This window comes from Epargyreus clarus, unplaced genomic scaffold (genome assembly GCF_041222505.1).
Source record: "Epargyreus clarus isolate Ecla_fem2 unplaced genomic scaffold, WU_Ecla_fem_2.2 ptg000004l, whole genome shotgun sequence".
Classification (NCBI taxonomy): Eukaryota; Metazoa; Arthropoda; class Insecta; order Lepidoptera; family Hesperiidae; genus Epargyreus; species Epargyreus clarus.
This window is the reverse complement of record NW_027332212.1, coordinates 8,611,957-8,684,045: the sequence shown is the minus strand read 5'-3', so window position 1 is coordinate 8,684,045 and position 72,089 is coordinate 8,611,957. Positions and strand designations below refer to the sequence as shown.

At 34.6% G+C, this 72,089-nt stretch overlaps 1 long non-coding RNA gene across 1 annotated transcript; it reads right to left on the bottom strand.

Moving 5' to 3' along the window:
* Window positions 1-54,974: 54,974 nt before the first annotated feature.
* Window positions 54,975-60,938, bottom strand: LOC140757421 (uncharacterized). The gene is made up of 2 exons (XR_012103977.1): window positions 60,720-60,938; window positions 54,975-55,218 (listed from the first exon to the last, which is right to left on the bottom strand). It is a non-coding gene; the product is annotated as an uncharacterized LOC140757421 (long non-coding RNA).
* Window positions 60,939-72,089: the final 11,151 nt, after the last annotated feature.

The following is a 72,089-nucleotide window of genomic DNA, read 5'->3' as shown; positions in this document are numbered from 1 at the left end:
AAAATTACAAATGTGAAAAATAAGTTTATAATATATGAATCTACAAATGTACATATTCTAGTAGATGTTTCATAATGATTACATTAGGGTAAAATTCACATTTTTCAAGTTTCTCTCATGATTTATGTGATGCATAAGTTCTCTAGTATTAAAAATAAATGTTAATAGAATTTGGTAATGGATATTACCAATTCATTAATTTGCTTCATTATTTTTGATATAAATACATAATTCAATAGACGATACAAATTTAGCATAGAGTTTAACATGGCGACTGGATTAATACGAAGTATTTCTGGCAGTTCAAATTGTCATGCAGACAAACGATACCGCCCGAGCCAGACAGAAATATTAGATGCATAAAACTTTTATAATTTAAACGTTGATAGTATTAAAGTCGAAATAGAATACAGTATGATATACGGTACAAAAACTTGAGCTATCGAGCGGACACGTCTAGACCAATGTAAAGAAACATGATACTTTAGACATTTGCTGTAGAATATACCAAATACTGTACAAAAACTTGTAGCTACCGAAAACGAAAACTTGGCTATTGAACTGATCCGACTAGATTTGTAAAAAGAAACATGACATGTACTGTACCCTTACCAGGAGTTTTTACGTTTCGACAAATATGACTGTTTTTGTATTTGTTTACGTATGGGCCAATACGATTTCCTAGTTCTGGACGACCGACTTCTGGACACGATCCGCTAGGGGCGCTGATTGGAATTTGTATGGGCAAATACGTAAACAAATATCAAATTTGTCGAAACGTAAAAACTCCTGGTAAGGGTACTGTACGAAATACGGTAAAAACTTGAGCTACTGAGCTGACACGAATAGACCGGAATTTCAAAAAGAACATTTATATAGTTTTGAAATATTTGTCGTAGAATAATTAATACAAGTATAATAGTGCAGTACAACTTACGTCACAAAAATATGAGCTATTGAGCTGGCGCGTTTAGACTACACATGTGAAGAAACATGAAACTTAGTCATTTGTTCCCGTCTGGTTTTGTTTGCCACAGATTGATCGGTGATAGATCTTCGTTCTTTGTTCTTTGTCTTGTCAATTCCTTGAAGTTACTTGTACGTGATCAGTAAGAGTTTGCTAATATCACTCACACATGTTATATGTACACTTTGTAACTTTCCTGGTTGAACTACCCAGCAATCGATCATGGGTGTGAATAGTACGCTTGTACTTTGTATAATATAAAATAGTGGCATATTAACAAGAATCTTTATACTGTACTAATTCGTAGCTGCAAATAATATCACATGCCTGTAATGTAAATGAATAGGCATGCAATGTAGACATGCACAAAATTTCTACAATTTAATGACATTTCGGCTTAGCACTGTCAGCACACTCATGTGCTTGCAAGAAAATATTATTGATTGGATATGCAAGCACATGAGTGTGCTGGCATTAAGTGCTAAACAGAGATTAGAACCTGTTATCAAGATCCAATTCTTGACAATTAAAGACAGAAATTGAAAATTTCTTGTAGGGAAAAATTATCAAATTTCGATCGATGGTAGACAAAAGTGGATAGATTGATTATAAATAATGGAATTTAATAAATTTGTTTACTTCGGAAAAGCTCACAATTATTAACTTGTTCAACACGAACAATTCTTCACACTTCAACAGTGATCATGGCTAAACATTTTGGGATGCCAAACTTTCGATTTACTCAGACGAAACTCGGTAAGTAGGCACCGTGGTAATTTATCTTCGAATAATCCCTTCGCAAACAAAACATGAACGTGGAAGCAAATTTAAATTAAATCCCTTTCCCTCATCGAGTTAATGTCCCATGAGACTTTTCTCTGGTTTTAATTTCCGGAGAGTTTTCATTGAGGAAATAGTTGCTGGCCACTGCGATGATAGCTTTACGGTGGGATGAAATGTAAGGGAATACTGATTCTGAAATAGCTGGATAAAAATGATCCGAAAACTTATAGATTATCACAATTATTTTTGATTCGTAAGAAAATGTTTAAACGCTACTTAAACCGAGAAATAACTAAAAAATATAATCAGCAACATCCTATTTAATTTGTTTGTAATTGTAATAATATAAGTTACGAATAAGTAAGCTAGTGATGAATTAAATGTAGGGGCAATATTTTTCGCTAAGCTGATTGCTAATCTCTCGGAGTTATTGGAAGAAAATAAAATAATAAAGTTGAAGTTGTGGCAATTAGCAAAAACTCCAGAATATTTTCGATAAACTGTGGAAAAATTAAAAACTGAGAAAATATTGTGCTGCGTGATGAAATATGGCTAAAATTCAGTTGTAAAGCAGTCAACCGCCAGTGGAGTGCATTAGTCCAGTGTTTCTCAACCTGTAGGGCTTTATGGAGACGGAGAGGTACTTATTACAGTTTGCTAAAAGAATATAGTTCTCATTCTTTTCCTTGGCTAAAAACAAAGCTTCCAATTATTACTTGTGATGTTGTTTTTATAAATAAACGGTATAAAATTGTAACCTACGTTATGTCTTCTTAAGTCCTGAAATTCTCCTGACAGGTCTAATTCGGTTTAACACCTTCCAAAAATAGCTCAAGGTGTAAATATTTCTAACCTAAAGGAGTATATTATTTTGTCTGCCACGGCCTGTTCCCTGAAACGTTTAAGATTTCTAGATACAAACGTAACCTTACCTGTGATATTTTATCCAACAGTGCATAGGTTTAGAACCGCTGGATCAGTCGATTTAAGACAAGCATTACTCTGTGGCCATTATTTTCACAGTTCGTTTGGTTGCGTGGCCGCTGCAATTTTCAGTTAGATTTAACAATTTCACGACGACGTCTTACGTGATCTTTATCAGAAGGATATAAGAGTGTAATTACACTGAATCTCGTGTTATCGTGAGATGAAATAGGTTAGTGCTGAAGTACCAGCCGTGTTAATGTACCTTGCCATACGGTTCGGAATGAAGTGTTTAAGCAACTTTGTTTTGGGTAAACAAGTATGTTTGTTTGTGAAAGGTTGTGTGTATTTGAACTGTTTACCCAACTTTAATTAAACAAATTGAAATATATAAGGTAAACTAAATTATGTGAATGTAAACATGAGTAATGGGTACTTATTTCATCATATTTAATGTTATGTGTACGGAGCAAAATTGAAGCGCGTGTATTTATTTTTTAAATGATTGATTAATGTTATCGTTGTTTGTTGGCATGACTCTTAAGATTAGAAAATTTAAATAACATGCATTATGGACTTTTATTGCCACAGTAGAATGGATGTATAATTGCATAATCTTACTAGCTGACCCGGCAAACGTTGTGTTGCCATATAAATAAAAAAATGTTAAGGGTAAACAACCCTTATCATTTAGGGGTATGAAAAATAGATAGTAGGCCATTCTCAGACCTACTGAATATGCATATAATTTGGTGAAAATCGTTAAAGCCGTGTCGGAGGAGTACGGTAACTAACATTGTGTCACGAGAATTTTATATATAAGATAATGGCACAGTCTATTTCGTGCATTTATGAGTCCGTTTATTATAAAATCATATCATCTCATTACTAGATTATTTTGAATTATGTTTTTAAACCTCTCAATAATTATAAAGTTTGTCGATATTAAAACCATAATTTGACACAGAAATGTAATCTTTATACACGCGGTACCGTAATATCTAAAACAATAAAGATTATACATAATAGAATTAGCGAAAGAGTAGTAGATACTCTTTTATAAACAAGTAATTAATTTAAAAAATCAAAAACCCGACTGCACCAAAAAGGCTGAAGTAGAATTTCCAAAAGCAGTGAAATAGGCATTTCATTATTTTTATCCAAAAAGCCAAATATGTACAAAGTTTAATAGTAGGTGTCTGCTTCAAAAACAAAAGATGTTCAAACAATATTATCCTATTTTATCCTCGTAGTATTCATTTACGCTATATAAAGAACCTATGTGTAAAATTCCAGCACGCTTAAGTTCAGCGGTTTCCCTTTGCGTTGATCTCTGGCACAGCAACTCTCTCATTTAGTCAGACAGTCATCTCGATGTGTATATACGAGTATATATGTACTAGCTGACCCGGCAAACGTTGTGTTGCCATATAAATAAAAAAATGTTAAGGATGAACAACCCTTATCACTTAGGTGTAAAAAAATAGATAGTGGCCGATTCTCAGACCCACTGAATAGGTATATAAAATTTGGTGAAAATCGGTGAAGCCGTTTCGGAGGAGTACGGTAACTAACACGAGAATTTTATATATAAGATATATTATATAATGTATGTGTAATCTCCTCTTAATTTCCTTTATTTTGACACCCTACTCGATAGGTTTGGTTAACTTTTTTTAAAACGTTTTGCGAAAAAATTCACCATTTACGGTCTATAAAATATATAACTTCAGTAAATCAAAGTTTTGGTCATTATTTTACGTCATTAGAGGTAGCATTTCATTATTTTTATCCAACAAGCCTGATACAAAATGTCACAGTGTTTGCTTCAAAATTGACCATTGTTCAAATTAACTTTTAACCCTTATTTTACCGTCTACGGGGTTGATTTTTCGGAGGGGGATAAATAATTGCGTCCTTGTTCCTATCTAGAAAGCCAAATACAAAATTTTATAGTAGTTGCTTCAAAATTAAAGGATTTCAAAAAAACTGTTTTTCCCTATTTTACCCTCTTAAGGGTAGAATTTCCAAAAGGCCTTTCTTAGTACTTATTCAAGCTATATAAAGAACCTGTGTGCAAAATTTCAGAACTGTAAGGTCCTTGGTTTAGGCTGTACGTTTATTTCTGAAAAATGAAAAAGTCATTTAGTTAGTCAGTCAGTCAGTCACCTTACTGTTTTATATATATAAAAATATGTTTTTATAATCTCCGTTTAATTTCCTTTCATTTGATACCCTACTCATAAGGTTCGGTTAACTTTTTTTTTTAAATGTGTTACTATTTCGCGCCTTAAATCCGCCATTTTGTTTTTTTTTTTACTAACACCTATCTAAGGACACTCGGGTCATTGAGACAAATATAATGACACTTTAACTGTTGAAATTCATCCAGCCGTTTGTTAGATCGGATCAAATAAAGAAAGACAAACATACAAGATACGCGCGTAAACATAACCCTTCCTTGGCAGTCGGGTAAAAAAAACGCGCACGAACACAACATCACTTCAGCGCTTGACATTACAAGTTCCAAACTACTCCTCTCTGACAGTACGGCAATTGTAACTGGTAAATTTAAAGCGCTTTCACAAATAATTACCACATAAAACGTGTGCAAGGGCCTGATTCACATGCGAACTGCACTTGTACGTTGCGGGCTGAGGGCCCTCGAGAGACCTCACCTACAGTAATCCTGACGATTCCACTTACTTGTCTAGTTTATCTTGCTTAAATAAATGAGCACAAACTGGGTTTACGTACAAAAATTAAATTACCTAACTGTCATTAGATGTAGGTACAGGTGAATTTTTCAAGAGTGTCTCGATGGCGAATTCTGAAATTCTAAGGATTAGTGAATAATGCTGAAAGAAGCTACGATACCACTTTTGATAAAAATGAAGGGAAATTGTGTTTCGGATGTTTGATTTAATATAAATCTACTTTCCAGACCTGAAATTATATGAGTTATTAAAAAAACAAACATGAAATTATTTGTTAGTTGCACTTTTCAGTAATACTCCAAAAGCCTGTTTTTGGGAGAGCTTCATATTCAACAGGACTTCTAAATGACTGATAGAAAAATACTGATAAAAAACGGGTATTTAACTAATATTTTTAGCTAGGTTAGTATTCTAGTATAGCGTTTTGCAAGTTTATATTTTCAATTGTCGGCAAAAAATACCAATGACAAAAACCTGAACCGACGCACTTTAGAACATGCGCTTATAAAATTGTACTACTAACCTATACATCAATTCTCGACCACGCATTACATTGCTGAATATTTACAAATCATACTGTTTGCTTTTTATTACATTAAATTAACTTTATTGTATAATGAAAGTGCTACAGCAACTTGGCATGAAGACATGTCTGAAAACCAAGTATAACGAAGTAAGCTTTATATTCCTCGCTAGTTGACGGCTGAGTTTAAGTTCGGCGAAGTTTCAGCGTTTTCGAATGAGCGCGCTCACGACAAAGATTTCGGTTTAGTTTTATGACTTGCCGCTGTAGTTTTAATTGAATAGCTCGCGTGATTCCCGTTAAACATTCTGATCAAGGAACTAAAGTGAAAGACGGATTAATTATGCATTTTCAGCGCAAAGACATGATAATTAGACCCTGCGGAAGTTTGAAGACAATTGAATCATTTCAATTTTAATTATTTCTTAGGGTGGTATTCCACTCGTCAAATATATTTGTTCAATACATACATTTGATCAAATAAATTGCATAACCAATTAGTAAATTGGTCAAGCAACACCGATGTTTGATGAAAGATTTTTTTCAGCTAGAAGAACTCGTTTCCAGGCCAAGAACAATCGCCATGTCGCCCCACGTTCTTCCATTTTCTCAAGTATGCAAATTATAAAGAAATCTTGGACATAGATATTAAACGAGTGGATTAGGTATTTGTCAAAGAAATTTGATCAAATGTTGGACATTGAAATTGGACAAAGATCTTTGATGAGTGGAATACCACCCTAAGCCATGATATTTTTGCTGAAAATTGAATCGGTATCAGTATCATTCGATTAACATTTATTTCCGATGTTATTTCCTTCGGTTATTGGTTACCTCAGGGTACATTCGATTTGTTTGCAATGTAATTTAAAGAATCTCGCTTTTCCTTCGGTTTCAGTAAAACCAAGAAACGTTAGACAATACTGGCGATCGTCCCCCAAGGCGCTTGAGTACAAATCCAATTATTTTCCCGCTCGGCAGTGTGTAATTGATTTATTTGTTCATTTCTTACACATGCTCCTACCTTCGGATTGTCTTTGATATAGACCCGTATTTTCTTATCAAATGTTAAGGTGTTTCATTGTGTTAAAAGGAAAAATGAGAGCTAAGGAAATCCGTAATTCTGAGTTGATCTTTCTTTTCCTCTTTTTATGCTGTCAGGTGGATATCTTTAAATGCGATTGATTTCTCCATTACATTTATTTCTATCTTATAATTTGCAAACTTAATTTTAGTATAACTTAAGGTGGTAGAATCCTTTGTGGTTTGACACCACAGCCTCACTTATTCATGCCTAATAACAACAATGTTAAGCGCTGCTGTGTTCAGGTTTGAAGAGTGTGGTAAGGGAGACAAACTTTTCCGAGGCGTTCCAACTTAGTCATCAGGATTAGCGGCGCATCTATGACCGACCTCAGGTAGAAATATCTAATTCTATCTGGCGTTGATTACAGATGTCTATGGGCGGCAGTAGCCACTTATCATCAGGTGGACTGCACGCTCGTCTGCTACTCCTATATTATAAAAAAATGAAATAAAATAGTAACTTCTAAACAAATATATGTTTTAACAGCACTCTACAGCGCTATAATATTTAAAATGGGAAGATGAATATTTAATAACAGTACTACCTTAAATTTATTATTAGAGAAAAATAAATAAAATTATAACGTGTAAGTAAAATTATATGGTCAGTGGTAAACGCACCTACGTTAAAACGAATGACCGTCAACCACATGAGTGCTTCAAATTTCAAATTGAAATGAGTGGTTGTGAATTGTATCACTTATCGCACCATTAGCCACACCAATGTCATGTTCACCACCCTCCTATTTATGAATATTTATGAGAATATTTTATGTTTTTCGGTAAATCTAGCTAATTAAAATTTGTAAGATTTGTTTTGTATTTCAAAACAGGCAAACGTTTTTTTTAATTCTCCAATATTTTTCTATGAAACCATATTTATTAGTGCTCTTTAGAACGTAGTGTATGGAAAATATTAATAATCTAATATGAAATGATTTGTGAAAAACTGAATAGTAATATCGATTTTCTTGATAACATTGAAATAGAAAGTATAAGTATAAGCACCTAGTGGTTAGTGGCTACTGCCATCCATGGACATCTGTAACCAGACAGAACTGGAGTCCTAAGGAAGCCTGTAGGTACATTGCTATCGATGAGGTCTAAGTTCGTACGTTTCTCACGGTAAAAACTTTGGTTATTCGGTAGAAATAGGTCTTCCACTTCTGTATGTAGTGTTCTAAATAAACCACGAAAAGTAAATAATTCGCAAAGTACGAGTCGAACTCGTACATGGAGGCTTCCGTACCACCATTCATTTTATTATTTTCAACAATACTTAGTTATATGATACAACAATAGATGGCGTTGGGGTGATGATGAATGATACGTCAATAATACTTAGTTATATAACCCAAAAATAGATGGCGTTGGGGTAATAATGAATAATACGTAAACAACGTATAATAAAATTAAAATAACTATATTAAAATATGTATTATGGTTCTTATTTGTATTTATTATAATACCAGTTATAGTAGTAAACGGATTGTAAAAATTTCAACCGTCTTCTTAGCATGGTTTAAGAGTTAGATCGAAAAATGCCGAAAAATAGCGGCCACCATTATGCATCCTCTGTAAAAATTTCATGTTTCTATCTATCACGGTTTCGGAGATATAACCCTGTGACAGACGGACACACGGACAGACGGACAGACAGTGAAGTCTAAGTAATAGGGTTCCGTTTTTACCCTTTGGGTACGGAATTCTGACAACCTATAGCCATGCAATTAACAAAACCATGTTCCGAGCACAGTTTTCGAGCACATGAAAAATTATTCAGACCATGTTCCATCCCGACAAAGCTTACTAATTTCGGCAGACATTCCTCGCCAACACTATCGCATGTCAGACTTAAGAGTAATTAGGGGTTTTAATTATGCACATGCAAGCAGGCCTTAATTGCGCCTGGGAGAATCTCAATTATGTAACCGTGTTGTACAAGGACGGTAATAAATTTGGGAATTTTACACTATTTCACGTTTTACTTATTTACTCGGAAACGTATGTGTAAAATTGCATCGTAACATTTTAATGATATGTCTTTTAAAAATATGAAGCGAAGTGTTGTAAAATGTTATAATAAAGTGAATTTTGCAGATTAAATCTTAATAAGGTGTATTGGAGTGTTTGGGACAATGATTTATTTTAATACAAATAAACGTAAAAATAAGTACTTCGGAAAACATTTTTAAATTAAGTATTGTATATTTTCAAAATTAAAGTAATTTATAGTGTATTAAAAACTTCTTGCATTTAATTGTTTAGTTTAATAATAACGATATCAAAATCACATAATCATATCCTCAAATATCTATTTTAAGTGGGTATACCTATTTAATTAATGTGACGTCACAGATCCGTAACTAACATCGAAAAGGCTCCTTCAATTAGAACAAAGCCACTAAGATACAATGCTGATAAATGAAGCCACAATTCAATGTGTAACGGACGTCGCCCTGTCCATCCTCAGGACTGGATGACCATCCATCAATGTCCGGAGAAAAGTCCTTTCAATGCGTTTTTAAACACGTACCGACTTCGTTGCTTCCAATAGAATATACTATACATATACATATACTTTTTTATATTAATTTATATAGTTAATCTACGTTTTTTATGTTTAGTGGCGTCTGGCTACTGCCGGTGATGGACTTCTATAAACAACCCAGATAAGACTAGATTCCTCTTGGCGGTTGCCGGTTACCTCTGAGGATTAAGTTGGAATTATGTGTGCCTCACTTGTTCCACCCTTCAAACCGGAGTAGCATTTGATAACGTCCTCGTCATAAATAATTTGTATAATACGAAACCTCAAATTATGTTCTTTCTGAAGTTATTTATTCCCTGGAACAAACCAACAAATTAACACAGGCAGCGGAAGTTCCCCGGGGAGCGACAGTAATGATATATATCCTACGTGAAACATATTGTTCTATTCGCCCTGATTCTATTGAAAACTAAATAAGAATACCTTTATTTTTAATTACGGAGTTTATTAAGTTTGCTTGCTTTGTGTTCTTCCGAGATGCAAATATTTTCTTTGTTGAGTTGTAAAATTACCCGTTTTTCTTTATAGAAATAAAATGTTGTATAAGCGACATTGGCATGAAACATAAAATGGAAAAGCCCTAAAATGACATATTTTACTTGTATTACTCGGATCTGTGACGTCACATTGTAGTGTTGAGTGACTAGAGAATTATAATAAAAGCAAAAAAAAAAAGGATTGCTATAAAATGTATGTAGCCTATGTCATCTTATAATTTAGACAAATCCAACGACACCTCATATATTATGTTAAAGTTCCTCAAGCGGTATGGGCTGTAAGGACTGTCAAATAGTCCTACCTAAATACAAGACCTATAAAAGACCTACACACATGCACGCGCACGCACATACGCACGAAACACATTGTATGATTTGGTTTTATAGATTTATATATGTATGTACTTATGTAGTACCAAAGTAGTCCAGTGCTATAGTACATTTTGTAATAAATATATGCTTTGTGAAATTCGTGACAACTGATTACAGTTGTAAGTATTGTAAGTAAGTATTGAAACTATACTTTATAAGTAAAAGTTGTGAAACCCTTTGTGGTTCGACTCCGGTGGCACCACCTCCACACCTATTTCTGTCTAATAACAGCAGTGTTAGCCGCTGCTGTGTTCCGTTTTGAAGGGTGTAGTAGGGGAGATATACTTTTCCGAGGCGTTCCAGCTTATTCCTCAGGGGTAACGGCGCATCTGTGGCCGACCTCAGGATGGAATATCTAATCCTATCTGGGGTTGATTACAGATGTCCATGGGCGGCAGTAGCCACTTACCATCAGATGGAGAGTACTTTATTATATTGGTAATGCATGCTCGTCCGCTACTCCTATATTATAAAAAAAAACAAACAAAAACTAGCTTATGTACATATATTATTATGAGTACTTATATTAAAAACTTTCTTAAATTCCAAGAACATTTATTGCACTCTGTATGTAATGATACATTAAAATAATTATAGTTCAAAAAACTAAAAAACACGCTTTTATGATAAAATCAACTAAAAAGTAGAAAATAATTTTCAATCTAAGAATCAATTAAGGAACAGTAAATAGTATAATTGTGGAAAAAGTGTGGGGTGCTTTTCGAACCTGATAAATGGAGCACCCCACACTTTTTCCACAATTATACTATTTACTGTTCCTTAATTGATTCTTAGATTGAAAATTATTTTCTACTTTTTAGTTGATTTTATCATAAAAGCGTGTTTTTTAGTTTTTTGAACTATAATTATTTATTAATTTTTAGTATTTCTCGTTATAGCGACCACCATTATTCATCGTTTGTAAAAAAATCAAGTGTCTATCTATTACGATTTAAGTGATAAAGCCCAACGACAGACGAACAGACCGCAGAGGGTTTCGTTTTAACCTTTGAGTACGGAATCCTAAAAATCATTCTACAAGAGGGCATTATAGATATGTTTCAGAACATTTGAGTTATAGGGAAATAACATTATTATTTTCTAAACTAAAAATCACGATATAAAAGTTACGCCTATTAAAACTAAATAGCAATAATTATTATTTGCAATCTAAAGTTGCGATGAACTTTGCTGAAGGTGTTTGAAAAATCTCGCCTCGAAAATCGTTAATCCAGAGGATGTTGATAAGGACAATGGTACAAAACTATTAATTAATGTTTAAAATATTGAATTGTCATCGGTCCTTAATAAGTATGCTAAATTTCGAGTTAATCCGACGTTTTGAAGGGGGTTAAAATCATGTTGAAAGATTCCGTTACATACTAACATACTAACATACCAACATACATACGTCTGAAGCTAATAAAAGCGTGTTAATGAGTTATTTTTACAGAACAACTCAGTGTGCCCATATTCGTAACATATGGAACGAACTCACTTATTTAATATTCGTAACATTACATATTCATTGGCCGCAACTTCATGTTACATACATGTCCGTTTTCCGACAGAAGGAATATTCTCATGAGAAAAACGCGAGTAAATAATATAAGTTATTTAGCAATGTATTTTATAACTGCAACACTTTTATGCTCCGTCTAGGTACGTGTCTGTGGGCATCGCGCTCGGAGGACTCCGGTTGTATTCCATTGGAGATCCCGGAGTTCTCCACCAAGCGCTGAGGACGGCCACCGGGGGGGTTTTAGTGCGGTAAAAATCCCACATAACCCGGCGTCGCTCCCACGTCGTCGGATACCTTTTGAAGGTTTCCCCTTCGAAAACAAAAGAAAGGTACGTGTCTGTGTGTAGAGTCACCTGAGGTAGGCCTGTTGCATCCGCTAAGATCTTCTAAAAATATGATGTAGAGGGATTGAGTGGTCAACGGTATTGAATGTTGTCAAGCCACCTGCCGGCCAAGCAGTGACAGTCTAATGGTTTGAAAGACCTCTCAATTTGGGGGTTTCAGGTCCACGTTTCTGTTTTTTTAAGTTATGTGCGTATTAGAAATTAATTTTCAATTGCTTAAACGGCGAGGAAAGGCATCGCGAGGAAACTTACACGCTTGAGAGATCTTAAAAAAAGACAAAGTACTGGGAAATTTTCAACCCTCTCACTCTGACGGGAAACCCATGCCCAGTGTTGGTACAGAAATGGATCGATGCAAATAAGCCTCTGATAAAGTCTTACACGATAAAAATTCGGTGATGATGTATTGAATACTATGTAGACATGTATTGAGGGTGTAATATGCTCTCAAAAGTATGGAAGCGTGTATAAAAAGCCACTAGCCGTCACCCATTCAACTTCTGACCGCGACCAACTTGCTTAACTTTGTAGATGAGTTACGATCCACGCAAGCCGTGGCTATGTCCGAATTTCATTCTTATTAGTGAAGTTGTGATTTGACTCGTAGCCAAGTAAGTTAAAATTATTAAATGTTTTAATTTTTATATTCGTGACCGTAACGACAATAATTTTAATAAACCAATAATTATTACAATCATTAAAACAAGGACGTAAGAACAAGGTTTCAACTGCATCAATTTCTCGGAATTTGATTTGAATTCCAATGAGTTTCACAAAAAAATTACAAAACTTTATAAAATTAGAGTACCGTTTTGAACGCAATCATTTTCAAGCATTCCTAATCGTAAATTAACCAAAAAAAAAATACACATCACTCCAGTAACAATGAGAAGGTTATGGCCTGGATAAGTTATAACGCAGTTGAAGTATTGTTAGTTATGACAGAAGTATGTTTAAAGGGGAATCTCTAAACGACGGATGAGTTACTTTACTAAATTTTCTGAATAACTATAGCAACTATAACTGACAATTTTAATTAACCCTGAATTAAATCGGTTTGTAGTTATAGTGCTTTGTAGTAGGGAATTGATTCGGTAATTGCAACAAAAAGGTTACCGCTGAATCTATGTAATTTCATGCGTGATGTTGACTATGATGGGAGTTATAAGAATAAAATAAGAATTCTGATATTCCTGCTCGATCTGCTTGCGAGCAAAGAAGAACACAAGCCCGTGTAATATGTCCCAGGGGCCGAAGGTCTAAGTTGGGATGCCTCAGATAAACTCCTCCGAGTAACTCTCCTTTTGTACATTATTTAAAGTAGAACACAGCAGCACTTAACGCTGCTGTTAGTGACAGAAATATGGGTGGCCTTCGGAGTTGAACCACAGGGGATTCTTCTTACTTTAAAACCTTTATTTTATGCCCTGGTTCACTGTCCCATTGCTGTGAAAGAGTCCCTTCTCAGAATGTGAAGGATTCGGTCACAGTCCACTGCGCTGGCCAAGTGCGAATTGGTTAACCTTACATACAATTGAAACGTTTCATTTTGTTATTTTTTGGTGTTGCTTTTGGTTCGTTCGAAAGAAAGTGAAATCCCAAATTCAAATAACTTCATGCAGAAAAATACCTTCAGCGTTGTTTGGTTATGTTTGACATACGGGAACGTATCCCCGTTACGTCTACTCAATTAAACTTTGCTCTCATGTCTAATTTCCTGTTTTTAATTACTTTCCGTTTGTAATTATTGGGCGTGATGTAAAGCAGAATTCAAAATGGGATGTAATATTTATATTAAATATATTAATTGAATAATAAATTGTAATGTATATTTAAGTATTTGTGATAATTATATTTACGTATTTTCGTTTAGTTTAGTATTCTTAGTAATAATATTAATAATATGTTTTAGTGTTTTAGGAGTTATATATATAAAAAATCTTTATTATTATATGTTTGTGATACTTAAAGATATTGGAAGCTTTAAATAAAATACAATTAATTTAAAACATGGAAAAAGTAAAGTTATGAGAATATGATTGAGTTTTATAAAATTATTATTATCCGAGGCATATTTATTTCTCATATAAGTTAACAACTCTTGAACCTCATGGAGAGCAACCCTTAACTTCCAAAGGGGTGACAGCCCGGGAAATTCAGGAACAACTCTTGTTATATATCTCCTTTGGTCGAAATATTTGTCATTCAAGACCAAAAAACTAAAATTTGTAAAACTAGATCAAAGAACAAAGTCAGTACGAATGTGACGTCATTATTTGAAGTAATGTCTTATTTAGAAGTGTTTTATTTTAACTTCTTCTTAAATGTAATTTTTCATTACTTACGATTCCACAAAATGATTGCTACCACTAAAAGAATTGTGATTTGAAATTGTAATTTCTTAACTTACCTATATGTACAGATTATTTATTTTGCTCATGAATCAGTTTTATTGCTTGCTGCTGCTGCTTGCTTATCAATCAGTTACTGATTCATAGAAAATTTATTAGCAATAATAATTGAATTTAAATTATTTTCGCACCGAATAAACAGTTATACGATGATTACGTTAAATGTTGAAATAGTGATATTCGAATGGTTTTGAAAAATCAGTTAAAAACATGTTTAATTTTGTAACAACAATGTACATTTGTCGGATATGACACAGTTTACAGTCTATTAAAGCTAACCTTTGATCAATGCATGTTTCATTTGAGTACTCACTACACTCGTCGCCAAATGTGGTTTGATAGTGGTAGCGCTTGTAACACCAATCAAATATGGGCTATTTTAAACTAGTCTTTAAAGTTAGGAACGCATCTGCTATCGTCTTCAGATAGGACTACGGTTCGATTTCAAGCTGTATAATTGCAGTGATCGCATGATAAAAATCAGTTAAAGAGAAATAAAATCCTATAAACAATATAGGAGCCTCTTCAGATTCTTCATCTCTCACGAATTTATACGCAGTTTGTGGTCGAGTAGATAAATTGTTAGGCTGAAAATAAACATTATGAACACTTGATCGTTATTTTATGACTTAGTGTCTATAAAATCACATAAAGTAATTAAAATACGCGACGATGAGCACGATAAGCGCGTGCGCAACACTCGGAGGCTACGATCGAACTGGCGATAAACTGCCGCCCTTCCAGGACTCGTTATTACATCAAGATGACATAATTGTTCGATAGAGGGTAGTAATAAAAATCTCTAGCGATATCATAATGATTTTTATGACGCGCCCTCAGCATTATATTAAAGTTAGTAAACTAGTTAACAAAATAACAAACGAGAATATCCAGACGCGCTTATGGAATGTCGCTTGGTAACAAAAATAAACAATGTTTCATCTCAATTTGTCGATACTCCAATTTTCCCAATAGATAAAATATATTTTTATTCGAAGCGCATGCTTCACCCGCGGTTTGTTATCAGAACGTCTGAAGCGGTGCATAACGAGGAGACAGAGACAAAACCCCCCTTTGTATTCCACTCCACATGTACTCGAAATAACAAGGGCTCTATTTTCAATTCCTCCATCGCATTCCGCGGTTTTATAAGCATAGGGGTGAAGTGCTACCCTTGAAATGCATAGAATTTTTGCATATACGAACAGCTCTTATTGTGTCACTTTCGCGTACGTAAGGCAACATTTACGAAATTTTAAATTAATAAATAACAACTGGCCTTCTCAATCAAGAGACCCCAGGTTCGAATTTCTGGCAAGCACCTCTGACTTTCAAAGTGCGTATTAGGAATTGATCACTTGTTTAAACGAAGGAAATCATCGCGACGAAAGACGCCTAAAATTATTTCAAAAAAATTCACACCATGGCTAGCGTAGTGGACTATGGCCGTGTATGGCCGCCTTAACCCCTTAAGAGGTGAACGTGCCCAAAAGTAAGACAATAATGGGTTGAAGACGTCGACAACAAAACAAATCTCTTTTGAATAGAAACATTATTACGCGCAAAGGTATCAATGTTTCACACTTCAAACACTTCGTTAAGGTATCAACCTATTATTTCGTCGCTCGTCAAAGTTCGTTCCACCTCAACGCCGTTTTATGTAGAGCTAATGGATAAACGTTTAGTTGAATCTTTTGACAAATAGCTGCAGCCGTAGCACTCGTAAAACAAAGCTTCATTGAATCGCTAGCGCTTACAACGATCGTCAATTTAACGAGCGAGGTATAATGCCAACTCCTTACTGACAACGTTCCATCGTCGACGAATTCATTATATATTCCACTATAGGGTAACAATGTTAAAACGTACAGAGACTGGATACTGACATTTATCATCGAGACAAAGGGCGCTTTTGCTTTCATACCCCCGTTCGTGAGGTGAAAATGTAGACTTAGTAGCTCCCATACAGTCGTAAAGTGAGCGCTTACTCCACCCTTATGACGATGTAAGCATAATTGCCGAGGAAGTATTAAAACAAAACACTCTCGCGACCTATGAAAATATTATTGCACGCCGTAAACATTTGTTGAATTCGTAGATTGACCTTCATTCGAAAACTTGCAAACAGATTAAGTGCCGTGGAACGATGAAAACTGGTGAAATTTCCGAATCTTTACGATCTTTTCTATAATTGGAGCCATTGTGTGACTCAATTTTCAGAGACCTTCTCGTATTCACGGAAACTTGAAAGTAATAAACTTGTTCTTTCGATGAATTGCCTTATTCCGAAGTTAATCACGAGAGAGTGAGCGAACTCGTGCCGGGTGAGGCGGCGGCGTTTGAAGAATGAACCAAGTTGCTTCGATTAATTTTCTTCGATGCGCTGCGCCATTGATCGGGTTTTCTGTTACTGTTCGCGTGTTCGGATGTTGTTCTAAATCCCCGAAGATAAAAACAAAGCAAATTTTGGCGAAGTCATAATCCGCGCTTGCTATCGCTGCCTCCCAATTATTTTTATAGCTAAGTGCCAATCGAGCGCCGAGCTAATTGCCTTGTTTGTCTATGTTCAGTTCTCAATATGGGTTCTCGAAGTTGATTTGCTTTGTTCTGACACTATAAGCGAATATGTGGGAAGAGAAGCGTGTTAATAAAATATTGTTTTATTCTGTCTGCGACTAGTGTAAAAATGTATTTCTCATGCACTAAACATTTTGAAATTAATTATTTCGATTGCTTCATTTATTCTGTAAGAATAACAAATGAAGTGACTTATGGTTTAATGGCTTAATTAAAGCATTATTATGCAACATCACGTTCGTATTCAAAGGGGGAAAAAGAAAACATTGATGCAATTACTGCTTTCCGATTCAGTGCTCGACGGTTGGAAGTATGTATGAATTAACAAATTAACTCATACTCGTATTGTGAAGGGTCCTGTGTTATAGGGATGGCGATTCTATCCGAAATAGATCGATTCTTGAATCGATTCGAATCGAAATACAGTAAATCGATTTACAAAAAAAACTCAAAAAACAGTCGCCAGAAAAAAGGGTCACCAGGACGAAACAGCACTGCAATATGTTTCCGTCAACAAAAATGTCTATGACATATTGAGCTAACTTCGAAATGATTGACTTTCATATTTCTAGGATAGAAGATAGATTCACTGAATCGATCCATTACTGGAGATCGATTAAAATAATCATTTTAGTTGGCCCAAAAGATCGATTCTTCGATTAATCGATCTCAGATCGCCATCCCTACTTTGTTATTCCCCTCTAGCCGCTATCAGCTTGTTATCTTGATTTGTGGCTTACTGGATGCTTCGTATAAAAATAACAGGCTCTATCCCTTATAATATGTTATCCGGAGCGAGTTAAAATTGTAGCATGGTGTATAACGACGGAGAGACGCCGGGGCGAAAGTACTTATATTTGGGGGTTTGACTCGCTATGACTAAAGATACGAGTATTTGGTGACTATAACGCGGTACGTCATAAGTAGCTTCAAATTAAAACCTTTAAACAAAAAAGAGATCTCAAGAGTTTTCTTCTCAATTTCATAACCAGTTGAAACTGAATAAAAAAAGTTACCTACTCTTCTCTTTAACATTCAGAGCCTCAAATCAAAATCAAATCAAATTATTTTTTTTATTCAAAATAGGTTCTTTATAGAGCACTTTTTGAATGTCAATACAACTACCACCACAAGGTGTTTCGTTATGGAGAAGAAGCATGTCCCTCCACAGCTAGCTAAAAACACGGTATTTTGACAATTCAAAACGTGAAAGTAACGCATGTCGCGTTTTGCAATTTTCCACCAATATAATAGCTTAATAATCACAATGCTTGCTAAGTTCATTGTTATTGAATAGAAAACAATTTTTATATATTTTTTTCAAATAATTAACCACATATATACCGTGCATATCAGAAAGGCACCCAGCAAAGCAGTATTTAAAAACCTTGTCCGAGAGCATTTTCTTAACACCTCGTCAATATCTTAATCATCTGTATTGTTTATTTTATATAATATGTATGTATTTGTTTATATATTTTGATATATATCTGAAGTATATGTATTTATTTATGTTTTTATAATAAATTACATATTTAATTTCATGTATATATACAAACAATTAACACCTGCCTCCATTTTCTCCATCCACCAATGGTTGACTGGCAGAGAATGCCATCAGGCATTAAGTTTGCCCTATTGTATATGTTATTTTTATAGAGGTGCAATAAATAAATAAATATATAATGTTAGTCATACTTAATTTCGGCCGTATTTGAATAGGCAACCTTACAAAGCTTACATTACTTTATATTTGCCTTATATTTCGATTCAGACACATTAACATAGAAACCAAGTAGAAGGTTATAAAATAACGCGACCGACCGCGTTACGTACCTGTCCTCGTGAATCAAGCCCCTGGTTTACATTTTCAAGAGCAAACGTAGCTAATGGGGAGAAAACGTTTTGAAATGAAGAGCTGAATCTGAGTTACTTTAAAATATGAGATATATTTTTCATTTTATTCGCGAATGTTGCGGTACACAATTTTTGAAAATTGTTTACGAATATTTCAAATATACGATAATGTTAAGTTGCAGAGGTACATTTTATAAACCGATCGTTTTTCTTTTCTATAAATGAGAAACCATTTATAATATTGTGACAGTATTTTTATATGATCATGACAAACGAGCATGCAGTCCACCTATTACTACATGTCAAGATTAGGGACTACTGCCGCCCATGAATATTAGTAATCAACCCCTGATAAGATTAGAAGCCTACGAGAGATCGGCCATAGATGTGTTACTAACCCTTAGGCCTTAGTTGAAATTTATCCGAAAAGTATGTCGCCATTACCTCCTCCTTCGAACAGGAACATAGCAGCGCTTAACATTGCAGTTATTAAGTAGCTCGAAGGTGGTAGAACCCTTTGTGTTTCGACTCCGGCGGCACCACCGCCACACCTATTTCTACCTAATAACAGCAGTGTTAGGCGCTGGCGTTTTTCATTTTGAACGGTGTGGTAAGGGAGACAGCCTTTTCCGAGGCGTTCCAGCTTAGTCCTCAGGGGTAGCGGCGCATCTATGGCCGACCTCAGGTAGGAATATCTAATCCTATCTGGGGTTGATAATAGATGTCCATGGGCGGCAGGAGCCACTTACCGTCAGGTGGACTGCATGCTCGTGTGCTACTCCCATATTGTAAAAAAAGAGGAAATAGGTATGGCGGTGGTGCCTCCGGGGTCAAACCACAAAGCGTTTTACCACTTTCGATTTGTTTGAATTAAAAAAGAACATAATCTTAATTTAACCAATAAAATGTGCATATTTACATACTCAATATATAATCTTTGTATAGTTTATATGTAGCTATGTACAATAATAAAGTATGGTTACATATTAGCTGCCCAAGAGTCGGTTCTGGGCTAAGATTGATCGAGTGTGCTTTGCTAAGTCTAAGGGTTGATTAAAACGGCCATTAAATCAGTTATCCCACTAATTCTCAAACATTAACTGACTCAATGGATCAGTAACTTAGAGTATCTGCATCTATCAGGCTTTGGTAGTTTTATTATCTCATTTGTTGAGTAAATTAAATTACATTAAAATAAAATGAAATTAAGATACAATTAAAATTTTTGTTCCCTAGTTATGATTGTGTGATCTTGCAGTTTTTATATTTCCCAAAATAATAGTGTCTCTCTCATGTTGCACCATCCCGAAAATAAGAGCACTTGAAACAGATAATGTAAGACTCAAATTGGCGGTGCGCCACCTCCGTCGTATGAATAAGGATTCTCCTTTGATTTTTCAAAGTTATGTGCGTGTTATAATTAATTATCACGTACTTTACGGTGAAGGAAAACATCGTGAGGAAACCTGCATACCTGAAAGATCTTTAAGGAAGGTTTTCAAAGGTATGTGAAATTAACCAATTTGCACATGGCCAGCGCAGTGGATTATGGCCTAATCCTACTCGCCCTGAGGGGAGACCCGAACCCAGCAGTGGGACAGTGATGGGTTGCTGACGATGATAATGATTAGTTGGTTTGAACGATAGTTAGATACTTTAGATAGTTTCATCGTGTATTTTATGACGTAGTAACATGCTACGTCGTAGCTCGTAGATGTATTTTGTTTGTATTATCCAGAAACACATAACAGGTAATACTATGAAGATGTTAAATGGGTACTAGACGGAACTATGTGGCACAATTCATCTGTTAATTTTACACTTCCATTTGCATATGAGATGGGATTGTGCACTGTCTCGCTGAAGACCTAAAATGTTTGTCCATTAAATTATGTATGCTATGTCGATTTAATTGTAATTATTAAGGAATCATATCGGTATTTGTTTTGCAGTAATATTTTCGATTTACTCAAAACTCAACGTATCTTTACGAAACTTTCAGCACCCAAACCTATATTTAAATATTATAACTTAAGAAGATAATACTCGTATTATCCATTTATCAGTAACCTATTTTTTAAGTTGATATTTAAAACTGAAAGTATTTAAATTAATAATAAGTTAACAAAGTAAGTAAAACTAATAAAATGATTTATTTATTTCGATATATTTCCACTAAAAAGTATAGATTTTTATTCGCATTACAAAGAAACATAGTTCTTTAGGTACTTTTGAAATTCTAGAGAAATAACAAAATATTAGGCGGTATGAGAACAATACAATACAATTTCAGCCCAATTTAGTAAAAAGGCACGTGAAACCAAAATGGTCGTGCACCAAATATTTAATACGCGTTATAAAACATTCGAGAGCTAATGAGAGCAATAATGGGTCGCCGGGAGATTACGACCGAAATTACATAATTAGCGAGCTGCCCAAGTGACTGGCGAATATCGATGAGCCTAATTGCCTTGTCAATACTTTTTCCATCTCGTCGTCGGCCTACGAAATGTAAATGGGAAAATAAATGATTTCTTTCCGCTTCGTGTAATTTTCTCGAAAATTATTTTAGGGCACGCCTAGTGATAAATATTGCGGTGAACAACTTTTCCTATCTTCGGTTATTTGGGCCAATTTTTCACGTTTTGAACTTATTCGGTATATCAAATTGGTCGTGAATTTAATATTATTTACCGTTTTGTGATATCTTTCTTTAAATGTTGACTGTAGAGGAATTTGCGATTTATCCCGGACCAGGCATAGTTTAAATGAATTGGGACTACTCGTAGGTACTGTTTTGATTTTATGTATATGGCATTAAGAACAGAGGGAATCAGAGGAAGGAAAGGAAGTGTGTGCGTAAAATGTGGAAACATAAAATATTAAATACTTTTTTATTCCATACTTTGTAGTTACTGAGTCGTCACAGTACCTGATAGCTTGATATTAAGTAAACGAAAGCGCTTAAAAGATTAGGCCGTGCGTCGGAACAAAATGCGAACATTACGTCGGAAATGGTCGATAAAAGAAACCATTAAAGTTTTTGCGGTGACCGCGGAGCGATTGCGACATTGTCGTATCAGTTTTACAACCAACCTACATTGCTCCCGCGGATATTAGATTTTAACGGCTAGTGCCGCGACATACAATGCCAATAACAACGTTATGGTCGAAGCACTTCAAACGCATTACACTGGTTAGGTTAGGTTTTGATGTGTTGTAATGTGGCAGTGTTGCACGTTGTAAAAATCCCTGTCTATTTCCAAAATTCGGACTCGAGCTGTTGTCAAGGGTGTCCTACTCGCCGATCACAATCGACTGGTTGATCGCGGCGATAAGTCTAGTCGACAATTGCCAATTATTTAAGGTTGACGATTTATTTTTCCCGACCGAGGGGGCCAGTAAAATTTTCAAATGATTAATTGCATAGAGTTCAATTAGTATATAATAGATCTGGGATACAATAAAGTTGGCCACTTGTGCTAAAGGTATGAATTTACAATAAATTTGTAAGAAAGTATAGACCAATCCTTACATAGAAATAATACCAGCACCAATAAGTAACAAAATTTGTAAAGTTTACATATAAAATGTTTTTTTTAATTGTTAACTAACTAAAACGTTTCTCTTCATAACAAATTATTAAAACTAATCCACCTTTTTTGTTAATACACAATAAATATAATAGAAACTATATTTTCCTTTTATTTAATCTACTCTAACGGGGTCAGGAGTATCTTATAAAAGGACACTTTTCTTCAATTCAATCCGAAGGGGACTTTGAAAGAAAATCTGTCGCATTTCTAGGTCAATTGAGTCACGCGTAGTGGCGAGATATGTGGTATGTGCACGTGAATACGATATACTCGAAGTTTGCCTAGGGCACACACCAGATATAGTGGTTGAAAGGAGTCTGGAGACAGTATGGTAATAGTAAAAACGGTTAAGAGAGAATCGGGCAAAGAATTTGTATTGTGTGCGAGTTATGTTATATAATTAAAATATGTTTTCTTAAATTCGTATTGCATCATTAATTTGAGCTCCAGTTACTCTACATAGATTTTAGATAAGTGTTTATTATTTTGCACTTTTATTTTGCTATTTCTACTATAATTTCGCTGCGTGTAAATACGCATAGTATTACAGTTTGTACGATAAAAAATAAATAAAAATCCCTGAAATAAAAAGAAAAATAATTTTATTATTTCAAAAATATTCACAAAAATAACAGTATTCTTAAAAAAACAATATGCTACTTATACGATTCAAAAGATATAGCGATTTAAAAGTGTACGTACAAATACATGAACGGATAGCTAGGTAAAAGTATATAATTCTTGTATAAACTAAACTCTTAAAATTAATTAAAGTCAAATGTTTCTCTAATGCAACGTAACTATACGTTGCATTAGATACGATATCGAAGTATACATAATACTGCATTCAGCGGCAACCCCGTTATTATAATGTTAATTAAACAACGAGAACAGTTTGAAAACACAGTTACGCAGGTCGCTTATCTCATCCATACTTTAATAGCACAATTGTAATACAAATTCCCATTAAAATGCAAAGAGATACAAGTCAGATAAGTATTGTTTCAGCTTGTTGCAAAGTTTGAAATCACTTAAAAGAGTTGTAGCGAGGTAGGAGCGCTCAATTTAATTAAAAGTATTTCTACTGGGATTCCGATTTTGTACCTGCTGCTGGAATACTTTCTTCCACGTTTGTACTCAGTAGCATCTTTTGTTAAGTATTTATTGTATAGGTTGCTCTTAACAAATCGGGAATGGGATTTTGATACTTCACAGCCAACCCATATTTATTTTATTATAAAACCTGTATGAAGAACTAAAAGCGATTATCATAAAATACCTCTGAGGTACTTTTTAAATTGCAAAGTGCAAGAGCCACTCGTCCGATGCAAATCTATTAATGCGATAATCATTTTATACTCAAAATGTTATTGAAGTTTACAGAGTAACAATGTTTGTAATTAGTAATGGAGTCAGAAGCATTTAGCACCATTGTAATCAGTTTAGAAAATTTTGTATTTTTTTTGAATTCGAATACTTTTGTACGAGTGGGAAAAATCTTGTCATTTATTATATAGTAACTTATTCAATTTGTATAATAAAGAATTCCCTCCGAAACCGACTTCATTAATTTCAGTCCTTTTGAGATTTCATTATTTAAAGTGAAATCGACTGTTAATAGTTTTTAAACTAACCGTCGATTTAACTTTGTTTACGCGATCTTTCCTGATAACGTCTGGGAATTTTAAAATTAAAATTATCTATGAATTGTATTTCCTTTGAACAATTGTGGTTTTATTATTTACTGTTTGAACAAAGTTTCTGTTAACTTAAAATTCCCGACGCGTGTGTATCATATAACAACTGTCTATTAACATTACTATATTTTTGAAATTATAGAGATAAATCTTTTATACAGTCATCATAATAGATGAGAAAACTTCTAATTCTCGAAATAATACCAAGTGACACTTTTCTTACAACTACTTATTAATACAAAAGGCAAAAACTAAAGCTGAATCTAAACTCTTTGAAAGACTCATTTTAATGAATCCCATCCCTTGATTGCTTTCATCATTAGACGCCTTAGTAAATCGTTTGGAACGTTCGGATACTTTTCTAGGAAAATTTCCCGTCCCGTTTATAGTAACCACTTCGCTTGATGAAAATTTCGCCCTGAAGCGAACTTCATTAATTTTAATCCCCTTCAAATGTTCGTAATGACATTTCATGAGTATGTAGCGCTATGGAAAGGAAATCTATGTATGGTGTATGAGTTAGAGCTAGATGAGTTTATGTGATTGAATTAGGAAAGCTTGCTGTCTACCTGATGGTCAGTGGTCACTGCCGCCCATCCATCCATCCATCCATCCATCCATCAGCCTTTAATAGTCTACTGCTGGACATAGGCCTCCCCTAATCTGAGCCACTCCGACCGGTCTTGAGCGATCTGGATCCAGCGGTTATTCATGCCACCCATGGACATCTGTAATCAACTAAATATAAAACAAGGGTTCTAGCTGAGGCTGACGACAGATGCGGTGTCAATCATTATGGTTAAGATGGTCGTCTCGTATATAAGGCAGTTGGTATCCTCACTCTTACACCAAATCGAAAAACTAAATTACGCTAGGACTCTATTTAATGTTGTAATGAATTGTATTATACCAACCAGCTTGTAAATTAATAATTACAAGCTGGTAACACAAGCAAGTATTCATCACAACATTAAAATTTCATGTTGTAATGAATTGTATTATACCAACCAGCTTGTAAATTAACAGGTTTGTAAAAAAATATAACAATTTTTTGAAATTATTCAGATAATGTACGAGTATAGTAAGTTGTTTAAAATCATATCTAATATTGAAACCTATGCTACAAATGTTGTTTGTTACAAGATGTACTAACAATATCAGCATAACTACTTAGATAGTCAAAATTCTTAAACTGCTAAATATGAAAGTACCAATCAATGCCCAAAATCTGAAATAAAGCTGCCCGCGGATCTCACAAAGAGAATTAATTACTCCTCTTCGATTTTGCATTTGGTGATTGCCAATTAACCTGTCCTCAAATAAAGTGGAAGCGTTTATAATGTACATTGTTAATTGCACTTTTGCAAAGTGATTGTACCCTTCTTTAACTATTGTTTTAAAGAAATAATACGAATTTTATTCAAAGCATTTTGGACATATTTATCTTTTGTTTCACGGCGTAAATGGTAGGTTTATACAAAAATATTTTTAATTTTCTTTAACAACAAGTATTAAGACTGACGGCACTAAAAAGTAGAAAAATATTTATTTATAATTGACATAAATGTCCGTTTACTACCTAGTTCTAAACCTGGAATCTAGGGGCATCCATTAATGATAAAAACCCTCTCAATCGGTTGAGGCATCACGGAGGTATCGATGAACATATATAAAAAATACATACAGCTGAACCTAAACTACCTCCTTTTTCGAAGTCGATAAAAAGTTATACCAAAGAATTTCCATACAGTTTAATTCGTTTGATCAATATTGTGCTATTGTTTATTTTTTTCGTTTCAAGAAATTGTACTTAAATCGTGCGCTACGAGTTTTTATTGAGCGAAAATCAACTTCCATTTTCATGCAGTCATTATGCAAATGAATTGACGGTAAGATTCGCGAAAACAATACAGAAGTGGTCATAGTACCTTTCATTCGTACTTCTAAAGTCCTCCATCAAACTTCTCTTAATTCTAATACCACATTCAAGTCTTAAAATTCATTATGCTTTAGAAATGAAGTATTTACTCCGACTAGGTACGGCTAACAGTTCTAGCAGACGTGCTGCTTTAGCATTTGTGATTTGCGTTTTAGCGATTGCATCGATGCTGCGTCGAGTTTTGGCGATTTGCTGCGTTCGGTCGCGGTAACAAAAATGCGCGTTTTACGCCCGTTGGCAATAATCGATATATCGGACATTTAGCGCCCCAAAGATCAAAATGTAACACATCTAATAGGGAGCAATAGTTAGCTTAACTAGTAATTGATTTTATTATTAACTGGGGTTAGTGCCTGCAGTCAGAGTAGTACAGAGTTTTTCGCGTTCAGTTACTCTATCGAGTGTCCAAAAGTAACTGCGACCGCCGCAAAATCGCGTGCGTTTGATCGCACTTAGCTTTCGAAAGCAGCTAAATTATTGGTCGTTGAAGCAAAAAGTAGCACGTCTGCTGCACCCTAAGTGTGGCCTGTTGACGGAAGTGTAAATAGAAGTGTTTTTCTTAGTTGGAACGTGTTTTACCTATAATTTCTTGTGAATAGTCGGCTGGTTGTGCAAACAATTTTCAGTCGGCGAAACATTTCCTCGCAGAATAATAAAGTCCGTTGATTTTTTGGTTGAATATTATTTAAGAAAACGAACTGTAATGAAAGAATTGCGGAATCATTTCACTTGGGTATATTGACTAAGTTTTAAAATAATAATCCAATTCCCTTGAAATAATAGTGTTAATAGATATGCGAAGTTTTTAACGACTTTTAAAAATGACTAGTTGTGATTGCAACAGCACCACAGGCAGCCATTTATTTTATTAACAGCTTTTACGCTTCTGAGCGCGTTTTGTTCTAAACGTAAGGGTGTTTTCTTGTCCCGCGTGTTTACGCCCGCACGCGTGTCTTACGCGCACGCGTGCTATTTGCATCGGTTCATACGAAGACAATATGGTCGCGAAGAGCCTGCAGCGAGTCAGGTCATGTGTGCGATTGGAACGCAGGTGCGAGCGTAAACAGGCGCGACAGGAAAAGCGAACATTGTCCCTGTAGTTCCGGGACTAGAAATAGGGCTACGGTAACTCCTGCCTGTCGTAAGAGGCGACTAAAGGGGGCTTTCGGGGTTGCGGGCGGCAAGAGTGGGAGCTTGAGCCGTCCAGTAAGCGATCCCGGGAAGGATGGCGGTATGTGTGGTCGCATACCGTCGTGAACACCAGATGGTGCGGGAGGAGCGAAAACTGCTCCCCCAGGGCAGAGCCCGATCGGGGCATCGCGCTTGGAGGACTCCGGTTGCGTTCCGTCGGAGATCCCGGAGTTCTCCAACAAGCGTTGAGGACGGCCACGGGGGGTTTTAGTGCTGTAAGAATCCCACATAACCCGGCGTCCCACACCCACGTCGTCGGGTACCTTTTGGAGGTTTCCCCCGCGTTAAGAAAAAAAAAAACAAAGAAAAAGTGAACATACAGTGGAAGCAAAACTACATACAATATACCTGAAGTATTATAATATGAATATTAAAATCTGTTGAGAGCCCTGCTCAAAATATTTCCCTTTCATTTGCTGTACAGACATCGGATAGATCAATCTGGCGGTGATAGCCGAGAGACTGATAGCTAATCGGTGCCACATAGTGCGTGCACAAGCGATGTTTTAACAAAGCACACACTTTATTAAAAGTTCCAGTAATGCTTGTTGATGTGGCTAATATTTTTTTAGAATAACAATTATACTATTTTTGAGTGGGCCAAAAAATGTATACGTAATTATTTTTACTTCTTCTTTACTGCACTTACAAACTTTTGTATGTTCGCGATTTTTTTTAAGACGACTGATCCTGTTTAGACGGGGTTTTGGTTATTTGGAAGCATATTTCGAAAGGGAGGTTTTAGTACATATGTACTAAAACCTAAATGTACTATGTACTATGTATATGTACTAAAATCTAAAATCTTTTAGTACATATGTACTAAAACCTCCCTTTACATTAGTTTTTTTATAAGCTATATTTTTATTCTCTTTTATATTTATTGCCTAAAATAGGAAAGAGATTGATTGATTGATATCGAAGGAATTAATGAGTAAGAAAGCAAATTAAATATCAAGTAAATCCTCACTGGTCATAATATAAATATATAATTTAAAAACACTTTGTTAGGTGTACCTGAGCACATGTCATGTCATGAACTACCTTTATCAGAGGTTTAAGAAAAGGACACAGGTTATTTATCCCTAAAAAAGTACCGTTTCCGAGGGATAGATATAAAATATTTGACCGCGAGAAAAGCCACGGGTAAAAGTTGTATGGCAATAATTTTAACACATAACGAATAGTGTACATAGGTACCAAATTGTATGCGATCGTCTTGTTTAACATCAGATATAGACACATGAAATTAAGGCTACTAGATAAAGTATATTTGCTTCCATGTCATGCTCCTAAATATACTTTATCAAGAACATACCTATTTGTTAAGCACTCATGCAAAACCGAAGGGGTAAACACAATCAGTCAATCTTCGCTCGATAGAACAACTATTTGCGGCAAATGTGAAACACCTGAGGACGGGAATATGCGTCGCCGGAAATCAATCACAAATCGTAACATGTTTGAAGGAAACCGAATTTGTTAGCTGTCAATATTTCTAACGTCTTCCAATGTGATTTGTTTGCGCATTTCGTGTGGAGTGACTGATCTTGTTTATTGCGTCTTGTGGCTGTTTAGTGGAAAGACTTATTTGTAATCGTTATTAAACCATTATGGTGTGACTCTATAGTTCCTACAAAGAGAAGAATTGAACATCACGCTAGACTTGTATGCGTTGATTAGGTTGCGAATTATACAAATTCAAAATTCCTTTGAAAGCTCAAACTGTACTCTTTTCGATGTTACTTATCGATAGAGCATAGGTAAAAGTTAATGATAAATATTAGGGTCCTATTTTGAGATTTTGTTGCTATTAATTAATTAGAATATTATAGAAAATTCTGCAAGAAATCATTAAAGTTTAAAGACGAAACTGAAAACTTCATTCCTTTTTATTTCATTTATTTTTCTCATTAGTAATACGTCGCTTCCTTAATAGCTTATTTTTTTATGAATACTTCAAAAATATTCTTATTATATTTCGTGGTACATATTACTTTACAGTTAGATATAATTTAAATTGTAAGTAAATGTAAACGTTTCCGATGTCAACATTGCAAACAGTTTTGCAGCATGAATCGATCATGTCTTAGGCTGATTACGTATGTGGAAGGCAATAAAAGTGTCTGAACACAGATAAAACGGACAGAGGTTTGCTACGACTCATAAAACGACATTAAACGCGTTGCGGACACTTTACGGTTTGAACGACAATGTTGACTGCAACTCCGGGAAATGCTTGAGAAAACATGCGATAGGATATTAAGAGCATGTATATACGTGTGTAGGCTGCTTAAACAGTAAGCGCTGCTGTGTTCTAGATTGGACGGTGTGGTAAGGGAGGCATACTTTTCCGAGGCGTTCCAGCTTAGTCCTAAGGGGTAGTGGTGCATATGTGGCCGACCTTAGGTAGGAATATCTAATCGTATCTGGGGTTGTTTACAGACGTCTATAGGCGGCAATAGTCACTTTACAACTGGTGGTTGCTCATCTGCTACACCTATATTATATAAAAGAAATATAAATTTTGACATGGAAATACTTCAATATTAAATCTTAGTTAAGTAGTAAATAAATACGTAAGTGAAGGAATATACATTATTTTGACTTATAACTTTCAAATCGGCACTATTTATGGGCAGAAACGTTCACATTACGGGTTCGTCTAGATAAAAAGCGGAACAACACCTAATGTCATTACATCTTTGATTTATTCTTCTATTATCTTCTATTTTTATCCTTATTGATTTCAATAATAACTGAACTACGTCCAATATTGATCAGCCTATTGATTGATACCATAACCCTTAGATATCTTATCCGCGGTATCCATTACATTGATATATTACAGTCATACACAACAAGATTATTGCCGTTTCCGTAAGGATCCGTGTTTTATATAGGTCAAAGGATCTCCGATAAATAATGATGGTATAAATAGTAAGGGTTGTTAATATCTTCCTGCTATGAGCTGTTTACGACGTTTACGCTGATGTACGTTTCCTTTGCAATTCGACTATTAATATTGGTTAAGGATACCCGTATAACAAATTATATGGACATATTTAGAATGATTACGTTATTTTTCGTCCTGTTAAAGATTGGCGGTTTTCAGTGTAATATTTGTTATCGTCGATAAGGTCTATGTGTCTTCTAATCTATTCTCATTACTTTAATACTTTCCACATATATTGAAGTGATAGTATAGATTGACTTACTATAATTTTTACAACTTGTAATAGAATAAGGATTTTTTGTAATTTATAATGCAGTACTGTTGTAATTAAGTTTTTATTTACAGATTTTTGTTTACTATACTATTGAAATAAAACTTTTATTTTAAAAAGAACAATGCAGAAAAACTTTGTGAATTAATTATCCTAATATAATAAATGAATAATAAATCAACAAAATCATTATGAAAATCTATTTGTTATTATGAGGTTACGCGGCTTATACTCGACGTATAAAAGGCTCCATCTGTGAAAGACCACAGCAATTTCAACACTCCTCTCGCATCAAAAGCTTTGTGGGTTGTTTCATTATCTTTTTAATTAATATAGGTACCTTCCCCATTGTGTTTTTCTAGATAATATTAAAAAGACAATACGAACAAAAGAAGTTTATTTTGCAGTTGTTTATCTTGTTAACGCCTAAATATAGTGACAGTCACGCAGGATCTTCAGAAGCAATGCTTCCGGCACGTCAGCATTTTTGTTACGTTTTTATCAGATACTTTTTGTTATGTTGTTATCGTGTGAAAAGATATTTGCAATGGAAGTTTATTTCGCAGTTATTTAAGCTTTAACGCCAGACCATAGAGCCAGTTATGGCGGATCTTCAGATGAAATAATGCTTCCTGCACGTCGGCATACTTGTAAAGTTTTTATGGTTTTTTTATAATGTAAGAATATTAGACGAGCATGCAGTCCACACGGACATTTGTAATCAACCCCATACAGGATTAGATATTCCTACCTGACGTCGACCGCAGATGCGCCGCTCCACTGAGGACTAAGCTGGAACGCCACATAGATATATGAAATCATTTGAACACTACATCGGAACATATTTATTTTAAGGTCCATCCATGTAGTTCGAACTGAACAGTACTACAGCCACACTAATAAACTTTTGAAGCGTTCTTATATTACTTTATTGTTTTCCTATTTCAAGATACTTTTGTTCTACTGGGTTGTTCAAAATTTAAGTGTATGCTATTTAATGCATATAACTGTTCGCATAATAGCGAACAGTAATATGAAGATATAAGCTAGGTTTTATTTACATACATGTGCGATATTTGCCTAGTTAACGTGAATGTAGCGCCCCCCTCGCGCCGGATCTACGACGAAGCAGTGCTTCCGGCACGTCAGCTGGTTTGTTACCTTCTTATCTGATCTCACTTTTACATTTTTGTTACGTCGAGGAATGTCCTCTTTTCCTATTTCACCAACAATTTTGTTCTACTGGTATCTTCACGATTCAAGTGTATGCTATTTAATGTGTTATGTGAATAGTATCTATTATAAAGATATTATATAGGTTTACATACATAGCTGTGCGATTTTAGCGTAGTTAACGTGAACGGTAGCGCCGCCCTTGCGCCGGATCTACGACGAAGCAGTGCTTCCGGCACGTCAGCTTGTTTGTTACCTTCTTATCTGATCTCACTTTTATATTTTTGTTACGTCGAGAAATATCTTGCTTTCTCATTTCGCGAACACTTTTGTTCTACTGGTCTCTTCAAGATTTAAGTATACGCTACTTAATGTATTATGCGAACAGTAATATGAAGATATAAGCTAGGTTTTATTTACATACATGTGCGTTATTTGCGTAGTTAACGTGAACGGTAGCGCCGCCCTCGCGCCGGATCTACGACGAAGCAGTGCTTCCGGAACGTCAGCTTGTTTGTTACCTTCTTATCTGATCCCAATTTTATGTTTTTGTTAAGCAGAGGAATGTCTTGTTTTCCTACTTTACTAATACATTTGTTCTACTAAGGATGTGCTATTTAAAGTATTATGTGGACAGTATTATAAAGATATTAGGTAGGTGTTATATAAAAATGTGCGTTATTTGCGTAGTTCACGGGAATAGTAGCGCCGCCCTCGCGCCGGATCTACGACGAAGCAGTGCTTCCGGCACGTCAGCTTGTTTGTTACCTTCTCATCTGATCTCACTTTTATGTTTTTGTTACGTCGAGGAAAGCCTGAAATAATTTTATTTATTTGTTATGTAACTATCTATTTGATCATCATTTTGTAATGATAGTTGTATACTGGCGATAAAAAGAAAGATGCATGATCAAACGATACAGTTTGACTTCCACCTTTATGGAATGATTTCTAAAATATCTCTTTTACAATACAAAGTAAAATAAAATTTTATTAGTTGTGTTACGAACATTTTAAGCTTGTTTTTACACAGAAGATACTTATCTTATCTCTACTTATATCTTTTAACTATCTTATATCTTTTCTTATCTTCATTATATAAGCTCTTTGTCAAAGAAATTGTAAAAAAAATGTCAAATAATGTATATAAGCAATGAATCTGTAAGTGTGAACAAATACAGTAACAACATATTTAGTGTTACTCAAAAAATGACTCCCGGCATATAGACATAGTGGGCGAGATTGCCGCAACTCTTAGAACGAACATCACGTCGCCACGATAAATTGATTCGGTAGCAGATGTGCTCTCCACTCGCACGCGACCAGATATTTCGATACTTCTACCCTTACATTATTATTTTAGGGCACTCTGCGCTTATCGGTGTCAGTATTGCTGAACTGTTGTAGTTTGGTATTAAACTGTGTTTATTGAAGCCCTTTCGTACTCTAGGTATTGTATAAAGAGTTATAAACATGGATGTTGCTTACCAATTTAGGTTTTTATGAGCAGTAAATATTTAAATATCACAGAATAAAATTAAAAAGAATACTTAACTAAGGTAATAATATATGTATAGTATTGATATTAATATATAGTATAGAAAAAAATAATTAAAGATCCTCTTGGTCCAGTTATTTTTAGTTTGGCTATAAATCCCTTTAAAGATAATTTATAAAATTTGTTATATGTAAGTATCATATCATTTGCCTGTTTGTTTATTTTAATCAGAAAGATTCGCAATTTTTGTATCTTGTAAATTTATTTACTTAAAGTCTAAAAACTAGAAAGAATTCTAGAGATAACTTCTTTAGAATTTCTTTGAGTATTTCTGTACAAGACTCTTGAAATGTAGAATTTTTTATTTTAAAATATAAATGTCGAGTTTCCACCGGGTTTAGACAGCACAAGCGCGTTTATGCCGAAGCTCGTTCAACTTTCCCGCTCAGTTGGTCCCACTTTTAATATTTTTGCGCAACACTTGCTTTACTACTGGTGAAATAAAAGTCAAGAACCAATTTCTAACGTGGAAATATCCCTCGATTTTAATACATTTTATTTTCCCGCAGTAAAAAGGCAAAGCCTCTTGTACGGAGATAAAATTGATTATTTGAAGCTCTTAAAAAGATAAGATGTGGAACGAATTGCTTTTTATAGGGGTGTCTGATAGTTTCTATACGATGATGTAGCGGATTCGTATTTCGATAGCGGTACTACAATTTGGCAGGGAAACACTGTGAGAATTTAAAACTTTTCAACACGACATCCATTGCCACTTTTGCCAATAGTCTTTTTCAAATTATCCTATGAGAACAGCAATGTATAGAACATATATCAATTTTTGGAATTCCAATTTCGTCTTGACGTCAGTGGTAGAAGCATGGGTCGCGGTCGGCACTCGGTGGGTGATGGATGATGCGACATCCTCGGCCGGCTTAGAACTCATTGAGAGAAGGGGATTATACAGGGACGTTGACGAATTGCTACACATAGATAACTATTGAATCGCTTTAAAACCTCGCTGACCATTCGAGGCTATTTGTCGAAGTGTTTTCGGTGGAAAATATTTTCGTCTGCGCACTTGATGCTATCTTGCAGATCAGTGATATATCATTTGGCATCGTTTTTCGAGATACGTTTCGGCGGACACAGATATTTTTGGTTGTAGACAGAATGCGATTTTAAAAATGTTGAAAATATTTTATTTCTTATCTTAGATAAACAATTATATATATGTCCATTGTACATATTATATACATCTACCATAATAATAATATTATTTATAGCTATGGAGATACGTCTAGGTATAACGTATGAAATGTTTTAATTTGCACGTTAGATTTTTATACATTTCGAATTTCGATGTGTTATTTCCAAAATTCCTCATACCCTTATCGCTCAAGCCGTCAGTTTGAAAAAATTACGTCATAAACCAACCTACTGAATATCTGTAATAGTAGTCATAACATAATGTCCCTACACCAACGAGCCCTTATTTATAAACTGACTTGTTTAATTCTGAAAATATACTGTAACGTTAATTACATAATAATTATGTTCTCGTGGACACAGTCTGTTTCAGCGAAGGCTAATGTGACTGTAATTAATCATACAGAATTAGCTATGTCACTGCAAGATGTTAGAATTGTTTCAGTTGGTACTTGAGGACTGTGAGGCCACGATGAAATTACAATTTGTAGGTTGTAAATTCAACTTGCCCTATGTTTCACATTGAACCCTAACATGATTAAACACTTCGCAAGGAGACTTTGAAGTCAAAGAGATCCAAGTGTTGTGTTGGTTTGCTGTGTAAAGTATTGGGTTTGATTCCAGCCGGGGCAATTTGTTTACATGTTTAGGGCTTTAACATCTAAAGAATGTTAGTTTACAAATGTCAGTGAAAAATTTGTTCCGTTTTTAATCGACCAATTACCTATGTATGTGTTTGTTAAAATAGTTACACATAAGATGCATATAATGCGTATGTGTGTAGATCATATCGGTACTTAAATATATTATGCATGAATCGGAAAATAAAATCAATTTGTACTAAAATGAATAATCGACTTTCGATCGAATTATTTGTGAGTTATGAGACTTGCTATATTAGATGCCCAAACGTGAACCAAATAATGATACTTTTTTACTATTTGTTAACATACCCTTACCACTTAACATTTTACTACCAAAATGTAGATAACTAATTATATCCTGTACAATAGATCGTGATTTACAAAGTCTTAAAGATCACCGCGGTCATAATCTCCTCAGAAGACTTATCCAAAACTAAAATTTTATTCTAGCGCTTCATAAATTTATGGGAACAGTATTCTAGCAAATGCTAAAAGTTTCGTCCTAGCGGCACAAAGTTGGTAGCGAAACAAAATTAGGTACAATACAACGCAGTTTATTGCCACCGATCCTGAGGGAGCGTTCGGGAACGCGCAGCGATCAAAATATAAATGGGATTTTCACTTTACGTTACGTATAAATCGGGGAAGTTGTACAAAATTCTAACTTTTATTATTAATTTATTGCTGCGTCGACCTTTTCGATTGAAATATACATATCAAGTATGATATAGAAGCGGTTACGGCGTTTCTGAAGTTTGTAAGGATTTGCGATACTCGGAATATAAATGTGAAAGAAATTATTCTAGTTTTTTCTATTTTGCAAGCTTTTAGGTATTTAACATGCTTTGTTAGTTCGTAGTTTCTACTTATGTTATGTAGGGTAAGGTTGCGTAAGTGTACCCCTTAAGGGAAAAATGCTGTAATATTTGGGGTAATTTAAATTACCTTAGCAAAATCTTCTACGTAAATTTAAACTTCAGTTATTAAAGTATCATACAGAATTTAAAACAAAATAAAAATATTTTATTTAAATAGTGATTTCAACGTTTTTCCAAAAAGTACCATTGGTACGACTTAGGCGCCTAGTCGCCTAAGTCTTTTTGTACATAGGAGACTAAATATTGCTGTGTTACAACTGACGACGGGCGCTGGTACGACTAAAGCAACCTTCCCCTAAATGTTAACTCTTGGAACAAAAATCTAAACCAGTTAACCTCGACAGGCTAAACTGAAATTTTGTATAGGTTAAATAATAATGAATGATTTTAATGATGTTATTCTAAATCACACCAAGATATCAAATGAAAGGATTTTCTAAGAAGAATACCTGCTAAAACAACGACTTATTTTTAAATCATTTTAATACAAATTTATTTAGCTTTGTAACGACAAAATATGTAACGACAAAATGTGTACCTATTTGAAAATATTTCTCTATTAGACTAAACTTAATATGTGTCCATGTAGACTACGTAGAGCCACATGTTTTACTACGTAGGCACTCTATTTCTAAGGAATATGTTTGTCATAAAAACTTTGAAAAGCTAGCATGTCTTCTTACACAAGGTCAGAATCCATAAAATAGTTTACAGACAACACTTGCTTTGCTTGATACTTCAAAAAATACTAATGTATTTTTTACATAAAATATAGCGTTATGCTTTTAAACCACCTGTGTTTTATAGTATAGTGTATAGCGGAATATTATTACATAAATAATATATGTATGCTTAAAAGTAAAACATATTAAATAAATATTTTTCTTCATTCAATTTAATTTTGCAGCGACATTCACAACGCCTTACATAAAATTAATAGTTAACACCACCACTGTCACATTGCTCATAAATAATTGCAGGGTCTTATTTAAAATTATACTACTAAACTATACTAATCATGGAACAGAAAAACAAGATAAAAATACATTTATCAAGTTTTTATTTATGTTTTTTAAGCTACAAATATTTCATAGTACAGAAAAATGTAAATTTATTACTTGTCTGACCTGTGGACCTCTGATCCTTCGTATAGGCTGGATAGGCTTCGGATAGGCTTCGGATAGGCTGCGCTACGGGATCATTAAAATGTGATAATGCATTGTAGCATCTTATATAGAAAAATATATAGTTATCTTTTCGCAAAAATCTAATAAAAATATAAAAACATCTAGAGATTTTTTATAAAAACAAAACCCGATAGCTCAAAATACTTCATATTATTATGTTAAAATCCGTCAAGGAGCTTCGGCTGCAGGGCATGCCAAATATTGAGAAATAGGTACATAATACATAGTTCGAAAAAAACATTACCCTCCGCAATCGAGTAATAATGTTTACATACAGTATTACATAATGAAACTATGCAGTAAATAGCAGTCAGCCTTAATCCTAGCGCTCTGTTAGGTCGATGGGCCACGAGAAAGAAAACGCTGACAATATCCGTCGCATTTAATAAGTAGGAAATGTGAGTTATATGAAGTGGAATCGCATTGGTGTTCCCTCTAGGACTATTTCTGAGCCTGATTCTAGCGTGTGTTTGCACTGGGTAAATATGATATTTAACTTTCAGAGGTAAAATAGTGTTGGTTTTAACTTTACTCCTCAATTTAATGCTATAAAATTGTTTAAAGTTAGCGTAGAATTCACATCTTGTGTTTAAATCTTAGCTGCAATATTTTTATGGTCCATTGCCAAACTGCTAGTCCGCTCTAAAGTTGTTGCGAGCAGGTGTAGTCATACAATTTGCCATGGCGACGCGATTCATTTCTATATTCAGAGCGGACTAGTAGTTTTACGCGGACTATACTAATCGATGGTTGTATAACTATTCTTGGTTGGACGCCGAAGGCCTTACTGTCATACTTATTTGGATTGCAGTTTTATGCGCTGCTATGTTATGTTTGAAGGATCACAAAGCGGTTAGTAACTAGAGATACTTGCACGAGGCACTCGACCGAAGTCCTTAGTAGTAACGCATATGTAGCCTGTAGCCTAACTTAACTAGGGTCTCAGTTCGAGGTAAGGCATATGTCTATGTGTTTGTTGTGTGTATACCACTTACCATCATGTGGACTGCATGCTCGTTTGCCACTTTAATCTTGTGAAAAGTGAAGCATGCTAACCAAAATTTACAGGTAGTGTGTACTCTAGATATAATTTTTTATATACACACTAGCTGACTCGGCAAACTTTGTACCGCCTATAAATCTATTTATCAAATTTATTTCATATAAAATATAGCCTATGTTACTCGTGGATAATGTAGCTTTCGAATGATGAAAGAATTTTTAAAATCTATCCAGTAGTTTTTGAGCCTATTCATTAGAACCACACAAACAAACAAAGTTTTCCTCTTTATAATATTAGTATAGACATGAACTATACATATTTGTGCAAGTAGAAACGCAGGTATTAAAAACTAATCTCTGTACAGGAACGACTTACACACACTACGACATCCCGCGCCTAATACCTCATCTAACGAGTGCAGCAACAAAGCGTATTGGCAAATCTTCACAACTACCCCTCGCTTTAATCTAGGAACGTCAAACGGGGGAGCATTAGGCAGCGTGCGTCGATAGTGTTCTTTGCGCACACAAGAAGCTAATTTTACTTAAGTGGCCTACTGCGAGCGGTGCGCACTCCAGGGCATCCCCACCCTGTTATGTTTGACTAACGGGCCGCTAAAATGACGCTATTGAATACATACATACATACATACATAACATTTAAAGGTAGAGTCAGTGCGGTTCAACCAGGAGGTACGAATGCCACACAGTAAAGCTGTTCTGCGACAGTGGATGCCAGCTTTTGACGGTGGTAGAACTCTTTGTAGTTCGACTCCGGCGGCACCACCACCACACCTATTTCTACCTAATAACATCAGTGTTAGGCGCTGCTGTCTTCCGGTTTGAAGGTTTGTAGTAAGGGAGACAGACTTTTCCGAGGAGTTCCAGCTTAGTCCTCAAGGGTAGTGGCGCATCTGTGACCGACCACAGGTGGGAATAACTAATCCTATCTGGGGTTGATTACAGATGTCCATGGGCGGCTGTAACCACTTACCATCAGGTGGACTGCATGCCTAGACGGGCATGCAGTACTCTACTACTCCTATATTATAAAAGCTTAAAAAAGCTGACTTACGAATAACACAATCATCTTAGTCCTCTGGAGTGGTATATTGTCTGTGATCAGCTTTAGGTAGAAGCTGTTCTATATGGACTTGGTCATGTATGTACAATGTACATGGATTATAGAGACCAGTTACATTAGGTGGACTGCAACTGCATGCTCGTTTGTTACTTCAATCTTATAAAAAAGATAAATCTTTGCATACAATGTAGAATAACTTGTTCAAGTAACTTTCAACAATTTATTTAACAGTACCGTTGAAGCGTCTCGTGATGAAACCATTGGGATTTTTAGTCCCAGTAGTTCCAGTTTAAGAAGTAAAACTTTTGATTAAGTTATCTTTTTCTTTTTGTTTATTTTACAAGAAACGTAAACTAAATATTTTTATTAAATTTCCATAGCGTACATAAAAATAAATCTAACGATATGAACTGAGAATTGAAGTTTATAATTAAATTTCTGATTTTCAAAATTGCGACTAGATGGCGTTGTAGAAGTTTAAAATTTGGCAGTGATGAATTTGTATGTATAATTTAATCAAGTGACAATATACACAATAGAGTACCCGCTTTCAAATCAAATAAAATGTTTTCCTATAATTGGTTAAAAACCAAATGGGTAACTGTAAGCGTCATTTTACCGCGTTGTTACACTCGAGGCGTGCGCGCTGTGTGTAAGCGCGTATGCTTTGTTCGCGCGATACTTGTGGATCTCCTTGGGTTCGCTCTGTTGAGCATACAATAACAGCTTAACAATATGCGTTTGTAATAAACCATGTATATTTTCAGAAATAAATTACCACTCGCTCATTTAAAGAATTATGAATAGATTATTAATTATTAGAAATATTGATCGCTCTTTTAAAAAATGGATATCGCTCATTTAGGATCTGATTTTGCCAAGTTATGTGCGTATTTTAAATTTCACTTGCTTTAACGGTGAAGGAAAACATCGTCATGAAAGACATATTAAGTGTACCAATTTGCCCAGCTGTGGGGTAACAACGTACAACAATATACAACGTAATCATCATCATTGATGATGATGATTACGTTGTACATTCGTTTGGTGGTACACAATCATGGCGCATAATTACCACTTAACGCTTTTTTAAGATTTACTTTAGACGTAATAAATAATCTTATATATAAAATTCTCGTGTCACAATGTTAGTTATCGTACTCCTCCGAAACGGCTTTACTGATTTTCACCAAATTTTATATGGATATTCAGTAGGTCAGACATACCGGCTACTATCTATTTTTCATGCCCCTAAATGATAAGGGTTGTTCACCTTTAACATTTTTTTATTTATGTGGCAACACATCGCTTGCCGGGTCAGTTAGTTTATCTATTAAAAATATAGTTGTATCTATGGATTTTTTTCCACCAAATTCGTTGCCATATTAAATGTAAACCAATTCTACTTAAATTCATAACTATCACTGCGTGTTTATACATTGCAATTAATGTAACATAACATAACGAGGACTAATTACGGCGTTATGTTCCGAAGCGTTACGCTAACAAGTAGGTGCCTCTTATGTAGATTCTTAACGAGATCCCCGAGCGGATAGGGTGCAGTAGTCAGTTTAACGAAGCAATAAATTTCAAATAGTGCTGTTTTGATTTGTTGAATAAATTGTTGCAACTAATACAAAATCTTGATTTAATCTTTTGGGGATTGTTATCAAAAATCGTATTTTAAAACTTGTCTACGTTTTAGAAGAAGTTTACATTTCAGAACTCTTGTGCAATTTTAAGCTTTTGGACCTAAAAGTCTAAAGTTATGCGTTTTCTGTTAAGCCAGTGTGAGAGTTGAATAACATAGAAAATATAAATTTAAATGATTTAAAATAATCTGTAAGAGTCCCTTACGGATTATTTCACGAAATTTTCAGAATCTGAAGTATAAGCCCTATATTAAAGCCCTAATAATATGTTCATGATGATGAATTAATATATAAAATGATATAAAATACTTATTGTTTTTATGCAATTTAAAAATATGAAATAAAAAGTGGTACGAATAAGACTTTTATGGTTTAGGACAAATAATTAAGCGATCATCCTTCCAACTTATGTTTATCAACTTTGTAGATCCGTTACAATCTACAAGTCACGGAACTATATGCGCTTGACGGTATAAGTATAAAATCCCAAAGAAAAGAGAGTAAAGCAGAGTGTGCCGCGACATGGAGGCTGACGCGGAATTGATTCAGTGCGCGACGTGCACAGCCTGCAAGCCACAGCTGCATTTGTGTTACTTAGGCGGAATTTTACACCCATTTTCATTAATTTTTTATATTCTTTATCTTTATTCCAGTAAATAAATTGTTTATGTAAACGAATTAAGACATGATATTATATAAAATATTTATTGTTCTATGTATTTTAGAAGTATTAATAATAAAATGTAAACAAGGTTTTGGTTTATCCAATTAAGTCAAAACAATTTAAATGAGCCTGATAGAGTTTTTTATACAATCTGGTTTACTAAAGATTGCATACCAACTCAATTTCTATATACTTACCTTTTGCGCGTTCTCTATAATAGGCGAGCCATAAACATATTCGAAAGTTGCACATTTTGAATAACGATTCTTATTGAAGAATTCATATTACGTTCTATACTTACTAATTGATCCGATTAGGAATCACAGCTTCATTTATGTTAGGCGATTTAAAACAATAAAGAGTTTCACTAAAAAGTATTTCTGTAGTATCTATATACCGGGGCGGGGATGGAAAGCTAGTTTGTTATAAAATTTATAGTGTTGTATAGGAAAAGAGTCACGTGGGAAGAATGTTGTCACGAAATTGATTCAGTGCAAGACGTGCTTCATGTAAAAAGCACTACGGGTTTTAGTTTTCGCGACAAAATAACATGTGCACGATAGGAAGGCAACGATATATATTGAAATTTCGATCATATGTAGATATAATTTCGACCTTAAACTATTTATATTTAAAATCTATTGGCGATGTGATATTATCATGTCAAAAATAATATATATCGATGTCGAAAATATTAAACGTTTACGTATTAAATATCGACATTAATAAACATTATATAAACTTTAAAATATTTTAATTTTGTGTTCAAATTTTCGATTTTAGCAGTAGGTGTATTGATATTTGGGTTTTTTATTTAAATAGTGATGAAGTTCACCAAGTTGCATTCCCTCCGTGTTATGACTTATAGTGTCGTGCAAAATGGTGAAGTTTATCGTCGTCAATCATAAGCGACAAGGTGTCGTATCTTAGTATATAAATCCACGTGTGCGATACATAAAATAAACAAGCTTATTGTTCGGTTAGTAATTTACTACTATACTTACTCATTTAAAATATCTCATTTTCGTTTCAATAATATAAGTGATCTAAGTACCTACCAAGCAAATAACACAACACATTCCTCATGTCAACTTTTGAATCCCCTTTCCGACATAACATTATGTACTAATCTTTATAAAAAGAGGACACTGACACGAAATTGATTCAGTGCGGCACGTGCTGCGCCTGTACAAACGACCGATTTAAATATCGCTCAACGGTAGACGAAACTTTACTACGGCTTCCTACTAATTTAATTTATTATCTCTTTGAATACTCATTCATTTTAAAGGAATTTATCGTTTTAAAGTTATAGTGTCTAAGACTGTGTTTCGTGGTAAAAAGTCTGACGCGAAATTGATTCAGACCTGCACGTGCCTTGCCTTACAAATGTTATTTAGTGATGGATGGGTGAATATTTACAGGCTGTTTAATTGTTTAGGTGTCGTTTTATCGTTATTAATTTGTCTAAGAGCTAGATTTTATTTTTCAATTTGTTTTCATCAGTGGCAGTGTTAGCAGAATGGTAGATGCAGGTTGGAGATTTCACAAGTCTTTGAACTGATTTGAAGGGTGTGGTAAGGAAGACAGACTTATTTGAGGCGTTTCGACTTAATCGGGGGCTAGCGATTCACCTGTGACCAACTTCAGGCATATCTGATCTTATTTGGTATTAATTATAGATATTCGTGTGTGGCAGTGGCTATTTATCATCAAGTGCACTGCACGCTTAAATGATACTTCTTAATTAAAAGAAAAAAAAACAATTAATGTTACTGTATTGGTTTAATGAAAGGTTTCACTCTCACAACTCGAACACTTTCGAAAATCCAGTCAAAGCAAAATAGTCACCAAAATTCTACCCCAGTTACTAAATAGACATCGAGGCTATTAGTCTGAATCATAATTGACAGACACGTTTTACAAATCCAATAGTAACTAAGCACCCAAAGGAATCGCACAGATCTCTACATCCGCAAACCGTAATAATAAAAGGGTCGTAAATCGACATCGACGCAGATTAAGTAACTCACCGTTACTAATGTTAGATACAGGTTTAGATTGCCCGAACGAAATAAAACACTTCAGGTAATTTACGTCTCTATTCCAACTTAATAGCCCCACGTAAATAACAATTACGCTTAACTCTGAGAAACCACTTTAGAATCACGCCGCAAGTGCAAAGAAGTGGTTTCTGGATTAGATGTTTTAATGGAATATCGCAAATCTTTAAGGATTTTACAATTACGCTTAACTCTGAGAAACCACTTTAGAATGACGCCGCAAATGCACAGAAGTCGTTTCAGGATTAGATGTTTTTAAAGAAATATAGCAAATCTTTAAGAATTTTACAATTACGCTTAACTCTGAGAAACCACTTTAGAATGACGCCGCAAATGCACAGAAGTCGTTTCAGGATTAGATGTTTTTAAAGAAATATAGCAAATCTTTAAGAATTTTACAATTACGCTTAACTCTGAGAAACCACTTTAGAATCACGCCGCAAGTGCACAGAAGTCGTTTCTGGATTAGATTTTTTTAAAGAAATATCGTAAATCTTTAAGAATTTTACAATTACGCTTAACTCTGCGAAACCACTTTAGAATCACGCCGCAAGTGCACAGAAGTGGTTTCTGGATTAGATGTTTTTAATTGAATATAAATCTTTAAGAATATTATAATTTCTCATCATCATCAACACATTACTGTCACTGATGGACACGGGTTTCCTCTCAGAGCGAGAAGGATTAGGCCATAGTCCACCTCGCTGGCCAAGTGCGTATTGATAAACTTCACATACCTTTGAGATTTTTTTATAAATCTCTCAGTGCAGGTTTCCTCGCGATGTTTGCCTTCACCGTTTAGGCAAGCGATAATTAATTTCGTTTAGGCGATAGTCCACCGTGCTGGTCAAGTGCGATTGGTAGACATCACACGCCGTTGTGAATTTCTATTTTCAACGCTTGGGCGTATAGGTTTTGTCACGCTTTTTCCTTCATCTTTTTAGAAAGTGGTAATTATTTATTAAACTGGTACAAGATATATTATTGAAAATCAGATGTGCCTGGGATTCGAACCTCAGACCACTTAATTGGAAGTTTCAGGGACTATATTTAGGCTATATATTGTTACTGAAACTTATCAGTGCTCTGACTTTCATATTATTAACGCTAGTATATAAGTGGTAACTTGAGGAATTAGGAGTTTTTACTGTAATTTTAGTTAACTGCCTTGGGTTTTGAGGTCAGCTGTGATTTATAGTACTTAAAAGTTTATAATATAAGCCTTGTTTGACTAAAGTGAGTTTGCTAGTAATACGTTCGCACCGATGTATGTAATATTTCAAGGTGACAACGAAACTTTAATACGCGGGTGTCATATGAAAGTCGGGCACTGATGTTACTGGGCATTTAATTAAATAGCTAGGCTTCTTGATAATAAAATGAAGTATGTAGGATCAAATGCTTGATAATACTTGGTAACGGCGATTATATTATTATCATCATCATCATCAAACCATTATTGTTCAATGCTGGGAATGGGTCTCCTCTCAGAATGCCATAGTCCAGTACTTTGGCTGCGTGCAGAATAGTACACTTTGTACATCTCTGAAAACTATTTTTTACAGAATTTTCCGAAATTGAGATTTGTCTTAAGAATAGCCTGACTCCGGTGGCACCACCACTACACCTATTTATGCCTCTTAATAGCAGCATGAAGTGCTGGTTTGTTCTGGTTTGAAGGGTGTGGTAAGAGAGATAATATCTCCCTTACCACACCCTTCAAAAGTATATTATACTTTTCCGAGGCGTTCCAGCTTAGTCCTCAGAGGCAGCGGCGCATTTGTGGTCGACCTCAGGTAGGAATATCTAATCCTATCTGGGTTTGATTGCAGATGTCAATGGGCGGCAGTAGCCACTTACCGTCAGGTGGGCTGCGTGCTCGTCTGCTACTACTATATTATAAAAAAGGTGCAAAGTGCATTTCTATAACAGTGTCGGAAATATTAAAGCAGTCCAATTTAATCCTTACGAATTGCAACTCTCCACTGTTATTCACCTCAGGCTAGGCTATTTGTATCAATACCTCAATATTTATTTTACCAGTAGATTTAGAATTGAAAATATTTTTTAATCTGAGGATGAAACTGCGCCAAACATTTCAGGATGATGGAAATACGACGAAAATGGGTCGCGCTGTGTTCTCGCTCTCCGAAATGTGCCATATAAAATACTGATAGCTACGAGGCTTTGAAGATTGGGCTTTGTAAACATTTGGTTCATTTCTACCTAAGTAGAGGGTGCATGTTTAAGTGCGTTGAGTTATAGAAGTTTTTAAACGCGGTTCGTTCTTTTTATTAGCGGTCTGTTACGAGTATAAATGGAGACGCCAACCAACCTTCACCTATCTTTACTCTGAATGCAAATGTTTTATGTTAGCTCTATTTTTACAACATATTTATTATGAAAGCACAAATGCTTAATGCTATTAATGTGTGAATAAATAAAATTTAGAGCAAATTTGTCTTATTCAATTGTTATTGCATTCGTAATTTTAAACAAGTTAATTTGCACGTACAGAAAACTCCTAGATATTGTTTTGAATTCTTACCATAATGACGTCTTTGTTAATAATCTTTTGATATTAAACTAAACCTAGTTCATAAAATATTTTATTGACCGCATACTACAACTTTATTATTGTACAATATCACAATTGTACAATAGTACAATAATATATAACAACTTCAAAGTAGATACTGTTTTTGCAACATCTACTGTCAGCTTCGTCGGGTCGCTTATCGATTCGTATTAACTTGTAAAAATATTACTAAGGACAGCTAATGTCAAACTTTTTGTGGAAAGCCGGCGCGTAATTTGGTATTACAATTTTTCCTTTTGTATTTCTAAATAATCTGGAAACAGACATTATTATTGAAAAGATATTGGGTAGACAAAAGCAATGCCAGCTTTATATTGTTTTCCAAATCGGAAACTGTAGTGACTGTCGTTTCCGGCAATTCAGCTTGTTTTGAAGTCGAGAAAACGTAGCCACTTTTTATTTCTTTGATTCCTTTCGTTATGTCGTCATTGTTCGGAGATTGTAGTCGGGGTGAACGGAAACAACTTCTCTTGTATAAAATTAACAGTGCATTTCTAGTACAAAGATTGTGGGTCACGAAAGAAAATGATTTCCCCTAATTTTCCTCCGATTCGCGCATGAATAGGTAACTCGACAAAAAGTTAAGCGATAAAACCTGAATATATTTGCATAAGTTTCAGTGTAAACATTTAACGTATATTTTAAATATTTTTCAGATAACTCTTATCGATAAATGAAAAAAGTACTTATTTACATTTTAATATACCTTTTTGTACTTGTATGTGAAACTTTTCTTGTATATTTATCATAGCACTAAAAAAACCACAGACAACTGAAACTGACTTTTCAAACCCGATCACATAAACTTTACAACGCTGTGATAAGGCAGAAGAAGGTGTGTTGGCCACCGAGTCACAAAAAATATTTTAAAAATTAATAATTTAATATTTATTCCGTAAAATGTTTAAAACATGTATAATATATCTCAGAACTTTTATAAAATCGAATCGAACTGTCCTCAAATTTGGCAACAGCGCTTACACAACGGAATGCCACCGAAAATTAATACTCCCAGTATTTTCAGCTCATCCCGTTCATTTGCCTATCATCAAAAATGTATTACCATGCGGTGATGGCTCATTGCTTTAATGTTATTTTTGAGATAGACGTAGGGGAGCGATGGCGCGCGACTTGATTGCTTCGTCTAACGCTGCGAGTGCCCCACTTGAGGGAAATTACACGCCGCGCGCTCTATCGAATGTTTTGTATACGCGACCTGCATCACTTGTATTGCTCAAAGGAGAAGCCTTTTCAGTAGTTCCTTTCTAATTTGTACTTTACAAATAGACCCACCGAACGTACTTTAAAATCTAACAAAAATATTCAAGTCAAAATGTAAAAAGTTAAAACTGTTCATTTTGTTTATTTTATAATGAATGAAAATGAATGTAATGAGATTTTTCAGTATTACTAAGGAGGTAAAAACCCTTTTAATGTTTTGTATTTAATAGCGAATGTAAATTTTACAGCTGTTTATATTCTAAATTACGAGTGCCCCATTTGCAAAAATTCACTTATTTATTTTTATTTATTTATTTAAATTTCTTGTCACACCTTAAACTAGTGTAGCAAAGGGTAAACTTAATGCCTAATGGCATTCTCTGCCAGTCAACCCTGGGCGATGGCGATAACATGTGGTAGGCTTCTAAATCAAAACAATAAACTGCATACAATAAAATGACATAATATACTAAATACAAAAAAATAAAAGTACATATACATATAATATACGTATATATATAATACAACTAAATATGTATATACATATAAATATATAAATAATGTGGACTATGAAAAATTGATAGACTCATCTCAGAACTTAAGTTAACTTTTAAAATTTAAGTTGGGATACTTAACAGAAATTGCTGTTCATTTATCAATTTCATCTATTTTATTTTATCAAGGGAATAGTAATGATGAAAATATTGTCATATCTTAATTGATGTCTTTAAGTATTAAATAATTAGTAGTGGTAGTAGTATTGATAAATAACTTTATTATGTGTTTATTATTACTATCGCCTGGAAAATGATTTTTAAATCTTTATTTTCTTTGACGTGTTATACTTATGAATTAATTTAAAATAAGTCACTTCCAGTAATTATTATTTATATTTAATTCCCTTAACCTTCTTAGTTTATATTATAGTTATAAAAGTGTAGGGGTTCGCAGCTTCACTGCTATCTCTTCATCCGAGTAGTGCACTAGTGAAGAGTTACTGGTACCACTTTAAAACGTTAGCGTACGCCCTGTATTGAGTACAGGAATAATTAATTTGCGATCGGAATAGCAAACGTACACCTTACGTACGGTTGGTGTTAAGTGTTCACTGAAATGAATTATTATTAGTGATAGAATCTAAATAAGGGAATGGTTATGATGATTTATGTTTTGAATTTGATCATGAAGGACTTAGTACCTTCCCAGGATTAAGGTAGAATACTCCGTGTAAGGATAGGTTCATGTAAGGAGCATGTTTCGTTTGATTGCCGTAGCGCCTGCCGAAGTGCCACACTTGAGCCATATTGCACCACGCGTTCATCAAATGTTTTGTGCGCGCAACTTGCGTCGTAAAGAAAATCAACTCTTGATAGCTCGCTTAAAGCACTCCGTTCACTAGTTTTCAATTAAGGTCTGTACATATTCTTAGGACATGTTAATTATGTGTAACCGATATTGAACGTCTGAAGATGAAATAAATGTTACGTTGTATGAAATAGTATGTTTTTACCTAAATACATGCAAATCGGAATATCATTTTATTATAAACTAGCTGACCCGGTAAACTTTGTACCGTCTCAGAATCTGTTTATTAAATATATTTCATATAAAATATAGCCTATGTTACTCGTGAATAATGATAGGCTCATTATTCATATTCATTACAATCAAACAAACAGACAAAGTTTTTCTCTTTATAATATTAGTGTAGATAAAATATTAGTTTTTCTTAACTTTTGTTATGTATCTCAATGAATTGGCAGTATAGGTGTGAAGTAATATTTTATTTCTTGAGACTTGAGAAAATACAGTGAAACCTGGTTAAGTGAGATATCAAGGGACCTGCAATGCCGTTTCACTTATAGAGGTATTCCACTTACCCAGTGTCTTGACATTTTGACATTTTTCAAATAAACATCTGTATGATAGTAAAGCGAAACTAAAACTGAAGGTAATTGAAGCTCAAAATTTGTACTTACGTACTTGGAATTACGTGTGGAATTTGTGGGTAGAATAAGAATGAGTAAACAAACAATGTTATCTCAGTTACAGAGGTTTATGCATATAAAATTTACTCGCTGTCTCAGTTATAGAGGTAACTATGATGATAAATCGAAAGAACAAATCCCAGATATAGAGGTTTACCTCGTCCCACTGACAGAGGTAATTCAGTGCCAAAGTGTTGGGACCTCAGCATGAGTTCCAGTTATGGAAGTTTCTCACTTATCCAGGTCCCACTTAACCAAGTTTCACTGTAGTAGTGTCGAAATGTAAAATTATTGCTGAAAATAGTATGTTTAGACGTATTTTTCACAAATAATTAACGATGTATAATTACCATGTTCTGCTAATATTAAATCCGTATGAATATATCAGTAGGCTAGGTTCGCGGCTACGATAATAAATATAATTTACGCCAAAGCAAATATTACCCTTCACAAAATGAGTTCAAATTCAATTTCGCAATTTCCAAATAACATCAAAGCAATAAGGCATGTCAGTGTGGCATGAAATTAAAATACTAACGCAGTGATTTTCAAACTTTTCATAGGACGACCCCCTTAGCATGTAATATCCGCGATCCCCTACTCTCAGTGGTGCCCTGTTTAGCTAATCTGTATTTTTCATTTTACCAGCACGAAATTGAGGCAACATTTTTAATTATAACATTTAAGATTTTTAATTATTTTCTGGAGTAAGAATTAGTTAGCTACGTAATTAGGTTCCTGTAACAGACGTATTCCTTCATCGATTATGTCGCTAGACGGCATCACTTAACATTTTATTAGTAAAAATATGGATTCAAAATTAATATTTTTTCTTTTATATTGAGGCTTAGCGATCTCTCGTGAGCCCCTTATAAAGGTTTTGAGATCCCTCAGGGGTACCACCCTCAGGGAGTCGCACTAACACTTTGATAAACACTGTAGATACTAATGAATTGTACTAGCGTAAAATAGACGTATCATTTAAATCTATTTTCATTTAATGCAACAGCGTGAAATGATTTCTATTTACACGGTATTATTTGTCTGTGGAATGCTAATTCGACATCTCATTGATTTTGTTGGTTTCAGTGCTAGTTTTGTGTGTAATTGGTACATAATTGTAGCACTGTGGTTGTGTCATGGACAGTACGTTTTTGTTGGCAGGATAATTTTTCAAATTGTATTGCTGCTCTCGTATGTTTGGCAAACTCAATCTCAACGTCACTAATTGAAACTTGTGGATAGAGGGTTTCTCTTGGTTTGTGTAGGTTTGCAAGCGTTCATTCAAGTTTCTTTCAAACCAAACGTTTGTAGAGATTTGGGAATCGCGGCATATTTTTTTTTGTTTTGTAACAAATATGCGTCGCCCCATGTAAATGTGTTGTTATTAAAAATTAAACGAACTTACCTAAGTGAAGTTCCAATTTCAATTGTACGAACTGCATAGTCTCGAAATGATAATGTTGACATGTAGTACACCGCCAGTCGTCAGCCTTGTGTCACGTATATTCAGAGCTAAAAACCTCGAATTCAAATAATTTAAAACAATATCCAACCTACTTATAGCGCCCCCTACCGGTAAATGTCATTAAGTTTAGAGATCCTGGGGTCAAGATGTAAGTTCATTAGCTCGATTATTTTACAACATAGATGATATTATGGGTAATACTTATCGTATATAAGTATGGGTGGGTGGGTTATAATATCATTTCGAGACTATGCAGTTCGTACAATTGAAATTGGAACTTCACTTAGGTAAGTTCGTTTAATTTCTAATTGTACTTCACTGCATAGTCTCTTCAATGATAATGTTGACATGTAGATGTCAACAGCCATGTCCGGTGAGTATCTGAGTAAGACGGTAGGTCACTCTACCCCTACTCTTCAGCCAGGCCCGCAAGTTTGGTAGGATAGCGTCAACCACCCTTTGGCGTATGTTCCGAGGCTCCTGGAGCCGTTCGCGCCAGCACCTCAGAGCGCGCCATCTGGCTCTCCTCCGAAGCGCTCCGATCGTCTCTTCGTCGAAGGGTTCAGTCCTCTGACGGAGGTCGCGGATCTTATAGAAGACCCGTGCGTCCATATCCGCCAGAATGTCCAGGGGCGGAAACCGCCCCAGGACTGTCGCCGCCTCATACGATATGGTATGAAATGGTATGGTACGATATGGTATGGTGGCAAATGCTTACTGCTCTCGAGCATTTGACATGATTGTTTCTTAATAATTTTAAATTATTTGCCTTTATAAAGATAATTTGCTATCAATTATCTTATTACTGGTGCTGGTCATTTATTATGTATAATAAATAATAAGAAGAAATTTCATAGTACAAGTACTGGAACAAATGATCGGCAAGATGGTTTAAGAAACAATGATTGTTCAATTCATATATATATAGTACAATATTTTATAATAACAAATATAACGAAGATATTTACACTTCATCCTATGATAAACTTCATCCAAAAGTTTGAGATACTCATACCAAATAGGGTCATTATCTGACTTACAACAAGCCTCATGCACAAATACCTGTGTCACAGAAAGGCTTGATCGAAGTTTCCTTTGGAATAAATCTTCAATCACAACAGATTTTTAGGTGAGTGGTTAATAATGTGGTCGATTATAATTATAATTTTAAAGACCAGTTGTAACAAATAACTATTGAACCAAGCTTTGCAAGTGGTTAGCTTTAAGAGTCTAATTGTATAAACACTTAAACTCATTATTCTCAAGGAATGAAGATTTTTTCAAAATATACTCGGTATGTGTGTAGAAAGACTTCTCACATCAGTGGTAACATATTGTTTACTCTTAACCAATTTTTTACAATATTATTACTTTACCAACACCTGATGATGGTGATGTTGGTTTATATTGAATATCTTGGTCTTAATCTTGAGCTTTAAATAAAGCCTGGCATTCCACTCACTACTTACTATTGTTTTCAAGAATGCATATTTGGATACTAATTCATGATTACCTTAAACAGTGTTTACATGTCTATGGTTAAATGGAAATTCTATGCATTTCAAGTTCTTTCCTTTGGTTTGAGCAGAACACTATATTTATGTTTTTACTAACCTTTTAAAAGATACAAGACCATACATAACTGATTAAGATCTAGGGACATTGTGTCAGTTATATATTTATATAACATAGTTCCTATTTGAAATGTCATAATAATGGACAGGGAACAATAACGACACTTAGTAATTTAGGATCATAGACATAATAAGCTATATCATTCTTTAGGATTTATTGGTTACTTAAAAGATAGTTTGATAATTGGAAATAATACAACTGTTAAGGTTGTTCATTGTATTATACAAGCAATGAATAAATAAAAAATGAAATTGCTTTACTATTAGATAAAAGATTAAAAATCAACACAAGGGTGAAATAAAAAAAAATAAAAAAAAATATATATATATATAATAATAATATTAAAAAATAAAAATTATAATAAATGCAAAGATATGTATATATATATAACAAGTTTAATAATGTTTATCAAAGTACTATCCCTCTTACAGATAGATATAATTACAGGTGGTAGTTGTCATATTATTTTTATTATCGGGACACAATCAGTTATGTAACATATGGTCATTATTCTCGGTATTTTTGTTATTTGATTTAAATAACAAATCCGATCAACTATTTAAAGTTAAATGCAGCGTTACTTGTGCTTAAAGATATTTTTTCAATAATCATCTTCAACATGGTGAAACCCTAATACGTGTAGGCAACTCCACAGTTATTTCATATAGAAACAGCATGGTGTTTAATACCCACATTTAACCGTAATATCAAGGCACATATTGGATTTATTGAGTACCCAAAAAATGTTTTTATTTCTCTAATACATTCAATAATTTCAGAATGAATTTGCTATCACTAAATCAAGATTATACATTTGGAATTAACACTTTAAAGGTTTTTAAATAGATTTATTTACTAGGAAACCTACAAGAAGTATGACTTACATGTCATGACTAAGGTTATACTATTTAAATGGGAATATTCATTTTATTTCTAATAAAATAATTGTTGTTAAAGATTATCTCTGAACGGTTGGGGAGTTTGTGGTAGTACCAGACTGGTCCAGACAGTCCTAAAAAATAGTATTAAAAAAAAAAAAAAATAATAAATAAATAAACCTTTCATTTTGGAAGGGTTGCATTTTGGGTCTCATATGAATTTAAAAAAAAAAAAAAAAAAAAAAAGATCTAAATCCATTTGTTTTTCGTCAACGCTTTACCCTGTATGTTACTCGCTTCCTCGAGGAGCGTTTCGTTTCTATACACGAATCTCAAGATTTTGTTGCTCTACAAGCAATGTTAGACGCAATAATGAAAACGTGATGCTGGTGCTTATAATATTTTGGCCTAAACAGTGTAAATAACTAGATCTATCTGTAGACTGGTTACAATATTCTTTTCATTTTGATATATATATATCTAGAATTATTTTTGTTCTTAAAATGCATATTTAGGTTTTCTATCCTCCATATCCCAAGTATGCTATTACTTGGGATAGTTACATCTGATGTATAAATATTTTTAGCGAGTTAAGTGTAAAATATTTTATATTATTTAATGGAGATGAAGAAAAAATACTATTTACTTTTTTTGGTTATTGTAATTACTCATATAGTAAAAAAAAAAAAAGAACAATAATAATATATAAGTAATATATAAAAACAATAGATATCGTATATTTTATGACGTTCACTTGGTGTAAGCCCGTGAATGCCATTATTACTACCGATTCGCCTACATCTGAGTCGAGACTTCTAAAAAGTATACATAAACATAATAATAACATTATTGTATATTAACCAAATTGCTTGGCGGAAGATATTGTATATTAAATTGCCACATGAATTTAAACCTTACTATAACCAGTGTTCAAACAATCTAGTATTACCATTATTTCACAGTAATCATAGTATTTGTCCAGCACATCCTTAATAAAATTACCTAGATAGGCCTAGTAACACTTGAGAGTTACAAGAATAAGTTTATTTCTTTTATGTAATCTTATAATACAGTGACCTCCCAGACGACAGTTTCTAGATTTTATCAACCACGGAGGATGATGGCATTGATATATCATTTTTTACAATACATACCATTAGAGAACACGCATTACCACGCTGCTACGCTGACGTCTTAACATATGAGTGTCAGTTAAGACCCTCTTAGAAGGATAGCTGAATGGATCAGATCTAAGTTCAATTTTGTAGTAGAGACGTTACATCAAACGTATACTTGATAACTGTAATTAATATTTAAATAGATATATTAAATTAGGAATTTTAAAAATAATAGGATTTAAATGTTTTTGTATTTTGTTTAATAGGCTCGTTATTTTACAAATCTCTAAACATCTACATGTCAACATTATCATTGAAGAGACTATGCAGTGAAGTACAATTAGAAATTAAACGAACTTACCTAAGTGAAGTTCCAATTTCAATTGTACGAACTGCATAGTCTCGAAATGATAATGTTGACATGTAGTACACCGCCAGTCGTCAGCCTTGTGTCACGTATATTCAGAGCTAAAAACCTCGAATTCAAATAATTTAAAACAATATCCAACCTACTTATAGCGCCCCCTACCGGTAAATGTCATTAAGTTTAGAGATCCTGGGGTCAAGATGTAAGTTCATTAGCTCGATTATTTTACAACATAGATGATATTATGGGTAATACTTATCGTATATAAGTATGGGTGGGTGGGTTATAATATCATTTCGAGACTATGCAGTTCGTACAATTGAAATTGGAACTTCACTTAGGTAAGTTCGTTTAATTTCTAATTGTACTTCACTGCATAGTCTCTTCAATGATAATGTTGACATGTAGATGTTTAGAGATTTGTAAAATAACGAGCCTATTTAACAAAATACAAAAACATTTAAATCCTATTATTTTTAAAATTCCTAATTTAATATATCTATTTAAATATTAATTACAGTTATCAAGTATACGTTTGATGTAACGTCTCTACTACAAAATTGAACTTAGATCTGATCCATTCAGCTATCCTTCTAAGAGGGTCTTAACTGACACTCATATGTTAAGACGTCAGCGTAGCAGCGTGGTAATGCGTGTTCTCTAATGGTATGTATTGTAAAAAATGATATATCAATGCCATCATCCTCCGTGGTTGATAAAATCTAGAAACTGTCGTCTGGGAGGTCACTGTATTATAAGATTACATAAAAGAAATAAACTTATTCTTGTAACTCTCAAGTGTTACTAGGCCTATCTAGGTAATTTTATTAAGGATGTGCTGGACAAATACTATGATTACTATGAAATAATGGTAATACTAGATTGTTTGAACACTGGTTATAGTAAGGTTTAAATTCATGTGGCAATTTAATATACAATATCTTCCGCCAAGCAATTTGGTTAATATACAATAATGTTATTATTATGTTTATGTATACTTTTTAGAAGTCTCGACTCAGATGTAGGCGAATCGGTAGTAATAATGGCATTCACGGGCTTACACCAAGTGAACGTCATAAAATATACGATATCTATTGTTTTTATATATTACTTATATATTATTATTGTTCTTTTTTTTTTTTTTTTACTATATGAGTAATTACAATAACCAAAAAAAGTAAATAGTATTTTTTCTTCATCTCCATTAAATAATATAAAATATTTTACACTTAACTCGCTAAAAATATTTATACATCAGATGTAACTATCCCAAGTAATAGCATACTTGGGATATGGAGGATAGAAAACCTAAATATGCATTTTAAGAACAAAAATAATTCTAGATATATATATATCAAAATGAAAAGAATATTGTAACCAGTCTACAGATAGATCTAGTTATTTACACTGTTTAGGCCAAAATATTATAAGCACCAGCATCACGTTTTCATTATTGCGTCTAACATTGCTTGTAGAGCAACAAAATCTTGAGATTCGTGTATAGAAACGAAACGCTCCTCGAGGAAGCGAGTAACATACAGGGTAAAGCGTTGACGAAAAACAAATGGATTTAGATCTTTTTTTTTTTTTTTTTTTTTTTAAATTCATGAGACCCAAAATGCAACCCTTCCAAAATGAAAGGTTTATTTATTTATTATTTTTTTTTTTTTTTAATACTATTTTTTAGGACTGTCTGGACCAGTCTGGTACTACCACAAACTCCCCAACCGTTCAGAGATAATCTTTAACAACAATTATTTTATTAGAAATAAAATGAATATTCCCATTTAAATAGTATAACCTTAGTCATGACATGTAAGTCATACTTCTTGTAGGTTTCCTAGTAAATAAATCTATTTAAAAACCTTTAAAGTGTTAATTCCAAATGTATAATCTTGATTTAGTGATAGCAAATTCATTCTGAAATTATTGAATGTATTAGAGAAATAAAAACATTTTTTGGGTACTCAATAAATCCAATATGTGCCTTGATATTACGGTTAAATGTGGGTATTAAACACCATGCTGTTTCTATATGAAATAACTGTGGAGTTGCCTACACGTATTAGGGTTTCACCATGTTGAAGATGATTATTGAAAAAATATCTTTAAGCACAAGTAACGCTGCATTTAACTTTAAATAGTTGATCGGATTTGTTATTTAAATCAAATAACAAAAATACCGAGAATAATGACCATATGTTACATAACTGATTGTGTCCCGATAATAAAAATAATATGACAACTACCACCTGTAATTATATCTATCTGTAAGAGGGATAGTACTTTGATAAACATTATTAAACTTGTTATATATATATACATATCTTTGCATTTATTATAATTTTTATTTTTTAATATTATTATTATATATATATATATATTTTTTTATTTTTTTTTATTTCACCCTTGTGTTGATTTTTAATCTTTTATCTAATAGTAAAGCAATTTCATTTTTTATTTATTCATTGCTTGTATAATACAATGAACAACCTTAACAGTTGTATTATTTCCAATTATCAAACTATCTTTTAAGTAACCAATAAATCCTAAAGAATGATATAGCTTATTATGTCTATGATCCTAAATTACTAAGTGTCGTTATTGTTCCCTGTCCATTATTATGACATTTCAAATAGGAACTATGTTATATAAATATATAACTGACACAATGTCCCTAGATCTTAATCAGTTATGTATGGTCTTGTATCTTTTAAAAGGTTAGTAAAAACATAAATATAGTGTTCTGCTCAAACCAAAGGAAAGAACTTGAAATGCATAGAATTTCCATTTAACCATAGACATGTAAACACTGTTTAAGGTAATCATGAATTAGTATCCAAATATGCATTCTTGAAAACAATAGTAAGTAGTGAGTGGAATGCCAGGCTTTATTTAAAGCTCAAGATTAAGACCAAGATATTCAATATAAACCAACATCACCATCATCAGGTGTTGGTAAAGTAATAATATTGTAAAAAATTGGTTAAGAGTAAACAATATGTTACCACTGATGTGAGAAGTCTTTCTACACACATACCGAGTATATTTTGAAAAAATCTTCATTCCTTGAGAATAATGAGTTTAAGTGTTTATACAATTAGACTCTTAAAGCTAACCACTTGCAAAGCTTGGTTCAATAGTTATTTGTTACAACTGGTCTTTAAAATTATAATTATAATCGACCACATTATTAACCACTCACCTAAAAATCTGTTGTGATTGAAGATTTATTCCAAAGGAAACTTCGATCAAGCCTTTCTGTGACACAGGTATTTGTGCATGAGGCTTGTTGTAAGTCAGATAATGACCCTATTTGGTATGAGTATCTCAAACTTTTGGATGAAGTTTATCATAGGATGAAGTGTAAATATCTTCGTTATATTTGTTATTATAAAATATTGTACTATATATATATGAATTGAACAATCATTGTTTCTTAAACCATCTTGCCGATCATTTGTTCCAGTACTTGTACTATGAAATTTCTTCTTATTATTTATTATACATAATAAATGACCAGCACCAGTAATAAGATAATTGATAGCAAATTATCTTTATAAAGGCAAATAATTTAAAATTATTAAGAAACAATCATGTCAAATGCTCGAGAGCAGTAAGCATTTGCCACCATACCATATCGTACCATACCATTTCATACCATATCGTATGAGGCGGCGACAGTCCTGGGGCGGTTTCCGCCCCTGGACATTCTGGCGGATATGGACGCACGGGTCTTCTATAAGATCCGCGACCTCCGTCAGAGGACTGAACCCTTCGACGAAGAGACGATCGGAGCGCTTCGGAGGAGAGCCAGATGGCGCGCTCTGAGGTGCTGGCGCGAACGGCTCCAGGAGCCTCGGAACATACGCCAAAGGGTGGTTGACGCTATCCTACCAAACTTGCGGGCCTGGCTGAAGAGTAGGGGTAGAGTGACCTACCGTCTTACTCAGATACTCACCGGACATGGCTGTTTCGGTGAGTATCTGAATAGGATACAAAGAGAGGAGACGGCCCATTGCCATCACTGCGGACACGACGAGGACTCCGCACAGCACACGCTGCAGTACTGCCCAGCGTGGGAGTCGCAGCGGCGGATCCTCGTCGAAAAAGTGGGACCGGATCTGTCTCCGTCGGCCATCGTCGGAGCGATGGTTCAGCGCAGCGAGGCCTGGAACGGCATGATCACCTTCTGCGACGTGGTCATGTCTGCGAAGGAAGACGCCGAACGAGCCAGGGAGCGCGCTGAACCCGCTCGGAGGAGGAGCCGCCGCGGCCGTAGATAAGGGCCCCCGGCGCGGTGTCCCTGTAGTTCCGGGACTAGAATAGGGCTACGGTATCTCCTGCCTGTCGTAAGAGGCGACTAAAAGGGGGCTTCCGGGGTTGGGGGCGGCAAGAGTGGGAGCTCGAACCGCCCGGCCAGCGGCCCCGGGAAGGACGACGGTATGTGTGGTCGCATACCGTCGTATACACCAGATGGTGTGGCGAGCGTCAAGCTCACCTGGGCGGAGCCCGACGGGGCAACGCGCTTAGAGGACTCCGGTTGCGTTCCTTTGGAGATCCCGGAGCCCTCAACGCAGCGCAGAGGACGGCCACCGGGGGGGTTTTAGTGCGGTAAAAATCCCACATAACTCGGCGTCGCTCCCACGTTGTCGGGTACCTTTTGAAGGTTTCCCCCTCGACAAAAAAAAAAAAAAAAAAAAAAAAAAAAAAAAGTGTTCTTCCTTTAAACTATTTTTTCCTTTAGTCTATCTATCACCATCTAGATAGATAGATAGTTCCTTTAGTAAATTACTCTTTAATATGCTGATCTACCTAGATACCAAATTCTTATGAATGGTTAATACAAATTTAGGTTCTTCTAGAGTATTACAAAAAGATATAAATTGTCATCTCTATGTCCTGTATCATGTACATTATTAATCTGAATGATTCTTCAATAAAATGTTAATTCATTAAAATCATTACACCCACTCGATGGTAATAGTTGTGTCTATCTACTGATTATTAGTATTTTGTTATTTGGGTTATTTACCCAATGTGAAGGACATCATACCCTATTAGAATGGATGAATATCCGTTGTATCCGTCTACTTAATAGTAGTATCTTGTTATAGTTGTTATATAGGTAAATATCCAATATGTAAGGGTCCCTTATTTGAACGGATGAATATCCATTAGGTATATTCTACTCAATAGTAGATTATTTTATGTGAGTAAATACTCAATATAAACAGGTTAGTACCCATGAATGGGGCTAAATAGCACCCTATTTCTTGTTATGTACGTAAATATCCAATATGTAAGGGTCATAACCTTATTTGAACGGGTGAATACCTATTAGGTATATTCTACTCAATAGTAGATTCTTTTATGTGAGTAAATACTCAGTATAAACGGGTTAGTACCCATGCACGGGGCTAAATAGCACCTTATTTCTATGTTCATAGCTTTATATAAGCGAGATTTATATAAGGATTTATATAAGCGAGATCACCTAAATAGGTGACAAGCTTAGTTAATGAACATAAGACGTCAAATTCCTTGCTACAGAATAATATGGTAATCTAAAAATCCTTTGCTTGGAAAAATATATATGTAAAAATTTACCTTGTCATTCCTCATTAATATATAAGATTATCATCTTATCTTTAATAAATGAAAATAATACATTTTCAATTTGCGACGGCATTCGTAATGGCCGCCTAGTACAAGTCTTCAGAATAATTTCGTCAAAATTCTTTATTTTCCATTGTAACTTTTCTGCACAATATATCACACCTACGTCTTTTATAAATTATGAATTGAAATATTTGTTATAAATTAACAATTTTTACGATAAATTACTTATTTTATTTCTTATTTTGAAAAATCATTAATGTACACAGGCTGCACGAAAAACGATAATGACATTTACCGGTAGGGGGCGCTATAAGTAGGTTGGATATTGTTTTAAATTATTTGAATTCGAGGTTTTTAGCTCTGAATATACGTGACACAAGGCTGACGACTGGCGGTGTACTACATGTCAACATTATCATTGAAGAGACTATGCAGTGAAGTACAATTTATATTATATTATACTATCTTAAATTGTATAACAGATACCGTTAACTTACAATTTAATCCGCTTAATTTGGGTAAATACCTAAATTATGCCCAATATTCGATGAATTAATTATAATTAATTATAATAATGGATTAACTATAATTAATCCATCAAATAGTGGGCATAATTTCATAATAGGTAATTAATTTCTGTGATTCATTTTTACGTACTTAGTTCTTTATTGCTCATAATATACTGATTTTTTGAGTTTACTCTTTCATAGTGTACATCATTATGTTATTAAGCAGGTTTTCATTATTTTGGTAATTTCAATCAAGTAGGTAGAAATTAATTATCATTTGCTACGGTGAAGGAAAACATCGTAAGGAAACCTGCATACCTGAGATTTATATAAAAAAAATCTCAAAGGTATGTGAAGTCTACCAATACGCACTTGGCTAGCGCGGTGGACTATGGCCTAATCCACACATTATGAGAGGAGACCCGTGCCCAGCAGTGGGACAATAATGGGTTGATGATGATGATGATGAATCAAGTACTTTGTAAAATAAAATAGTATTTAGGAAGATTGCAATGGTAATCTTCCAATAATTGGTGAAACTCATGATGGTGATTACATATTCAATGACTTTTATCTAGACAAACACAAATACAATTAAAACTGTTTCATCGCAATAAGGAAGCCCAATTTCCTCTCAAGATATCTGCTTTCATTTAACATTCAGAGTAGAGACGAACTTTATCAATTATTCCCATATACTTCGGAAAGGCTGGTTCAAATACATCCAGGATCGGTTGCAATGCATATTAGAGGAGTATAAATAACTAATGAATTGCTTAACTAAAACACTTATTAACGTTAACCCGACCTAGTGAAACGGATAGGATAGGATTACTTCAAAACATTCCTCCCCGAATGAATATTAATTTGAATGTAGGGTACTACTTACTTGAGTAGATTTTCTATCATACAGACATCGTAGAATATAAATAATCAATTTTTTGTATCGAGGAAATATTGTAAACAAACGAACAAACAAACGCTTTCTACACTCACAGCCCCACACTAGGGTTCCCTGTATCGTGGGTGCCATGGACACGCACATAGACAAATACACAAACACCCAGACCCAGAAACAGAAATCTAAATTCATCATTTAGATATCCGTCTGGCCGGGGATCGAACCCGGGACCCTCTGCGTGTCAGACCGGCATGGTGACCGCTCCGCCACGCGGGTCGTCAAACTAAACAATTTGGTAATTGTTGTACAATCTCTATTAGTTGACCACTTATGATTAAGAGGACTGTACGCATGTCTACTACATCAACATTATATAAAAAGAGACATTTATTTTTAATCAAACAAAAAACATATTTTTGCATTGGCTTAATCTTATATAGAGCCAATATAGGTTAAGTATAATTACTTCTTTACTTAAGCACGTAACCCCACCCCACTTGGCCCCACCCATCCATCAACTTTTTGATTGGCGCCACTCTAATCAGTCCTGTACCCTCCGAACACAGTAGTTTCTAGTCGTTTTCTTTAGGTCATCGGTCCATCTGTGGACCTGGGTGTGCTACTTTTGCCTAAATTTGGTCGTCGTTGCTTTTAACTTTATGGCTAAAATAATTAAATACTAAAGCAGCAAAACACATCATGTAAACGTAAATAAAAATCACGTAGCAAGGAATTGAAACTAAATAAAAGTGCAATCAGTTTATCGTGGGTGGTGAAGCTCGGCGCAAATCGCATGAGCCGAGCCGCTTCACGCCCATAGGCGATACAGAAATATTTTCCATTTAACTAACGCTCAGCACGCGACTAGGGTTGCCAGGCTTGGATATAGGAAAGCTGGACACGGAATTATGTAAATTTAAGGTTGTGTGGACCAATGAACTGTGGATCGATAGTTTGATGAAGACAGCTAGAACTATTGAATTCGTAAAGTAGAGGACGTGTCGAGGTGGTATCAAGTATAATATACGTCAGTGTACAATGGACCTCAAAGGATGATAGATTAATTTGTTTAGCCCGAAAATCTAAAAATACTTTTTCTTTTGTAAACATTGACAATTTTTTTTTTTTCATAAAATAAAACCTTTCACACTGATATAGTGTGGTCGAGTAAAATCTAGGACTTATCCAGTTGCAGGGAAAGTCCTATGTTGAATAGTGAGATATACCTAAAGGTTGTAGTCAACATATTATCTATAGAATAAAACTTAAAGATAACCAAACAATATTATAAAATGACATCAAATTCTTGATATACTTGCAATTTTAAGCAGGACAAGACTGAAAATCTCCACATGTCCGGCTAAATCAAGTCGCCTGGCAACCCTACACGCGAGCCACTAACGCGATTTGAAACTTATTTCCTGCGAACGACGTGTCGGGTGACGACTGGCGTAATCTTTGCACCTTTTATTACGATATCACACGGATCTATAAATGTTTTGTTGTGTTTGTGAATGTGGGAATTGATATGCGAAATTAAACTATTTAGATAATAGTTAAAGAAACTATTTGTCGTCCAATTTACCAGTGTAGCGCTGTTTTGGTCAGCAGTTTGATGTAGTCAAATACTCACATACATAGACGAATTCCAGGGGGTCGCACACTTTGAAAAACACTGATGTAAGTATAAGAATTGTACATACATGAGAATACGTTTTCACTCTTTATCGTCCACACTATAATTCCTTGTATTGTGGGTTCTATAGAAGAAGATCAAAGAAGTATCTAGGAATCTAAGTTCATGATTTAGATGTGCTCGACTGGGGATGGAACCGAAAATCTTCTGTAGGATCGGTATAGTAACCACTCAACTAGGCGGGTCGTCCGAAATAAATGTTTGAAAATAAATTATTAGACTAATTATAGAAACGGTTCCTCGAATTCAGAAAACTAAGTATCTTATTCAAATCTCTAGCATTTGTACAGAAACTTTCAAAACATGGAGTAACCTCAAACACAAGAGTTTTTAAACTTATTTAGAAACTAACAGAGTTGGAACAGTGTCACGATAGTTATATTCGTATACGGTGCCACCAATTTTAGTTAACGCTCAAAACTGCCCTAACTCTGTCTAATGAGAGTTTTATGTGAATTATTTAGACCAACTTAGATAATTGCGGAACAAAGCTGCCAGATAATTACGAATACAAATTAGGGTCTTGGTAATTATCGGATGGTATATGGCTGCGCCAGATTTTTTTTATAATATAGGAGCAGACGAGCCTGTAGCCCACCTGATGGTAAGAGGCTACTAACGCCCATGGACATCTATTTTTTTTTTTTTTTTTTATAATATAAGAGTAGCAGACGAGCATGCAGTCCACCTGATGGTAAGTGGCTACTGCCGCCCATGGACATCTGTAATCAACCCCAGATAGGATTAGATATTCCTACCTGAGGTCGGCCACAGATGCGCCGCTACCCCTGAGGACTAAGCTGGAACGCCTCGGAAAAGTCTGTCTCCCTTACCACACCCTTCAAACCGGAACACAGCAGCGCTTAACACTGCTGTTATTAGGTTGAAATAGGTGTGGCGGTGGTGCCGCCGGAGTCGAACCACAAAGGGTTCTACCACCAAATCATCTGTACTCAACCTGAGATAACATTAGATATTCCTGACCTGACGTCGGCCACTGATGCGCTGTTGCCCCTGAGGACTAAGCTGGGACGTATCGGAAAAGTATGTTTTCCTTACCACACCCTTCAAACCAGAACAGATGCGCTTAACACTGCTGTTATTAAGCAGAAATAAAATATTGAGAGCAACTTAGATAATTGTGGAACAGAGTTACCACAGACAATTACGAATACAAATTACAGTCTTGGTAATTATCGGATAGTATCGTGGGCTGCGCCAGATTAAATGTTAAGACAAATTTATTACACGGTGCCGCTTCAAAGCATGCTAAGTTATTGTTATTGGTGGAAAGTGTGTATGCAGCGGTGTGGGCTAGTGGTATGGGTTTCGTCCACTGATAGAGCCCTGGGTTCAAGTCCATGCGAATGTGATTTTTCAAAATTATGAAAAATGTATAACTATTTTGTGATCTGGGAATCACAAAATAATTATACATATTTGAAACTAAAATATCTTCGGAGCAAATTGGCTATGACAGACGGACAGACGTATTAGTGATCCTATAATGGTTTCGTTTTTAACATACGGAAAATATTGGTATAAAAAATATTGGTTTCTAATATTGGTTTCTGCTCTAATGATATAAAAATGCATTAAGATATTGTTCAAGGCGCTAGCGATGAAACTGTCGATTAGTGGATATACCTTATTCACAAATTCCAACTTATTTCTCAGGGGTAGCAACGTATCTATGACTGTCCTGAGGACTCTAATCTTATCTAGGGTTTCTTGAGATATCCATGGGCGGCAGTAGCCACTTCACCTACACGTGGAGTTCATGATCATCTGCTACTCCTATATTATAAGAAATCCTCATATTTTCACACCGGAGACTTTACATGAAAATATTCGTTTAGTTTTACTGTAGTTTTAAAACATTGTTCACCTGTAACTTTCAAGTTTCACGGCGTTAAAACTTTAGAAAAAACTGCTGTTAGCACAATTTTATTATTTACGAGAACATCACAAATGAACATTAAACAGAGGAAAACTAGTTAAAGAAGTGCAAAACAAAGTGCTTTAATTTATAAAAAGCTTTTATTACGCTCCACCGTGGCAGGTCTAAGTTCCTAGTTCAGTTGTGTTCATGTAACTTTATCTTCCTTTATATCTTAGTTTTCAGTGAAGCCTCTTGTTGAAGCGCTCTATGCGATAGTTAATACCCGGGGATATGCTTTCACGATATCGCGGTAAGGTTTTAGTGCGTTAAAGGAAGTCAAAATTATAATTCTGTTTTTGAAGCTTTTCTAATCTCTATCTATCTCACATCGACTTCTACTAAAACTCCAAGGGTTTCACATACTGACAGATTGATTCTCATTATAATATGGATAATAAAATCTTCTACAAACTTCTATAAACATTTGGCTTGATCAAAATCTATGCTACATCTCTTGTAAACCTACACAAATCAAGTCGGACGCACTATCCACACTTTTGAATTTGTAACAGTTTGACAAGCGTTTGGACGCCGTATTTCAGTCAGCGTTTGGTTATTTGGCAGCAGGAGATCTCCCGCCGCGTTAGGTGAACATGCCCGAGGAGCGGCTGTGATCCGACAGTCTCAGTTCGAAGTTTGTATATATGCAAGATTCTGAGAAAACTTCGATTGCGTGATTCAGAATACTCGTAGCGCCATCTCTTGACGAGTAGCGGAAACTCGTTTCACTTAAATAGACGGACCGGCCTAATGTCATAAAAGTGCTCTTTTGAAATTCCTTATTGTCGTGTGCGAGTTTCGGCTATAAACGTTACCATTTAATAAACTTTATAGTGCTTTTACGCTGCAAACTAGACAACAATATATTTTTTCTCTATAATTTCTGTTAAGAATATTCTTAATTAAATGGCACCGTAGACTCTTGGTAATAAAGAATTTCTATATTTACTGGTCTTCCGCAAGCGCTTTCATTAGGTTCCAGGTATCTGGTATGACCTTATAATATTCTTATTGAAGAAAGAATTCTTCGGAAATTGTAAGATTTTTTCCGTAATATTCTCTCAGTATTAATAACGTTACAAAGGATGAAAGTAAAGGATGTCGCATTATTTTTTATAATATAGCAATAGCAAACGAGCATGCAGTTCAGGTGAAGTTCATAGTAAGTAGTTTCTGATGCTTCCATGAACATCTATAGTGCTACTGGAATACACAATATACATAACATATGCCAATATGTACCCGACACATATTTATCTCTACTCGTCCCTATAAAAGTGTCGGTTCGACCAACGGAGATTAGATATACAATATATTTCAAAACAACTTGGTACCAATTGGTAATAAGTTTGTTACAAGTAACACAGATGACACGTTTTCTTTTCATGTCCGGCGTATTATTACTATTAGACGGTCTATTGTATTTGATTATCTTTGATTAGATTAGGCTGTTTAATTAGTTTTATTCAGTAGGTTAGATAGTTTAGTTAGTGTTGGGATTGGCTAGCTAGTAACTAATGTGAACTGCCACCAACGCTACTAAAATATATTCAGAATATCTTTCGAATATCACTAAATATACGCGACGTTGCCATGTTCGATATTTTAGCCCGCGATTGATAGATGCAATTTAAATGGTTAAATTATTGGCGAAGCGAGTGCTTTAGTGCATTACCGTGTTCGCACACACGGAGTAAACTTCAAAAGCAAATTGCACAAGTATGCCACATTTATCTCCGCTGGTTGAACGATGAAAGCTTCCATTAAGCTCTGAAATGGATATATGCACTTAAGGTGGTCGGCTGGTGCCATCCGACCGGGCACTTGTTGTACATCGATTGCATAAAATGTGACAGATTGTATGGGCTTTGGATGGACTGTTTTAACGGCTTTGATGTGGGTAATATGGTAATGGACTAGTGCTTTCAGTTTGATGACCCATGGTTACTCTGGGTTATATTTTTTTGAGAAGGCGTGTATATTAATATAATTTTTCAGAGTGTAGTTCATGATCACTGGCACGCATTGACGTCTATAACCAACTCTATACAGGTCTATCTCTACTCCTACTCTCTACTCCTCACTCTCTACTCTCACTATCTACTCCTTATGACTATGACAGGTCGTCACTTAGTAGTAGGAGTTAGGATGGTGGGATAGGATAGACTTAGATGGTGCGCACCAGACGTTGTGGCGAGCGTCATGCTCACCTGGGCGGAGCCCGACGGGGCAACGCGTTAAGAGGACTTCGGTTGCGTTCCTTTGGAGACCCCAGAGTCCTCTACGCAGCGCCGAGAACGGCCACCGGCGGGGTTTTAGTGCGGTAAGAGTCCCACATAACCTTGTGTCGCTCCCACGGCACCGGGTACCTTTTGAAGGATTCCCCATCGTTAACAAAAAAAAAAAACAAAAGATGGTACGCTAAAAGTTGCCTTTGACCAAATCTACAGTTAATGTAATATTAGCTACATTCCTAATACTCCAAAATATAAATATTACACCTCACTTCAAAATAAATTCACAAAAAAAGAAAACAAAACTACCAAAATTATATTACCTTCCACGATCTTTTTCAAACCGGCAAAATATTTAAAGCACTCAGGGCGGAGATACGTCAACAAATTTAAACTTTCCGCCGTTCCTAGGGTTACGTTAAGTGAAACCATTTGTTGTTTGTGATAAACTTTGATAAGTAAAATAGAAAGATACTTCACCGCCCAGAAATTGAATGAATTCACAAAAGGATGATTGTATTATTGATTGTTATGAAACAAAAAAAAAAATCTTGATAAAGAGCATTTTTAGAGACTCATATTACGTAATTTACGTAATAAATAAATAATTATTTCAAACATTTTAGGGAAATTTTACAACGGAGACTTGGCAACATTTATTTACGCAACAATTTGAATGCTCAAACTGGTTACACTGTTTTGTTAGGAGTGATCAATCTATGTATTTAACTCATCTAAGGTGATAAACGAGTTTACATGACGCAAAATATTTTGTCATTCATTGTGTCCGCTACGTTGAGTTCTTGGTTTAGGGCAGAATATTCATGAATCGCTATGAGTAATGCTTACATTTCACTTGATAGATAAGATCGGACGTAAAACAAAATTGTAGCGCTTGATCTGATACTGGTTATTTGTATTTGAATGACTACCCAATGGACAAGTCTACGCTCTGTGAACTTTGTTTTATATAATACTCGTAACTTGCTTATTTTATATTAGTATTTGTTAAAGTGTTCTATACACAGCCTTTTGGTTTGGTTTGGTTTTGGTGAATATAATTGGTTGGCAATAAAGTTTCCGCCATTATTTACGGTTTATTTTTAATAAATAAATTCAACTACTTAATAATATAATTTTATTTTTATTATGAACCATTTTCGATATTTTTTTGATATTGTATCAAAAAATTATCACTCGACTTTAACTAGGAAATGAGATTCAACCAAGGCTTGTTTGCAAGATACTATTGATAAATGGTCTCAAAAATGTTCATGTTAAAAACGAAAAAAGTTAGCCGTTTCACAGAAAGATCGGTTTAGATCTTGGACCAGAATCAAGTACCACATAAATGTCCAATATTAATTTTGTTAGCTTTTTATGTGTAAACAGTATAATATGGATATGGAAACCTGTATGCCTCCAAAAGCGGTAGCGTGAAGCTAATGAAAGTGGTATTACCCACCGCACAATACGGGGTATCAGTTAACCAAGTTTCTAGTTAATTTTCTAGTTTACCGAGTTAATTTACTTCGCCAATCGAGCTGGAACTTTATGCCGTTATGGAACATAATCTTCCTGAACTGAACTAATTCTGGGTTATGTGTAATCGTGTTTGCTAGTTGCTGCCATAGACACTAGTTAACTGACCTAATTGTGGAAAGTGTAATTGAAGTGCGGGTTTGAAGGTATTTATGGTAAAATAATAAGCGCTTTCTCGCCCACAGTCCCACAGGTCTATGCTAGGAATCCTTGTGCTGTGGACATTGTATACAAAGGATATGCAAACACCTGAAAATGTTTCTAAATTTGCAGTTAACATGTACCGGTATGGTATTATTTTACACTCTATAGTGTAAAATAATACAGTTTTTTTGGACAAACATCGGCTTAACTATTTAAGACGATGTTTGTCCAAAAATACTGTTTTCGTGCCTTAAGGAGAAATATAACATCTTGGAAAATTGTGTTTCTAATGAGAAAGTGGGCAGTCGACATGCTACTTATATCTTTTCTAATTTCTTCTTTAAGTGATTAATTATTTACCATTCATTGGCATTTCGTTGCGTTATTATTATTATTGCGTGCATGTTAGAAATACCTAGGAATATCTTCAGTACATAATATTACTTTACTTTTATGCAATAAGAAAATAGCTTGCGACAAACCAGTTAAAATCGATATTAAACTCGAAAGTCGAGAAAAAAGTCGTAGCGCAGAGTAAACGTTTGATGGAGAACTCCGTTAGAGCCTTTATCTTTCCTCCTCTTTTCTGTCTAGTTTGTGATCCGACGCTGTTGGTTTTATCCTCGTCCTATGTTTCCTTTTGTATCTGCGCTAACTTTTCGCTTCCAACTTTGAGAGAAGTCGATTTGCGGTATATAACAGGAAAAATTGTCGACTGGAGTTCGATGGTTAAAAATTTATGTAAATGTTACGGAACCCATTGTAAATATTTTATGATGTAGGAAAGTAAGGAGTATGCCAATAATTTTTTGAAAACTTTTCGGCTTAGAAAATATTTTTGCCCTGTGTCTTTTGTTTTTCCTACCTATTAAAAGCCAAAGTAATCAAAATAAAGTAGAAAACGAAAAAAATAAATAAAGGTAATATCAAAAGTAGGTTTACGGAAATAAAATCGACTTACACAAAATAAATAGACCAGAAATTAAAATTCCAATGCCATTCATAAGCATAGCCGCGTTTATTTTAACAGTAATTAATTAAAGTTATTTATTTTGATGGTTGCGTAATTATTACGAGTACTTAATTATTATCTTATTGGAATCTCATGCATGGAAATCTTGTAATAAGTGAAGTTGACCGAATCCTGTCAAACTCTGAAAATTCAATTTAAAATGCTTGATTCCAAAAGTAAACGATTGATGAGTACGAATGGAGCGGCAAATTCCGTTGAAGCCTTTCTTTCTTTTATGTCTAGTTTTTGATCTGCTACGTTTTTCTTTTTATCTGTGCTGTTTCTTTTTCAACGGTCTCATTGTGTGTCTGCACTTGTAGCTTTAAATGAATTGGATATTCGAGTTGTAATGAATTGCAATTGAAGTGAGTAGATCAATACGGAATATTTGAATGTCGTTGCATTGAAGGATGTTAATTATATAAATGTATTCGTTTTTTACGTACTGTGTACTGGGCATGTGTGTCTATGTATGTACAATTATTGTCAAAGTATGTCTCAATATTGATACATTTTTAAGCAAAAACCATTAATGATATTGATTTTTAAGTGTACCTATACGTTAGCAAAAAAAAAATGGAAATAAAGAAAATAGCAAAAATCTATGAAACAGGCCGCTATGGTAGCACTTGAGCTAAACAGGTTGCTAAACGACAGAATTTATTATAGGTGCACTAGAGCTCTAACTCTGGAGTATATTCGAAACCCCCTTAACTGAAACGTTAATGTCCATTACGAAGTTTTATAAGTTGTAACTCAAGAAATAGTTAAATGTGTGCAACGGCATATCTTTATCTTTTTGTAGAGGATGAACAATCGGCTCGTAGTTAATCCGTTGTTTTTTCGTTGTCGATTCCGTCGCTGTAATGCACTTTAATTTAATGATTTAGAATGGCTTAAGCCATTGTAATGTGATTAATATAAATGTAATAAGCACTATAAATATCTAAACTTTACTGATATGTTATGTAAAGTATCTTACGTGACATATTTGTTTATTAAATGTGGCCTTAAAACTATTCTAGATAGAGTTTTGATCAAAAATAGGGCTGCAACACGCGTAGTTGAATCGATATCCATAAAAATAAGGTAACAGGTATAACGGCGTATCTTTTATCTTTTTGACAGTGTATCAAGGGGAGCTTACAATTGACTCGCTGTTAATCCGGCGCTGTTTGTTGTACCTTCCTCATTTTGCTCCTGCACTGCGTTTTACTTTTACGAGGTAGTACTTTTCGCTAAAGCCATTGTATTGTATTGTATGTATTTGGAGGTGGTAGAACCCATTTTGGTTCGACTCCGGCGGCACCACCGCCACACCTATTTCTACCTAATAACTGCAGTGTTAGGCGCTGCTGTGTTCCGGTTTGAAGGGTGT